Source organism: Zingiber officinale, chromosome 5B (assembly GCF_018446385.1).
Source record: "Zingiber officinale cultivar Zhangliang chromosome 5B, Zo_v1.1, whole genome shotgun sequence".
Classification (NCBI taxonomy): Eukaryota; Viridiplantae; Streptophyta; class Magnoliopsida; order Zingiberales; family Zingiberaceae; genus Zingiber; species Zingiber officinale.
Window position 1 is genome coordinate 118524779 of NC_055995.1, and position 69511 is coordinate 118594289.

At 42.2% G+C, this 69511-nt stretch overlaps 7 protein-coding genes and 1 pseudogene across 10 annotated transcripts; 6 read left to right on the forward strand and 2 right to left on the reverse strand.

Moving 5' to 3' along the window:
• The first annotated feature begins 3850 nt into the window (after positions 1 to 3850).
• Positions 3851 to 5491, forward strand: LOC121985562 (transcription factor bHLH35-like). Its single transcript, XM_042539095.1, has 5 exons — positions 3851 to 3985; positions 4048 to 4210; positions 4289 to 4492; positions 4629 to 4799; positions 5020 to 5491. The coding sequence occupies exons 1-5, from the start codon at positions 3912 to 3914 to the stop codon at positions 5098 to 5100; spliced, it is 693 nt and encodes a 230-aa protein (XP_042395029.1). The 5' UTR covers positions 3851 to 3911; the 3' UTR covers positions 5101 to 5491.
• A 67-nt stretch (positions 5492 to 5558) lies between these two features.
• LOC121985563 lies at positions 5559 to 9551 on the forward strand. Its single transcript, XM_042539097.1, has 3 exons — positions 5559 to 6035; positions 9045 to 9144; positions 9373 to 9551. The coding sequence occupies exons 1-2, from the start codon at positions 5648 to 5650 to the stop codon at positions 9110 to 9112; spliced, it is 456 nt and encodes a 151-aa protein (XP_042395031.1). The 5' UTR covers positions 5559 to 5647; the 3' UTR covers positions 9113 to 9144; positions 9373 to 9551.
• A 2398-nt stretch (positions 9552 to 11949) lies between these two features.
• Positions 11950 to 16420, forward strand: LOC121985564 (nitrate regulatory gene2 protein-like). 3 transcript variants are annotated; one of them, XM_042539098.1, is made up of 6 exons: positions 11950 to 12103; positions 12707 to 12886; positions 12989 to 14165; positions 14262 to 14470; positions 14557 to 14780; positions 15702 to 16420. In XM_042539098.1, the coding sequence occupies exons 3-6, from the start codon at positions 13013 to 13015 to the stop codon at positions 16315 to 16317; spliced, it is 2202 nt and encodes a 733-aa protein (XP_042395032.1). In that variant the 5' UTR covers positions 11950 to 12103; positions 12707 to 12886; positions 12989 to 13012; the 3' UTR covers positions 16318 to 16420. The 3 variants fall into 3 exon arrangements, with proteins under 3 accessions (XP_042395032.1, XP_042395034.1, XP_042395033.1); XM_042539100.1 differs by having other exon boundaries at positions 12789 to 12886; XM_042539099.1 differs by lacking the exon at positions 11950 to 12103 and adding an exon at positions 12284 to 12473.
• A 281-nt stretch (positions 16421 to 16701) lies between these two features.
• Positions 16702 to 17669, reverse strand: LOC121985565. Its single transcript, XM_042539101.1, has 2 exons — positions 17408 to 17669; positions 16702 to 17330 (listed from the first exon to the last, which is right to left on the reverse strand). Exons 1-2 carry the CDS (start codon positions 17573 to 17575, stop codon positions 16809 to 16811), a joined length of 690 nt encoding a protein of 229 aa, XP_042395035.1. The 5' UTR covers positions 17576 to 17669; the 3' UTR covers positions 16702 to 16808.
• A 24124-nt stretch (positions 17670 to 41793) lies between these two features.
• Positions 41794 to 42505, forward strand: LOC121985569 (60S ribosomal protein L12-1). The gene has a single exon (XM_042539105.1). The coding sequence runs from the start codon at positions 41854 to 41856 to the stop codon at positions 42352 to 42354; it is 501 nt and encodes a 166-aa protein (XP_042395039.1). The 5' UTR covers positions 41794 to 41853; the 3' UTR covers positions 42355 to 42505.
• Positions 42506 to 42577: 72 nt separating this feature from the next.
• Positions 42578 to 43703, reverse strand: LOC121985567. 2 transcript variants are annotated; one of them, XM_042539104.1, is made up of 4 exons: positions 43361 to 43703; positions 43139 to 43274; positions 43012 to 43056; positions 42578 to 42934 (listed from the first exon to the last, which is right to left on the reverse strand). In XM_042539104.1, exons 1-4 carry the CDS (start codon positions 43593 to 43595, stop codon positions 42877 to 42879), a joined length of 474 nt encoding a protein of 157 aa, XP_042395038.1. In that variant the 5' UTR covers positions 43596 to 43703; the 3' UTR covers positions 42578 to 42876. The 2 variants fall into 2 exon arrangements, with proteins under 2 accessions (XP_042395038.1, XP_042395037.1); XM_042539103.1 differs by having other exon boundaries at positions 43012 to 43274.
• Positions 43704 to 43923: 220 nt separating this feature from the next.
• On the forward strand, positions 43924 to 47350 carry LOC121985566 (pentatricopeptide repeat-containing protein At3g14730-like). Its single transcript, XM_042539102.1, has 2 exons — positions 43924 to 45987; positions 46574 to 47350. The coding sequence occupies exon 1, from the start codon at positions 44007 to 44009 to the stop codon at positions 45888 to 45890; it is 1884 nt and encodes a 627-aa protein (XP_042395036.1). The 5' UTR covers positions 43924 to 44006; the 3' UTR covers positions 45891 to 45987; positions 46574 to 47350.
• Positions 47351 to 57174: 9824 nt separating this feature from the next.
• LOC121987780 lies at positions 57175 to 58532 on the forward strand (annotated as a pseudogene).
• The last annotated feature ends 10979 nt before the right edge of the window (positions 58533 to 69511 follow it).

A 69511-nucleotide genomic window follows, 5' to 3' on the forward strand; every position in this document is an offset into this window, starting at 1 on the left:
CAAGGCAACGGCATCAGTATTCCTTGCCCAAAATATAAAATTTGCTCTTTATAGAAGCACCTGAAAAACTGAGAAGTCGATTTAAAATCTAGGACATGGCAATCAAGTGAAGTAGGCAACTATAGAATTCTATCATCCACGCCTCAGAGCATTTAAGAGATTGATTTTATTGAATAAAACCGATTCTTAGTCAACTGATTGGCATCTGTATAAACTAGGAAATTAATGATGGTAAAGAAGACGGCAAGGAAAGATTAACAAGTGCCTCATCGGTATCAAAATTCCCGAACCTCATTGAATAAATAATATTAAACAACACAGAGACACATAACCGAACAAGATTGTGGAAGGTTAAACGAAGATCGCTAGAACAAACGTTTAGCTAGAAAGGCTTGTTAATAATATTTATATTTGCTAAAATAGCAGTTTATAACCAAAGAAAACAGAAATAAATGGAATCATTCAAGCGAAAAAACTAGTAATGGGATAAAGCAATCAAATGTGACTTCTAAGCTTCGATCAACCTACTGACGAGACTTTCGAGTTGACATCACGTCCCGAAGCCGCATCTCCTGCCCTTTGCGGCAATTTCTATCCACCATCTCGTATAGGATATCAAAATAAGCTACCGTCCGAGCGGAATCGAATGGAGCGCACAACGGATCTCTTCACCCTCAGGACGCCGTCGCCGGATGAAAACTCGGGACGCAGGAGGAGAATCAGCTCGGATCGGAGAAGAAGGACCGACGCCATGGACGGCGGCGCAACCTCTCCGTCGAGGTCGCGAACCGACCGAGGGGGTATCTAGGGACCCACATAGGATCAGACGGCTACTGTTCCCCCAGGAAAGTGGGACCCTGCATGGGTCCATACGAGGTAATTAGTTGGGTCCATAGTCGGCCCTTCTTAAATGGGCCTAAGCAGTTTGGACCATTTGAGGGAGCGGTAAATATATTAACTAGAAAAATATAGTTATAAAAAAAATTTAAAATGTTTTATATGAAAGAAATATATTAAAAAGTTTTTATTAATAGTCAATTAAGTCAAGTTCAAATAAGAGTTTTATATTTATATATTACTTTATGTTTTATTTATTACTTTAAGAAAATTATGTATTTGTTAGATAAAAATCTAAAAAGTGGCGATTGAGATATTGTTTACGCTTTAAATAAAAGATGTGGTTTATATTATTATATATATATATAAAGTTCTTTTTAAGCCAAAAGAAATTAAACAAGTCAAAGTCAAATAATGGATATGAGCATCTTACAGAAAAAAGAATCATTATATCTTTTAATTATTATAAGAAAAACTTTTTATAAGTCAAAAGAAGTCAATGTATTATATATTATGTTTATAACTAATGTCTCGATGCCACTAAAAGAGAAGAGGAAGATAAATATTTAAAAAAAAGTCTAAAATTGTGATGCCTTTGGTAAGGAGTTCTTACGATAATAAAAATTTATCATTTTAATTACTGTAAACAAAGTCTTTACAAATCAAAGTCAAATTATTCGCCAACATATGCCAGTAATAAATAAATGACGAAGCAAAAGGATGAGGGGAAAAAAAGAGAAAAATCTAAACTCCCTATAAAAAGTTGGTGTCAAGTGGAAGGGGTGGACAACAGTCAACATATGCAATAACTGCTTTTTTTAGGTGCCGACTTACATATTTGATGGTTTGATCGCCATTAAATACTAATGTATGATAATATTGGATCATTATAGTTTAATACTATTGGCTGCCTCCAATCCAATCCTAAAAAATATTATATAGATATTTTATAACTTGTTCTTTCTTTCTTTTTCTTCTTATTTGATCCCGTTCAGAATATGAATCGGATGGAGACCAGGCGAGCGATTAGTGATGTTGACGAGGGGTGGTTGAGCTCTCCGAAAGTACTATTGAGGATGGCTGACGAGAGGTGATGATGAAGAGGGTGGTACAGGGATCATGCGCACACTCAGACAAGCACCCTGCACATTAGGGACCAAGCACCAGGGAAAAAGCCCCCAGAATAGGTCCTCCGACGTTCAAGTCAGGTACTTTTTTCCCAGAAGCACAGTAAAACGCAAAAGGAACAAAGTAGAAGACAAATACGAAAAAATTAGTGAGTGTATCTCTGTAAGGGAGAGGACCCTCTTTTTATATGACAGTACGTACCTCTGGCCTCTGACAAGTGTCGGGGAATGTCGGATGTCAGACCTTGTCTGGCGGTGAGTGACATGTGGCATCCCCTTACAGGTCAGAGGAAGACTCTGTTAGCAGCGAGTCACAAACCGTTAGAATATACCCTGACACACAGCAGTTATTCTCTGACAGGTGATTACGATTCTGTGACTCAGTTGTCGTTTTTACTGATCGGAATGTACAAAAGAACTCTTGACAACCAGCAATCGCCGAGCTTGACCTGGACATATCTGAGTAGTCCGTCATATCCTGATCGGGTGTATCAAGTTCTTATATGTAGGTCTGCTTGAGAAAACCCGACCGGTAGAGATAGTTCTCACTCTTCCTTCATTGTTCCTTATGCTACTAGTCTGAATTCCCGATCTGGACATCACGACAGAGCAATCAGTCTAAATTCCCGATTTCGACATCCCGACCGAGCATTAACTGGTTACCTTCTTCTAACAGTTATATCCCTTCTGTTGAGTGATATGCCCCCTCGACTCTTGACAACCAGCAGTTGTCGAGCCTTACTTGGATATATCTGAGTAGTCCGTCATATCCTGGCCGGGTGTATTAAGTTCTTATATGTAGGTCCGCTTGAGAAAACCCGACCGGTAGAGATAGTTCCCACTCTTCCTTCACTACTCCTTATGTTACTAGTCTGAATTTCCAATCTGTACATCCCGATTGAGCAATCGGTGTAAATTCTCGATCTGGACATCCCGACCGAGCATTAGCTGGTTAGTGGCTTCTAACAGTTATAGCCCTTCTGTTGCGTGATACGCCTCCTCGACCTTTGACTGTCACGCCCCCATGACTTCTGACTACCACGTCCCCTTGACTTATAACTGTCATGTACCCTTGACTTCTGACATCCACGCCCCTTCGATCTGACCCTACTATTATGCACCGTATCATTATTCTTTTTTTTTTCTTTTTGGATTTCTAAAGCTCCACGTCTAATTCTTAAATCTATCCCTACGCCTGGAGTTGAATGATCAAGTTGGCTGATATGATACTCTCATCAATTGATCTTCACCATCTTGCTCTACCCTCCACTTGTTTTCTCCGACATCCTTCATGGTTTTATCCGACTACCCTTGCTCATGTCGATGCCACTCTCGTCTTCCTCTTGCTCGGCTTGATTGCACCCATTGAAGGAACTGAGAAGAGGTTCTTGGAAATTCATTTTAGTTTTTCTTCGGTATCCTAAAGATGACATTTTATGGCGATGGCAGGCGGGAGCTAGATTTTAAATGATAATAGCTCTCAAGTTTACATCACCAACAATGTTGAATGATAGAGAGTCATCTTGAAAGCCACCAACACTCAGCTGAACTTCAGGAACCTGCAACCTTTCCCAACACCAACAAATTCAGAAATTTGTCTAAAAAAGAATCATAGTGAATTCAATTTGCAGCGTAATTATGTTGTTAATTTGTCAATTTTCCAACCAATTGTTAGCTACACTTGTATTTATTAGACTTTAGTACTGCTTTTAATTGGTCAATGATTTGTTCAAAAATGTCTATAAAGTAATTAGTCGGACATCATCATTAAAAAAATAACACTGTAGATGTATCTTCTTTTTTTGGCATACGAGTTTTTTCTCTTTTTTGGGTCTCCGCGGATTTATGGTCTCCCTTCCCGCTTCCCTTCCCTTGCCTTCCTCTACAAATAACAGGGCGTCGCCTCTCCTTCTCTCCAATTTTCACTAGGCCAAACTCGCAGTCGCCATGGACGACATGGACGGGGACTACAGCCTCTACTGGGAAACCAAGCGCTTCATCGACTCAGAGGAACTCGAGAGGTTGTTGATCAATTCTCTGTATTCTTACTAGCTTCTTATCTTGTCTCTGTTTTCCGGTGCAGCTGGGGCTTCGAAGAGGCCGTCGCCGGGGACCACTACGACTCCAGCTCCCCGGAAGGCGGCCCCACCGCCGCGGCGAAGAACGTTTCCATGGAGAGGAACCGCCGGCGGAAGGTCAACGAGAAGCTGTACGCGCTCCGAAGCGTCGTTCCCAACATCACCAAGGTGATTACTTACTCGCGGCGAGATTATCTTTTTTCGAGCGAATTCTAAAGCTTTATACGTGTGAATTGACGAGGCCAGATGGACAAGGCGTCGATCGTCAAGGACGCCATCGATTACATTCTGCAGCTTCAAGATCAAGAGCGCCGTATGCAAGCTGAGATTCTTGCGCTCGAGAATCTGAAACAGGGCAGGGCTGACCATGACCTCGAGTTCTGCGATGACATGCACTTGGTCCAGAGGAAGAAGAAGAGAACGGCTTCAGAGCCGATGCAAGCAATCGAAGTAATTCTCTCTCATTCTCTCTCCAAATTCTCAATCAATCACTGCAAAAAGAAGAAGAAGAAGATGAAGAAGAAAAAAACAGCCTTTTTTCCCCTGTTCCAACACTGATCTGCTGTTTGATGGCCATGGCACGCAGCTCACAGTGAGTGCAGTGGGGGACAAAACGATGGTGGTAAGCATCACCTGCAAAAAGAAGCATGACGCCATGATCAGGCTCTGCGAGCTCTTTGTGTCCCTCCCACTCAAGATCATCACGGCCAACATCACCTGCGTCTCCGGCAGCCTCTTGCATACTCTGTTCGTTGAGGTACTTAATGATTCCGACCTTTTTGCCCTTTTTTTATTCATATTACAGTATGACGTTACTACTGCATGATTTGCATGATTTCAGAAACTAGTAAACTTTCTTGCATCAACAGCTTCACCTTTCCTCTTTTGCCCAAGCACACGTTTATTAAAACGCTGAATGTTTTGGAACATTAAAATCTTTGTCCAAAGTCTAATCGAGGTAATATAATTATCCGCAGAGTGATGAAATGAGGACCGAACAGTTGAAGGAAGAGATTGAAGCAGCCATCATACGACTTGGGAGCCCAAGGAGGCCGTAAAAAAAAAAGAGACGTTTTTACTTAATAATTACTTAATAATTAAGTTCACGCCTTGCGGCCTTGACAGTCCATCCCTACACTATGTAAAGGGAGGTAAATGATGTATATGAAGGATGAAATGTTATGGTCTTCATAAAATATATTTTATACGGTAAAAGACGATTTATTTATAAACCACGGGCTATTAATGTAGGTTGTCAAGACATGAGTAAAATATTAAAAAAACAAAATTAATTTAAGTAAGGGCTAAAGGGACTTACCTAGTGGTCGGATCTGGTTGGATTGAATCTGAGCCGTCATGGTGTTCGCCCACTGGTTTTTTTTAATCGGTGGCCGGGACCGTAGTTTCTAAAGGGATTTGGTCTGGTATTAATTTGAGTACGAATGGAGCCCACTTATAACGGCTGCGTGGCGAGGGAACGCGCGTAAGAATTCCGCGTAGGATTAGGTGGTGGATGTAGAGTTATATTCTTCCAGCGGTTCCGTTCTAATCCGCCTCTCTCTCCGCCGGTTCCCCCATTTCCTTTCCTCCTTCCCGTTCGAATCGATGGCTCGCGTCTTCTCCCACCTTCGAATTCGCGATGCCTTCCCTTTCAACCGCCTCATCGCCGTCCGAGAACGCTCTCACGCGCGGATCATTGAGATCGACCTCGCCGCCGAGGCTGACGCCGGTGAGGGCGAAGGCGAGGGCGAGGTTGATGTCGACGTCCTCAGCCTCCGACGCCTTGAGGATGCTGTTCGCGCGATCTCTGTACGAAGGGCGGCTCCGGATTGGCTCCCTTTCGTTCCGGGATCCTCCTATTGGTTTCCCCCGCCCAGACGGGCCGGCGGAGTGGTGGATGTGGTGAAAAAGCTAGCGAATCCTCTGACGGAGGAGGAGAGCATGTCCCTGACAACTGTCCGCGGGTGGCCTTCTTCGGCTTACTTCGTTGACGGTGATGGATCAGTTTTGGCCTTTGTCTACTAGATTAAATGATATACCTTTATTTCGTTTCTTCATCGCTTTAGTAAAGTTAGTCTTTTGAGGCTTCTTAGTCGTTAGATCTGTTTGTTCTTTTAATAAAGGTTTGCTTCAGGTAAGCTTTTAGAAATTTTCATATTTATCTCAAGTAAATATTTATCCCATAGATGTAGAAATTCTAGGAACTCTGCAGAATTAGGGTTGCTGGCATTTGAGTATAGAGAGTTTGATTTCAGGTTTCCTTGTAGAATAGGGATAGAAAATATGGCAGAAAACCTTGCATAGATACTCCAATGGCTCGCCCAAGTGTAACTTTAAGTTTTAAAAATGGTATGCAAACGACATTGGCCCAGTTGCTGCATAGTCCACGTGCAACTAGTGGTTGTGGAAAAAATACCAAATTTTTTATGTGAAACATGGTAATCTTCTTTAGGCAACACAATTTTATCGAATGTTTCATAATTATTTCAGTCCTCTCATCATCTGAACAAACGTGTAAGTTATTCCTCTTCACCAACTTATCATTCATTAGTTTATATTTCTAGTGAAAGTATTCTTGATTTTAGTAGTTTGTTAGAAATTTGTTTGCGAAAAGAAAATCTCACATCAAGCTCAACTCAAGTAAAATTTTTTTGGACTATCTAAAAATAACTCCTTTACACTTACTACATCCTTTTTCATTTCTAAATCTTGTCCTTTTTCATTGTTTAACAATTCAATTGAAGTAAGCTTAAACTAAATAATTATATTTGTTCTTTCCATTTTTTGATATACATAATATAATAGTTGAACTGAACAACTAGGTTGAGTTGAATTTTTCCAATTGAAAATTCACACAATTCCAACAGCCTATGCATGTGCTTCCATAAAGACCATGATTCTAAAAGCATTGGTATGAGATATCATAACTTCTAATTGTTATACCAAGCAAACGCTTTTAGCAATTCAGTAAGAAGTATTTCTGACTTTGCAGCAAGATTGGTTATTCTATTCCCCCTACAATAACTGTAATTTTTCTTTTCAGTGAGAATTTTCTTGCTTCATTAATAATCTAAAGACCTTTTTTGGTTCCCAGTTGCAACTATTAGTTTAGCAAGTTTTATGAAAATTTTAGGTGTTAGGTGACCAATTATGGTGTTTTACCCTAGCTTCTAAGAGATTTTGAGAGGGATAGAAAGTAAGAGGAAAATGAATGTGCGTCCATTTTTACCCTTGGTTTAAACCTATTAGGAATGATGATGAAAAAGTAAACTCTTTGGCTTGGTATATTTCTTCTTTTGCAAATCATATGTGAAACTTGTTATTCCAATTCTCATCACATTATCCCTGTTATTCAATTTTATCTGTGTTGACTAATTTTCTAAATGTGTATTTTATATTTATTATAATCACAATCACATTTGTTAATAATGCTTAGAGGGTGAGGCACTATTCTAATAACTATACAAATCCACTTATAGAAAATTAACCAAATCATTCAGACATTGTAAAACATACAAACATAAGTGTCCTTGAAAGTAGACAAAGGGAAAATAAAATTTATCAAATATACCTATCCACATTATGGTTGTAAATTAAGTGCAATATTATCACATGGATTATTCTTTTTTCATTTGCTAAAATGACTTACAAATCTTGGACCAGTGAGTCTGTTTGTTGTATTCTTTAAAATCATCATGTAAAACTATCTTTTTGTAGAATCATATTTTGCATGTCTATAATATCTTTGACTAATGACAATGAGAAGATTATTAACGAAAACAACAGCATGCATGACTCACCATAGTTTGAGATAAGCTTAGTAGATGAAAATAAATAATACATGTTCTAATAATTATAATGTACTTTGTTTCAATGTGCATGGAAGTTAATGTAAACAGTTGAATTTGATAAGTTATACTTCTCTTTTCCTACTTTCAGCAAAACTTGTATTTGTATCTTCTACAATTTATAAATAATTTGGCTAATTTTCTCTAAGTGAATTTGTATAGTCATTAAAATCTTATTATTAACATGTTTGATTCTAGTTATAATAAATATAAAATATACATTTATGAAGTTGGTTGAAATAGTTATGAAAAATGAACTTGAATTGCCACAATAATTTAATAAAAATTCTCACAATACTATTTTATATTTTAAGTTTTAACATATCCATTTTTTACTCTTTTTTTTTTAAAAAAATATTTTCTATAAACTGAGAATAGAAAGATAAAATACTCCACAAATTTTCAGATACCGGATGCAGCATAAGTTTTTTTTCTCCAATAAATTAGATGAACTCCTTATGTTTTAAGAACTAAGTAAACTTCGAGGCTCTCTAAAGTTCTTGAATGCAGATGAGACCATTGAACATGCCTAAATAGGAATTTATAGTGAAACTCTTTGCTTAGTCGTCTTAATTTTATTTAAAACAGTCTGGGCTCTGGTTCACATGATGTAAACTCAATTACAGCTCCTGTGATATGTGAATCTTGTGGCGTTTATCCAACAATACTTTGGCAATGCTATGGCAGTCGAAACAAAAAGATGTAAACGAACTTGTACTTACTGAGCAATAAATAAATAACATAAATATATTTGAAGCTGGTCAGGAGATGGCACATTATTTTACATGTAGATTTCATTTAGGTGTGCTATGTATAATTTGGCTTCTTTTTCATTGTTTAAAAAATAGCATAGTTCACTTGAACACGCAACTTAAAATTTCTTAAACTGTATCAGAAATGCCCTTTTTTTTTTCTTTCAAGCTTTGATGTTGTGTTTATGGACAAACGGTAGGATCACATGGTAGTGATTTGAGGTCATTAAAAGTGATTTAATAAATTTGAATATTATTAGTGACATATAGTATCAGTGGTGGACGATATCCATAAAGCTAAACTCCATTTAGCCAGGATTTACTCTGCTGCTGCTTCTTTTTGATTTGGTTACTTTGCTTGATGAGTTTTGCTGTCATAACATAGCAAAATCAACCATACAGGTGTCTCTCCGCGTTTTGTAAAGAAGAATATGAAGAAGGCATCAGCACAGTCAGATGATGAAGATTGATTTGTCTCTTCTGATGGACGGAGCTGGGCTTGGTGAGAAATTTTGTTTCACATACATTTGTTGATATTTTTTTTCTAGAATATATGCTTCTGCATTACACTCAAATGGTTGCATCACAATAATTTAACTAATAAAAATCTGGAACACTGATCTAAGGTCATATCCATCTACTATTGCATAACCACTGTATTCTTATTGGTAGTTTTCAGACTTAATTTTAGCATATTTTGCTGATTATTTTATATGATTCTTCAATGCAGATTCACGCCTTGTAAATAATTTAGCTGTTGTGCCCTGCAATCCAAGGGATGTAAATAGGCGAAGCATACATCACCTGTGCAATTTGTTTTCGTTTTCCCTTTAATCTTGTTGCAACTTATCGATGTATGTGCTACTGGTTCTACTATGAGTGCTATTTTAGAAAGCCAGTAACCTTTAGCTTCTCTCACAAAAAACTCTTCTCGTTAAACTTAACATCGAACAATTCACTCAGAGCATAGTAATGTGTGGCTTTCTTTGCTAAAGCTATCTTCTGATGCTACTTCAACTTCTCAATTTTTTTTTAATTTTCTGGTGTTCAGTAACTATTTATTAAACAAAACGATATGTTTTACAAAAATTCTAGAGAACTGTTGTTCTTGTCAGTTAACTGGCGTATTCTGTTATATAATCATAATCTTTTAATAGATTATTTTTGTATCACATTGTGTTGTTTTAACATTCAAATATAGGAAGTGCCAGTGCATGCTGAATTACTATTTTTTAAAAAATAAAAATAAAAACTGCACATATTTTTCATAATATGTGGCACACAGTAGTATTTACTCTGTAGAAATAAATTAAAAGTTTTTTTTTGGTTTTTCATTATTATTATTATTATTATTATTATTATTATTATTATTTTCCCTCAATGGCTAAAGAGGAGACATCTTTCCTGGGACACAAATCTTGATTCCTGATATGTTTTCATGTACCATCACAAATCAAATCTCAGGCCTATGACTCCTCTCCTCTGTCCTAAGAATATCAATTTTCTTCTTTTTTTTAAATTTTAAAAAAAGGTAAAGACAAAAATTCTTTGCTGGCAAGAAACTGAGAGAGCAGACAACTCCAACTGATAAGAGTGGTTACAAGATTCTCAGGAAAAGAGTGATTCATTTTATTATTATTTCATTAAATATTAATTATAAAATAATGTAATTTTAAAAAGAAAGTATAAATTATATATGAAAAATGAATCATTCTATTCCATTCTATTCTATTTAGCCGTCTATTATGCATTGTTTCTTATATCTTCAGATCATTATTGCCAGTGGTTTCTCATCTTTAACCAAAGCTGTTGTTCTTCCTACCATGACGCTGCTTTTCCAGAGATCGAGGAGGACTCTGTCGACTGCTGCTTTATTATGTTTTAATGCTCTGGAACTCTGGTAAATTTGTTGGGATGATCAAAACCCAAAACCAAAGATCCTTTTTACGTACACAGTTGTCCCCGGAGTTATGATACCACGGTAGGATATTTAAGTTGTCTCTCAAATATTCGCGGTTCGAATCCTAGATACGACGTATTTGTAGAAATTTTTCCTTCAAATGGGGAGCGGTAATCAAAGGATGCTGGGCTTCTAGGTCGGCCACCGCGTGCGCTTTCCGATTTATCCTGATGACCGATGAAAAACTTTTGTGGGACCGAATCGATCATCCTAAAAATAATCGATGAAATTAACTAGGATTATCATTATTTTTATTTTTTTCACGTACACAGTTTGAGCATGATACGACGCATGATCAAAGAGCAGCGAACACATTCCCAAACAAAAAATGAATGAATCCAAAAGTTATGTGATATATGCATCAAAATTGTCTGTTCGCCTGTCTGCGGAAGAAGAACCTTTAAGATTCCCGTTGTTCCCTGAGACCTTGGGCACGACGGTGCAGCGCCAGTACAGTGAGCCACGGCCTTGTGGCCTTCCGCGGAGGAACAGAGCTTTCATTCTTCGTGCAGAGATGGAAGAGGAAGATTAAGGCTGCAAAGCTTGAGGGCTTCCGAGTTTGATGAGTAGAAGAAGACGATCCATTAGAGATTGTAGCAACGAGGGAACATCATTTTTTTTTTCTGTTCTAATAAATCAGTGTTCGGATATTGAATATCGACATATTTATCCGCATAGGAATTTATATAGGAGATAAATGAGGTGCTTTTGCATGGGCCCCACCCGATTCCCTTTCTATCTTTTTTTGCTTTATCCAGCCGGTTCAAATATTACTTTTTTTTTAAAAAAAAAATTTGTCTTAAATTCTAGCCCTTTAATTTAATTCCCTAATTGTGTCATTAGTATTAATTGGCTTCCCAAATCCCGCAAAAATACATCCGAGAATTCTGCTACTGCATCCACCATCTCCTGCCTAGTGCCAAATTACTCGTTTGCCCCCCGCACGTACTAAATTATATATTATTCATTAATGGTTTTTAAAAATTTATTAAGATTTTAAATGAATAAATTTGTACTGATCGAATTGTTTTGCTAAAAAAATAATTGCCGTTTAATGAGCAGAGAGGGCTCCAGATTCAAGAAGATATTAGCCGATCTAAGCATTTGCTTAAAAAAAAGCTAAATTTAGTTTCTAATTGCTGTGATGATTAACTTCATCTTCATGTGCATTAATGAAAATTGGGACAAAATATGTGCGGGCGAATAAATTAATTAAAACAATACCAAATGTTACATGTTGACTTTGTAATAGTGTTGTTCTTGTAATTACGGAGAACGAGAAGGGTAAAGTTCGTGCTTAAGTAGTACTCTCCTTTATATGCGCTGCGCTGGTGCTGTGCTCCTCCATTCCTCATTTGACCGTTGCCTCTCTCTTTTTCTCTAACATCTCGCTCTCATTGATGGAGTTTCTCAGATGAGGAAAGCTTAATTGATTCCAGTTCCTTGTGCAGCGGAATTGGATTCCTCTCATGTCTTGCGAAGGTGAAGGTTTCGCTCCAAGGTATGATTTTTCCCCTTTTTTTTTTTTTTATTATTATCTGTTTGTCTTTCTACCTTCTTTAGATGAACGATTTGCGGAGTTGAATGTACCACTATTCGTGGAAGGGAGATTTCCTATTGATCTTTTATGAGTTTTTGTCATTTTTCTCCTTGTTTTTACGCCTTAACTGCGCATTTCAGAGTTTTAATGCGACGCTTTTACTGCTTTGTCCTTTTTTCTTCATGTGGTGGTGGTGGAATACGGAATACCTTCTTCCAAACCAGGTTTATCGGTTTGTGTAGACGGCTGGATCAAGACTTCAGACTTTGTTTTGCAAGATTTTCTTTCTTAGATTTGTTCATTTATGTTATTCCAGTCAAGAGATCCACATGTATGTTTTCTTTTTTAGCCTGTTGAACTAAGAGTACTCGTTTTTTCTTCTGTTTTTTTAGGGATTGTCTTCTCCGGTAACTAATTAATTTTCGTCAGATCCTCCGATCATGGTTTTTCTTCTGTCCTTTAGGGCATGGAAGTTCAAACCATCAGATCATCTTCTTCTTCATCATGTTTTTCTTCATTTTTTATCTCAACCCCTTGATTCTGTCTTTTTGTTAATCATTTCAGTATTACGTGAAGAAATAAGAGTCACAATGGTAAAACTTTGAAGCTAAGAATCTAACCGAGTTAACTTAATCTCAATATTCAGTCTGGTGAAGGGTTTCTGCTTACTGCATTTTCTTTGCTCGGTCCCATCTTGTGAAGGAAAAGGGTTTCAGAAAATTACTCTAGTTACCTCCACTGTTCGTAAGTTCCTTCAATACTTGTGCATATCAATTTTAGTTCATAATTGTTGAAGGATCTAGTTCCAAAAATAAGTTGAACGTCAGTTTATACTTCATACCTCAGGAAATCTTCACCATCCTTCAAGAGATGGGATGTTCGGCTTCGAGGTTGGAAGATGAGGAGGCTGTCCAGCTCTGCAAAGACAGAAGAAACTTCATAAAACAGGCTGTTGAGCAAAGGAACCGCTTTGCTTCAGGGCACATTGCTTATATTCAGTCTCTAAAACGAGTCTCTCACGCTCTTTGCAATTTTGTTGATGCCGATGAGCAACATGACACCTTCTCAGAAGCATTCACTATGTCTCCATTCATGCCTGTGAAGAAATCAAGCCCGGAAATGATAGGCATTCCATTCAAATCCACTGTACCAGCACTTGACCAATATGAGAAAAGGATGGGGGTTCCACTCAACTCTGCATCACACACAAATCAGTCCCAGGGAAGTAATTTTCATGTTTCGAGATATTTGAGATCGGGAGGGAGTCCTTCGGTTTCTGTTGAAGAGCATCCTCAACCATCAGAGACAGTGAGAATCAACTCTTATTACCCTATGGAGCATGATGGAAGTGATACATATTTCACTGCGCAGGCTTCCCCATGGCATTCGACATTCTTTTCATCAACTTATGAGAGACCGAACTTCCCTCCACCGTCACCACAAAATCCACAGTGGGACTCCTTTTGGAATCCTTTCTCTTCACTAGACACTTATGGATACACATACCAGAGTAATTCAGTTCACATGATGAACGACGATGATGTAGCAGGACTAAGGCAAGTAAGAGAAGAAGAAGGAATTCCGGAATTGGAAGAAGAAGGAGCAACCGGGGAAGACAAGCCTGCGCAGATAGAAACTCAGAATGAAGCATGCGAAGTTGATTCAAATGATACTAGAATGAGCGGGGCAAGTGTAGATTCTTCAGCAGCCATATGTAAAGAGCCTAATGTGCAAGGAATTAAGAAGTTTCACACTAAGAGTATCAACGATATTCGAATATCAGAAACAAAAGATGCCATAGAACTTAAAATAACCAGAGAGAAGGGAATGGCAGGGAAGATAAAGCCTGCAGAAGAAACCCCAGGTTTTACTGTGTACTTAAACCGAAGGCCAAAAAGCATGCCAGAAATCATGAAAGATATCGAAAGTCAATTTTTGCGGATTTGTGACTGTGCTCATGAGGTTTCAGTATTGTTGAATGCGAGCAGAGCTCACTATGCTTCAAGTTCAACTGAAATTGCTGGTATTTGATTCAAGTTCTCCAATAAAGTTATATAGTACGAAATGATTCTGAATTTAGTATTATGGTTTTAATATATCACCTGCATTTCTGCTACAGCTAAAATGATGAATCCAGTTGCCCTCTTCCGGTCTGCATCTTCGCGTTCATCCTCTTCTAGGTTCTTTAATGCCTTTTCCAGTTCAGGATGTGATGATTATGAAAGCAGCAGTGATTACTCGGAGGAGTCATGGACGACATCAGGAAACCACCAGTCAACATTGGATAGATTATATGAATGGGAGAAGAAGTTGTATGAGGAGGTTAAGGTAGTTCTTGTGATTTGCAAGGTCTACTTTGGATCCATCCAATTGAGGAGGTTGATATTATCTAAGATCATGTTTTTACGTCGCAGGCTGGAGAACGCTTAAGAATAGCATTTGAAAGGAAACACATGCAAATGAGAAACCAAGATGTCTATGGTAAAGAGACTTCATCTGTTGACAAAACAAGATCAACAGTAAGAGATCTACATACTCAGTTAAAAATTTCTATACATTCAGTTGAGTCAGTTTCAAGAAGAATTGAAACTCTGCGGGATGAAGAATTGCATCCACAGCTGATCGAGTTATTGCAAGGGTATGCTTCAAACTTCTGCTTATTTTTCATGTTCAATTAATGCCACTAGACTAACCAAGTATGACAAAGAAGTCGTTCTATAGATGAATAATGTATGTTCTAAAGCTATACTATAAAGTAGTATAACAAATAAACTACTAAATTTCTAAAGTTGAATTCTCAAACACTAAGCTACTGCAAAGAGACTTATGTGTATGTCCTAGTAAAAGCAGGACAATGTTTGCATTTTCTATTATTCTCACTTAGGTAAGAGTTGTATCAAGGAGGAACCAATTGTTATACGACATCTTGTTCATTCTTGTCACTTGCATCTACCATTTTTTAGATCATGTAAAATTGCATCAGGGATGAAATTGAGTCTCCATTATTGCACCATTGAATAGGAAAAAGAAAAAATGGGACCACTGATCAGAATATAGTTGGTTCTGGAAGGGTTAAATGTTTTGAAAACCGGACCGGGCCACTGAACCGGTGCGATAATCGGGTCGAGGTTTTTAAGGTTTGACCAGTCAAACTGGTGGTTCAACCGTTATATATATATATATAAATCATGCTTCAATCCTGATTAAACCTATGATTTTAACTGATTTCGAGCGATTTTGACCGGTTTTAACTGATTTTAAGCGGGTTTGACCGGTTTTCAACGGTTTTGACCGGTTTTTTTTTTTTTTTTTTTTTTGTATTTTTCGGTTTTAATGATGGACCGGACCGGAATAAGGGCCGGTTCGCGGTTCAACCGGTCGGACCGGCCGGTCCGGTCCGGTTTTCAAAACACTGGGTTAAACAAGCTACAGATGAGACAGAGTTGTGCTCTTTATTTTGTTTGGTTTGCTTGTTACCACGGATGGTGGGGATACACCGAGTTTGGAGCAACGTCAAATCACGTCCGTCTAATTTGTACATTTGGCGATTGCGGCGCAGGTTAGCGAAGATGTGGAGGACCACAGCCGACTGCCACCGGATCCAGAAGCGCACAATAGACGAGGCCAAGCTCCTGATCCTCTCCGCCGGGAAGGTATTGGACGAGGCGGTTATCCCGCCGCCGCCTAGGCAAGCCCGATCTGCCGCCGCCTTGGAGGCGGAGCTCCGGAACTGGCGCGCGTGCCTCGAGATCTGGGCGGAGGCGCAGCGGGCCTACGCCCGCGCTCTGGCCAGGTGGGCCCTCCGCTGCGGCGACCAGGTTGACGGCGGCGGCGCGCGGTCCCCGCTCTCCCCTCCTCGTCCCTCCGCAGGCGGCGCGCCTCCGGCTCTCGCGGTGTGCGCGCGGTGGTCTCGGCTGCTGGAGTCGTTGGGGGTGGCGCAGGTGGTGGACGGCCTGGACTTCTTCGCGGCGGGGATCGCGTCGGTGAGCGGGATGGAGGCGGCGGACGCGGAGGGGGACGACCAGGGAGGAACGCCGGCGACGGCAGAGATGGCTAGGAGAGTACTATGCGCGGGGATGTCGGTGGCCGTCAGCTCGCTGTCGGAGTTCGCGGCGAGGTCGGCGAACGGGTACGAATGCTTGGTGCGTGACGGAGACGGGAGTGCAGAACCGTAATTCCAACGTAGTGGTCTTCTTGTTATTAACTTGTAAAAGTAGTGGCAGCTTTGACGATAGATTTATTTTAGAAGTTTAACCTATTTATTATATTTCTGGTAAATTGGCAAATTTGTGCCTAATATCGTTTTGCAAACCCTTGAATCGACGGCCCAAGTTTTTTTTAGTGATTTACAAGATTTTTTTTTTAAAAAAAACTCGTGGTATATATATTTACAAGGATTACTATCCTTAAGTCTTTAGAATGGAATATTCCTTATTGTATTTCCGAACATGCGAAACGATATGACAATAACTGGACAACACAAAGCTTTATATAATAATAATAATAATAATAATAAGGGATAATACGGCCTAATTAAGCATTATTTGTGGTTTGGAGCACTGAAGAAAAGTATGATCAACCGCAACAGCGTAAAGGCAGGAACCATTTTAAATCTATGGTATTATTAATTTGCCGGCCACCTTTGTGTTGGGTGCTGGCTAATGGTTTACACGCAGCCCTTCTCGTCGTCTTTACTTTTGCCTCGTTCCTCATACACCACATCGAGGTTGTACAAAATGAGCACCATGGTTAGGGAGGAGAAGACGACGGGCAGAGGGCCGAAGATCCAGAGGAGCAGCGGCAGGGCAGCGTAGAAGAGGCGGTTGCCGACGGTGTTGAGGGCGAAGCCCTTCTCGAGGAGGTCGGCGACGTAGGCGACGGTGACGAGGGAGTCAGAGAGAGGGACGTTGATGAGGAAGTTGGCCTGGTTGACGAACCGGATGGAGAGGGAGTGGCAGAGGAAGGCGAAGACGAAGACGACGAGGAGGGACACGTACTTGAGTGCCACCATGAACTCGCCGTGCGCGCCGAAGACGGAGTCGTACAGCGGCCGCTTGACGGAGTAGGTGCTGCTGAGGACGGCCGCGAGGCCGGAGCTGAGGAGGATGGAGGTGGTGGCCATCAGCGTCGACCCCATGATCGTGTTCCGGATCGTTTGCACCGCCAATATGTTCTTCTTGTCATTGTCCTAATTTAAACACAAAAATGCGAAAGAGAAAAATTTACATATATATAAAGATTTGAGCTTTCAATGGACATATATACCTTCATCATGGCTTCGACCCAAAGACGACGGCCAACAGAGTTGATGCCGATGATGGTGTGCAGCGGCTTGGACCGGACTCTGTACCAGAGCCAGAGGTGGTAGACGAGTGGGAGGAGGAGGCCTAAAGGCACCAGCACAAGATCCAAATAGCCCTTCCTCCACTCCATCAATCACTACGTACACTAGCTAGCTAGCTAACTGAATGCCCTAATTCTTCTCGGTTGAAGGAGCTCTGACGATGAATGCAACGGTCGTAGCTATGTTGTTGGAAAGGAGAGTGTGACTATGTGGTTATTTATAGAGGATCATTGGGACGTGAAGTTAATGCAAATGGACGTGGTGCCACTAACTCCACAGCACCAAGACGACAGCGCAAGCTGACAACAAGCACACATGTTTTGTCCAATCGCCTTCTTCGCAACAGAAAAACACACATTCAATTGCGTTACATTGCATTGCAGTTTGCATTGCATAAATCAGCTTGCTTGACGTTTAATTCGATCCCCTGCTTCTTCTTGTTTCGTTCTTTTACCTGAGTCCAAATTTCATAGTACTGTCACATGCATCTCATGGTCCTCTTAAGAAATAAAAACGTTAAAGTGCCGTTGATCTTTCAAGATTTATACAGTGTAAAAACTGATAATTCTAAACAATTAATTAATGAATGAATCAGTGTGTGTGCTGTAGATACAGATCAATGGAGAAGTGCGAAAGAGAAGTTAATTTGAGTGCTAGTGGTGTTGTGTGGTTCTCCAATGGAGAAGCCAATTGGGTAGGGACAAACAAGGGATTCTCCTAATTGGTCGAGCTGTGTCAATCAGAACTATGAGCATGATAAGCAAACGGGTGACTAAGCATAATGCTATGGATAATCTTTGCATGCAGATCGCCATTGAATTATGTGAATCTAGCAATTGGTTCAAAGTTGCATGCAGCATCGTGCGAGGGAATTTATAAATTCCTAAAGGGATGGAGATGATAAGGTTCCATGAACCTGGACGGTATTGTTCGGCTACTTTGGGCAGGAGAACAAGAGTGAAAATGGACGTAAAGTGAGATGATGAATAAAATAATCCAACGTGTTTAGTCTGTTTAGGTAATTAACTTGGACGTTGTATAATTAATTGCAATAAAAGAAGGGAAATGGTTTCCATGTAACATTGCACTTCATTTGGTCCAGAGGTTGGGAAAGTAATTAAATAAAATACAATTTTATACCGAACAGGTAGGTAATTTTTCAAATTACTTAGATTAGTTTTAAAATTACTAAATTATATATCTATTTTCTATTTTACCTCTAATTAATTGACTGATAAAAAAAATCAGTTGAATCGATTTATGTTTAAAAATTAATCTGTTGATTTTTAATATCAGTCGAATCAATTTCTCTAGCCGAAGTTTCGAGCAAATCAGTCGACTAATCAATTTGCTTTTGTATCAAAATCGATTTTGGACAAAATTAGTTGATGGACCAAACGATTTCAAATTGACATGAAACTAATTCTTATATATTCGATTAGTTCTAATTATATTTATGCCCTTCAATATCAATTCGACTCAATATATTGATCAGTGATTTTTGAATACGAATGTATTTGAAAAATTCAATTCATGGTCCATAAGTCGGTTTTGAGCAAAATCAGCTGGTGGACCAAACCTCATCAAATTAACATGAAATTAATTTTTATGTGTTCGTCTAGTTTTTCAGATTATATTTATATCCTCAAATATAAATTTGACTCAATATATTAAGAGCAGTGATTTTTTTAACACAAATATATTTAAAAATTTTAATTCATGTTTAAAAGAAATCACTACTCTCAATATATTGTGTTAAATTAAAGTTTGAGGACATAAATATAATCAGGAAAACTAATCGAACACATAGGAACTGATATCGTGTCAATTTGAGGTCATTGGTCCATCATATAGTTTTGGGCTCCTGATTATATTCATGTCTTCAAACATCAATTTGACATAATATATTTAGAGCAATAATTTTTTAAATATGAATGTGTTCGAAAATTTTAATTTGTATTAAAAAAATCAATACTCTTAATATATTGGGTCAAATTGATATTTGAGAGTATGAATATAATTAGAAAACTAGCTAAATACATAGGAGTTAGCTTCATGTCAATTCAAGATAGTTTGGTCATGTTGAACTATGTTAGGCCGGCAAGATGAGGGAATTACCTGAAAAAGAAAGATAAACTCTTTCTCGATCTTTTGACTTGACTAGTTATGCATAGTTAATTAAACAAAATAAAAATGCAAGAAATTAACAACTTTAAAGAGAATAATAAGAAGGTTAAATTTACTTGGTTACAACCTAAGTAGTTGTTAATCTAAGATGTTGAAAAAACTATTGGTGCAATTGACCTCTATGGTTTCGATGTTTGACAATGCACGCAAGTCTGGTCAGTTTGACTAAGAGTTAATCCAAACATGACTTGATGTTTGGAAGAGAGTAGTCTATTCAAGACTAGATGACTAGAAAGGGTAAATCCTAACCGAAGGATCAACAATTGAGAAGTCCTAACTAGAGATTAGGTAAGTGGAAGTTCTAGTGAGTGAAATCGGGCCCTAGTGAGTGAAGCTAGGTGGTGGAAGTTCTAGTGAGTGAAGCTGGGCCCTAGTGAGTGAAGTTAGATGGTGGAAGTCCTGGTGAGTGAAGCGGACCTTAGCGAGTGAAGCTAGGTGGTGGAAGTCCTGGTGAGTGAAGTCGGACCTTAGTGAGTGAAGCTAGGTGGTGGAAGTCCTGGTGAGTGAAGTCGGGCCATAGTGAGTGAAGCTAGGCGGAGGAAGTCCTGGTGAGTGAAGACAGACAATGGAAGTCCTAATGAGTGAAGTTAGGCAACCCTAGGGAGGTGACCCTAGGTAATGTGTGACCGACGCATGGTCGACGGGACCAGTGAATCTTGAAATATGTTGACACTGTTTTACTTTACTATTTTATTTATTGTACTAACGCAGTGTGCAGGAGTTGACAGGTCTGAGGAAGTCTAGATAGATCAATGGACCGACCAGATATCTGGCGAGAAGTCTAGATAGGTCAACGAGCCGACCGGATATCTGGCAGAAAGTCTAGTTGGGTTTGCAGATAGGACAACTGGCAAGTTTATAAGTTAAGGTAAGTCACTGGAGGAGAGTGACCTTGTGAGGACGCACCCCGGTTGAGAGGACAGTAGATGTCGGTCCAGTTTAGGTTCATTTTGGATCTCTAAACTGAGACCTTGACTAGTTTCTAGTCTTAGGAGAACAAGAATTAATTACTCCTTATTATTATTATTCTAATAATTGTTTTACAGGTTATAACCTTCACTACTTGAAGGTGCCTTCGTACTGTTCATAGAAGGCGCCTTCCACAAGATAAATTTTAGACGCAGTCTCGGATAAGTGCCAGGATGCTCGGGATCAAATTACCAGGTTAAAGGCACCTTCAACGCCTATAGAAGGCGCCTTCCATGCCTTATATAAGGTAGTCTTGAGAAGGCTTTGATAAGACACCCATATACGAGCTACTGCGCATCCGCTTAAGCTTCCGACTGCTTCAGGGTTCTACTACGACTCTGCTACAAAGCTACAATGCTCGATGATTATTCCGAGGACTTTTGATCGTGGCCGGTAGACCAATAACGACATACGAGCGCTCCCATTTCGATACTTCAATGACAGTAACAAATTTTGTTTGTGTATTTAAATTCTGCAAAAGGATGAGTGCAGTATGTTGCACTTATTCTAATCCTTTTTGTACTCGATTCTCTCTTTCGGAGTTACCGGAAGATGTTTTTAGTGGATTACTCATCGGTATGTCCGCGGGACCTAGGTCTTGGAGTAGGAATTGTCGAAGGTCCGAACCAAGTAAACTGACTGTGTTTTCTTGTGGTTTTTGTTTTAGATTTCTTATTTACTTTCTGTTGCGTTCACACTCATGATTTTAAAAACGAGAAACCTAGTTTTTGAAAACCACGTGATTCACCCCCCCTCTCACGTGCGTATCGATCCAACAAAAACTCTACTAAAAATTTCCTTTGTTGAAGGCAGATTAGCCTCTTACAGCCGTTGATAACTTAGAAAAAAGATTAGGAAGTGATTACAGAAGTCCTAATTTAATTGTTATTTAATTCCTAGCTCCAGGAGGCTGTGTACAACCTCTGGAAAAATGTTATTGTTGGTTGGAGGCACCTCTAAAGAGATCCAGGGCACCTCTAAGATGATAGAGTTTTATGCTCTTCGCAAGATAGCCTAACAACTATTAAAGGCGCCTCAATGGCTTAAGGGTGCCTCCCAAGAAGGCGCGAGAGCACTCTTCAAAGACTTAAGGGAGTCTTTGTCGCCCAAACTGGGCAAGGTGCCTAAACCTAGTCCAAATGCTTGAAGTCCGAGCACTTGGACCCATTCTAGGCGCCTAGATAGGTAACAACTCGGCTGCTCTTTTCTATTCACTTGGGTGATTTTCGTTATCTAGAATTGGGTTCACCCAAATCCATCTTCTAGCCTTCTTCTCGAGCAGTCTTCCTCTCTTGCTTCTCGTCCCTTGGAAACCCCACGTGCTTCATTCTCTTCCGTCAGCATACTCTTTCACAACATCTCATCCCTTAGATGCACCAAGTCCATCGACTCCCTTCCTATGCCATTCTTCTCGCTCGCTACGTCTTCGGCTCGACTTTTTGTGTTCCTAAGTTTCGTCACACTTAGACACAAGGATTAAACCTAACATAACCTAACTTAATCCGCTTGACCAGATCAAAACTAGCCCAAGGTACATACAATCTCCCCCTTTGTGCTACACATCAACCCAAGTTAAATTAGGATTAAACCAACATTAAATCATTTGACTAATTAAATGAAAATTATAATTATAATAGAAAATTTGCAAGTAAGCACAAGTATAAATATGTAATTTTTATACGTCCCCTTAACCTAATCCTATCTCTCCCTTTTTTATCACATAAAAAAAATTAAGAAAAATACAAAAAAAAAAAAAGTTAGAAAAAATGTGAAAAGTTTGCTAGGGGTTAATGAACAGAATTAATAATAGTCTAAGATTTTTTAAACATAATTTTTAAAAATATTCTAATTGTACTAAGTAATTCTCTTTTGACAAAAATAATTTGACAATTATTTTCCTATTTCAAAAAAATCCTGAATTTTTGTCAAAAACAAAAGTAGTTAGACAAATAACAAAAATTCATGAAAAAATATTTTTTATTTTAACAGAAATAAATAGTTCCATTGAATAACCCTATTTTTAGAAAAATAAATAATAAAAATAGATTTTGATCTAGAAAAACCTAATAAACATTTGAAAAAAATTAAAATATTCAAAATAACATTTTTAATATTAAAAATTAATTTTTCAGTAAATAATTCATGAAAATTTATTATAATTTTTTAAAAAAAAATTCAATCTAAAGATAATTTGCTATTCTATCATTATAAAAATTTTAAATATAAAATTCTAAAGAAAAGTTTGTATGATGATATTTTTTTCTAAGTAAAGTAATTTCTACCCTAGTAAACCAATTAAATGGAGGATTTAATTTGGATATGATTTTAGAATCCAATATGAGTTTTTATCTACTAGATTTATCGGGAACTATAGTGGAATATAATTTATAGGGAATTTTCTAATTTGTCATCTATAGTTCTTGATGTACCAACTAAGTATGTTATAATTACTAAAATTTGACTTTCGTAGAACATTTGATTTTAAGTATGCATAGTCATTTTTCAAAGATTCTATTTGTTCTTTCAGTTTTTCGTTTTCAAATTTCAACTTATCAAAATCTTTTAGTCGACATGCACTTGCTAAGGTCAATTTTAACTATATATTTTCTTTTTTTAATTTGCATATATTTCTAGAAAGTATTTTAATAAATTTATATGATTATTCAGGAGATAAGAAATGTACCTCACTTACCTCGTGATCCAACATTCCTTCATCGCTGCTTCTGTTTATTGACGCTCCCCTTTCGTCGATTTTCATTTCTGAGGTACTTTCTTCATCCCTCTGATGGTTCTCCATTAGTGTCAGTCCGTCATATGCCTCAATCTCAAATTCAGAAGACGATGATTCATCCCACGTAGCTTTTTAAGTTTCTCTGTTTCATTCGTCTTGACCCTTTTTCTTTTTCTTCTTCTTTAGTTTAGAGCAGTTATCCTTAATATGTCCTTCTTCCTGACAATTGTAGCATCGAATATTCCTTTTGCTTCGAAGGTGTTTCTTTGCCTGCGACTTGTGAAATTTGTTATATTTAAAAAATTTACTAAAGTTTCTTACCATGAGGGTTGCTTCGTCTTCGTCGATAGAAGCTTTGGAGTCAGGTTCATCCACTTTTGCCTTTAGGGTAATGCTGTGATTCGGCTCCTTCCTTTGTTTTGTACATTTAGATTCATGAAGTTCTAAAGTATAAAATAAACTTTCTAATAAACTTATCTCTAGATCCTTAGAGATATAATAGGAGTCGATTATGGACGCCCACTTGGTTGATCTTGGGAAAGCGTTTAGTTCACACCTCAGTGAATCTTAGTTTGTTACATTTTCTCCGAGATTTGTGAGTCTGGTAATCAACTCCTTTAGTTTGGCGTGTAGTTAAGCAACTGACTCTCCTTCTTTCAACCGAAGGTTCATCAGTTGATTGCGGAGATGTGCCATTTCGCGAGCTTAGCTTCGGAAGTCCCTTCGTACAACTCAAGGAATTTCTCCTAGAGTTCTTTTACTGATATGTAGGCGCCAATTCTGTTAACTTCCTGCGGCGGTAGTACACTTAGGAGGTGGTATTTCACTCGTTCGTTTGCAACGAAGTCAATTTGTTCTTTCTTGGTCTACTGATATTCTTCTTTTTCTTCTCCTTGCTAATCTTTGGGAGCTACAAAACCATCTTTGATCATTAATAAAATTTTGAAATCGGTTTTGAAAAATACCTCTATTCACTTTTTCCACATCGCAAACTCCCCCTTGAACTTTGGAGGATAGATGCTGTTGGGACCTTAACGTCCGCTAGTGAAGGAGGAGGAGGGGGGGGGGGGGCCTGAATAGCGTCTCACCCAAATCATCACTTCCATAACATAAGACATTTACGTGGTTCGGAGATTAGGGCTCCTACTCCACGTCTGTCTGTAAGGTGAGCAATCCAAATCCGTCGGTGGATGACTCCCCGGAAACCTTTGGCTAGCTCAGACCTCCTTCTCGGTCCCCACAACCTTGATCTAAACACTTTTAGATCACAAGAAGAGCTTGGAGGCTTTGAAAGACTATTAATAGGGGTTAACCACCTTATTTCGTCAACCTTAACCAAACTTCCAATGTTTGGTTATATAGGCCACGAGTTGAAAAACCCCGTCTACCAGTCGACTGCAAAAATCATCAATCGACTACCCTCTGTGGAGATTCGACCGTTACAACCCAATGACTCGATACCAGTCAACTAATACTTTCATCAGTCGACTGCTCTACACTAACCGAAAGAACAGAAGCATTCTATTCGCTCCCAGTCGACTGTCTGATCGACCGCACTAGTCAACTGATGAAAAGACCAGTCAACTGCTACAGTAACACTATAGTATTACTACAATAATGCTATAGTAAAACCCTAATCCCAGGATTTAACCCCCGAGTACATTCACTCAGCATACGTTCTCGCATGACCAACCTAGACCTAGCCTTCTAGCCTCCTCCATCAGCCTTGCATCCATCGGATGCCTCCCTATCTTTCACGTCTTGCCTTCTGGAGCTTCCATCGACCTTGTCATTGTTGTTGGTGTTAGGACCAAAAGTAGCTAGAGGGGGGGGGGTGAATAGCTCGTCGCGTGCTCGTCGCTTGGCGTTGCTTGTTTCTTCAAGGATATGCAGCGGAAAATAACAGAAACAATCACACAACGCTAACAAGGTTGGTTTACTTGGTATCCACCTCACAAGAGGTGACTAATCCAAGGATCCACACCACGCACGCACCCTCCACTAAGAAAACACTCCTTTTCGGTAACTACCGAGGGCGGAGAAGCCCTACAAGACTCTTAGTACAAGAAGAAAGGAAAGGGAAACGAAATACAAGCGCAAAGCTTACAATGAGTACAGAAAACCCTAACCCTAGCTTCTCTTCTTGCCTTTGATCCGCCTCTTGACTTGGAAAGATTCCAAGATCCTTCAAGAACTGGCGATCTGATTTGTGAGAGCTGTGGAGGAGTTGGCGAGAGATCCGGAGTGAATCGGAGAAGAGATGCAGAAGAATCGCCTGCGGCTATAAACCCGACGCACGGCCGGATCCCGATCGATTCGAATGTTCCCAATCGATCGGGAGGCTTTGATCGATCCATGGATCGATCCAGCGCCTGTCGTGCGAAACAGCATCGATCCTTGCACGAGAACTCCAGGCCCCAATCGATCCACCGATCGATTGGGACATCCGGATCGATCCACCGATCGATCCGAGGCTCTGCTTAGAAGGCTTGGATCGATCCATCGATCGATCCAAGATTGGTTTTTGCCCAAACCAAGTCCCAAGCCTACCAAACCAACACCCGGTCAACCTTGACCTGTTGGTGCACCATGCCTAGCATCTGGTCACTCCTTTGACCTGCTAGGACTTCCCACCAAGTGTCTGGTCAATCCCTTTGACTCACTTGGACTTTTCTCGTCGTGCCAAGTATCCGGTCACTCCCTTGACCTACTTGGACTTCCACCAGATGTTTGGTCAACCTTGACCCATCTGGATTTCCTCATGCCAAGTATCCAGTCAATCCTTTGACCTACTTGGACTTCCACCAGATGTCTGGTCAACCTTGACCCATCTGGATTTCCTCATGCCAAGTATCCAGTCAATCCTTTGACCTACTTGGACTTCCCAACACCAGATGTCCGATCATCCTTGATCCATCTGAATTTTCCCTTGCCTGGCTTCACTCACCAGGACTTTCACCTAGTTTCACTCACTAGGGTTTTCCATCTGCCTAGCTTCACTCACTAGGACTTTCCATCTGCCTAGCTTCACTCACTAGGACTTTCACCTGGCTTCACTCACCAGGATTTCCTTCTGCCTAGCTTCACTCACTAGGACTTCCCAGTCAAGTATCCGGTCACTCCCTTGACCTACTTGACTCTTCTTCAATCAATATCTTATTGTCAAACATCTAAACCCAAACCAAGACTCAGCTTGGTTAACCAGGTCAACCTTGACCTGAGGGACATTGCACCAACAATCTCCCCCTTTTTGATGTTTGACAATACCACACTAACACTTACAATACCACATGTAAGTTAGGCTAATCCCATAGCCTCATTCTTCATGCCACTAGGTAATGAACACATAAGTTAGACTCTTCATTCTCCCCCTAAGAGGGCAAACTCCCTCTAGGTAATGAAAGCCTAACTTACTCCCATTCACAAGTCCTTTCATTCTCCCCCTATTGGCACACATCAACCCCCTACTAATAAAACACATCAACCCATGTTTGGGCACACATCAACCCATGCCCCAATTTTGGGTACACATCAACAAATTCATTTGTTGACGACTCTCCCCCTGAAGAGTTTCTCATCGTTGTCCACAACATCACTTGTTGTGACCAACACAATAATGAAGGTCCCATACCCTTCATTTATCCTTAATTTCTCCCTCAATGTAGACAAATACCCAACCTTGAGCATTTTCTAACCACGTGAGTTCCCACTTGATATGATGAGGATATCCACTCCCCATTTCAAGTTCAAAAGCTCATACATGAGCATTTTCTTTACAGAAGGTTAACCACCTTCCAAGGTTCATGAAAAATAATTTTTCATGTCTTTAAAGAGTCCCTCCCCCTAAAGACATGGTGGTAACTTCTGTCATTGCACCAACAATGACTTGGAATCCCTAAACCTTTAGGAAACCCAAATTTAGAAGTTTTGAGGTTCAAATACTCAAAATTTGAAACAAACCTCAACCTAAACTTCAATGAAGCCTTCCTTAACCAATCCATCCTTGTTTTCACATGAAAACACCCTTTGTATGCATACAAATGTATTTTATGGGTTTGGAATGGTTACCTAGACTCAAAGGGGTTCAAAGATGCTGAAATCAGGCCTTCCCAGCAAAAATCAGCAACTTGGATCGATTGGAGTTGGGATCCAATCGATTGAACCTTTCTGAATCGATCCACTGATCGATTCAGACTCCCTGGATCGATCGGCTGATCGATCCAGCGAGCTTCTGCTCGCGGGAGACTTGCCTTCCGAATCGATCCACGGATCGATTCAGGCACTCCAATCGATCCACGGATCGATCGGAGCTCTGATAGTTGCTGAAATTCCATTTCAGTCAACTTCAGAAACCCCTAGAAAATTCTACAAAAATCCAAAAATCATGAACTTTCGTGTAGACATTATTTAGGGCATATACTATCAAAGAAAAATAGTTTTCTATGAAAATAGTTCATATTTTCAAAGATTGACACAAACTTGAAATCTTGCAAAAACTTTAGTGTTTTCTTCAAGTTTGTGTCTAACTATTCAATGGTGATTACTATCAAAAGATAGCCTTCACCAAGGTTTTCCAAAATCATTTTAAAAGCCTTTTAAAAACCAATATCCCATCATGTTCCTTGGGCTTAATGCACATGACTTGTACATTAGCTTTCCCAATGATGGGAAAACACATAACTATGTGTTTTGATGAACTTAACACTCAAGAAAATGCACTAAATCAACATGTTGAGTTTTGTTCATCATCCTTACATCTCACTTGTATCTATTGTGCACAAAACACATACAAGTCATCTTATAGGTCTTTGTGAGATGTAAATTTTTGGTTTTGCCCTAATCTAGGGATCATGCATATCTATCTAGGCATTTTAGAGATATTAGACATCCACCTAGGATGTCACTTGTTAATAAGTGTTGTTAAATGCCATTTGTCCTTAATTACAAGGAATTAAACTTAATGCATGATTATGTTATGGCATACATCAAAATGAAATAATTTTCAAAAGAAAATATCCTATAACTACATGATGTATGTATGTCATGACATGGTATTTTTGGATTTTTCATAATAGCACATGAATGCAAAAATAAACATGATGTCATGGCATATGATGGGCAAACAATCATGGCAAGATTTAACATAAATAAAATATACCTAGATCAACTATCTAAGTATCCTTAAAAACTTAGCTAAACTTACAACTTAAACCTAGATTGCCCTAAAGTGCTTCATGAAAATGCCAAAGCCTAAATTGGCATTTCTAATTCCCTTGATTAATTTATGCCAGTTGAAATTAAGCACATCCTCAAATGTTGGCATATTTCATTTTTCACAAGAGTAGCACTTTTAAATTAAGGCCCGGATTGCCTTAAATTTCCTAAGAACATACCAAAATCCCAACTTGGTAGTTCTTATGAATTTCCCAATATGTGCCATTTAAGATTAAAATCAATTCTTCCACCATTAGGCACATTTTACTCTTTCAAGGAGTAAATAATAATTCCATTTCATTTTCAAAGGTTAACAAAAACCTTGAAAATGCTCCTTGAGTGTCAATTTCCTTAAAGTTGGGTTAACTACCCTTCTAATCGGAGTTGACACTCTCCAACCCATCTATGGGATAGAGAAGATGCTCCTAGGAACCCAACACCTATTGGTGCTCCTTGGATGCTCTAGGTACTCACTAGGGATAACTTCCCTAGATAACTTCCTAGTGACCTTGTTGGGCTTCTTAGAAGCCTTGGTCACATTTTCTAGGTCAACTCTAGGGATAGCCTCCCTTGTGACCTTGTTAGTGACTTTCTTAGACTTCTTAGAAGTCTTAGTCACTTTGGTTGCAAAAATACTTCTAGGGATATCTTCCCTTGTATCTTTGACTTGACCTCTAGACTTAGGGTTTGTTCCATAGCTATACAGAACCCTATGATAACTTGGCACATCCTTTTTCGTTTTGGGTTTATATCCCAAACCTCTATGGCCATTGAATGACTTTTGCACCCCTAAACCTAGGCTATGCTCATTTTGCCCTAATAGGATATTTTCCATCCTTTTTAGGGTCTTTTCCATTTTATCAAGTCTTGATCTCAAGACTTGATTTTCTCTCACTAAGTCCTTAGTATTTGATTTTTCATTTGATCCATGAGCATTTTTGTTCTTGGGCATGTATCTATTATCCTTAGTGTTCTTGCCCAAGTGTCCATCTACCTTCCTAACCTTAGGTTGGGTAGTTTTAGCATGTAGGGCCACATGCTTTTCCTTAAAGCCCTCATGCTTTCTATTCTTATGGTAAATTGCATTAAAATGATAAAATTTTGAACTATCATGCTTTTTACCATAATTTAAAGGGGTAGGCTCAATAAATGTTACCTTCTTCTTTACCTTGGAGGCTCCCCCTTGACTTGAGCTTCCTCCATGAGCCTTGACCACCTTCTTCCCCTTAGGGCATTGACTTCGGTAATGCCCTTTTTGTTGACACAAGAAGCACACAATGTGCTCCTTGCTCTTCTTTGTCCCGGGGGTGGTCTCCTTGGGCTTCACCTTGCCCTTAGGTGCCACTTTGCCCTTCTTCTTGGCCAATTTAGGGCACTTGCTTTTGTAGTGCCCATGTTCCCTACACTCAAAACATATAATATGATTTTTATTATTAATTAAAATATTTATACCTTCTTGTGTAGGGGTGGCATCTTTTCCTTTGGATCCGGAGGTAGAAGCTTCCTCTTGATCCGATCTTGTTTCTCCTCCATTTGATTTTTCTTGACTTGTGGAGGTAGAATCTTCTTCCTCCTCTTTGTCTCTTGACCCGGATGTAGAAGCTTCTCCTTCTTCTTGATCCGGCGTCACCAAGGATTGCTCCCCCTCAATCCTAGAGGTGGAGGCTTCATCATCTTGAATATGAAACAAGGAGTATGCTTCCTCCTTGTTCCCTTCGTTGCATTCCCTTGAGGATGAAACTTCTTGGATTTCCTCTTCTTCGGAGGTTGAGCATCTCTCAACCTCGGAGTCCTCCTCTTGGTCTTGCTCCAAAGAGTCACCCTCTCTGGATACTTCTTGCTCTTGTACAGTGGAGGGGATCTCTTCATGAAGCTTGGCCAATTTGCTCCATAATTCCTTTGCATCTTCAAATTCTCCAATTTTGCAAAGGATGGTGCTTGGCAATAAATTGACCAAAAGCTTTGTCACTTTGTCATTTGCATCGCACCTTTGGACTTGCTCCGAGCTCCATTTGCTTTTCTTGAGAAGCTTGCCCTTGGAGTTTGTTGGAGCTTCAAATCCTTCCATTAGAGCAAACCATTGCTCAATCTCCATCATAAGAAAGTTTTCGATTCTTGATTTCCAAGAATCGAAGCTCGTGGAAGTGTATGGTGGAGCCACCCTTGTGTCAAATCCAAGTCCATCTTGGAATTGCATCTTGAAGTTGAGCCTTTGAAATCTTTGACTTTTGATGAATTTGCTTCAACTTCTTCACCCTCTAGCTTTTCTTGTTATGCTTGACCCTTCCGGCGATGATTCCGGTGAAGAGCGGCCTCGCTCTGATACCACTTGTTAGGACCAAAAGTAGCTAGTGGGGGGGGGGTGAATAGCTCGTCGCTTGGCGTTGCTTGTTTCTTCAAGGATATGCAGCGGAAAATAACAGAAACAATCACACAACGCTAACAAGGTTGGTTTACTTGGTATCCACCTCACAAGAGGTGACTAATCCAAGGATCCACACCACGCACGCACCCTCCACTAAGAAAACACTCCTTTTCGGTAACTACCGAGGGCGGAGAAGCCCTACAAGACTCTCAGTACAAGAAGAAAGGAAAGGGAAACGAAATACAAGCGCAAAGCTTACAATGAGTACAGAAAACCCTAACCCTAGCTTCTCTTCTTGCCTTTGATCCGCCTCTTGACTTGGAAAGCTTCCAAGATCCTTCAAGAACTGGCGATCTGATCTTTGAGAGCGCTGTGGAGGAGTTGGCGAGAGATCTGGAGTGAATCGGAGAAGAGATGCCGAAGACAACGTTCGCCTGGACGCCAACGGTCGGATCCCGATCGATTCAATGTTCCCAATCGATCGGGAGGCTTGATCGATCCATGGATCGATCCGCGCTCTCGATTGGAAACTCCGGATCGATCCACGGATCGATCCGGCGCTTATCGCGCGAACTCGCCCCAATCGATCCACCGATCGATTGGGACATCTGATCGATCCACCGATCGATCCGCAGGTTTGAACGGCTTGATCGATCCACCGATCGATCCAGCCCCGGATCGATCCATCGATCGATCCAAGATTTGGTTTTTGCCCAAAACCAAGTCCCAAGCCTACCAAACCAACACCGGTCAACCTTGACCTGTTGGTGCACCATGCCAGCATCCGGTCACTCCTTTGACTGCTAGGACTTCCCACCAAGTGTCCGGTCAACCTTTGACCCACTTGGACTTTTCTCGTCGTGCCAAGTATCCGGTCACCCCTTGACCTACTTGGACTTCCACCGGATGTCCGGTCAACCTTGACCCATCTGGATTTCCTCATGCCAAGTATCCATCAATCCTTTGACCTACTTGGACTTCCACCGGATGTCCGGTCAACCTTGACCCATCTGGATTTCCTCATGCCAAGTATCCAGTCAATCCTTTGACCTACTTGGACTTCCCAACACCAGATGTCCGATCATCCTTGATCCATCTGAATTTTCCCTTGCCTGGCTTCACTCACCAGGACTTTCACCTAGTTTCACTCACTAGGGTTTTCCATCTGCCTAGCTTCACTCACTAGGACTTTCCATCTGCCTAGCTTCACTCACTAGGACTTTCACCTGGCTTCACTCACCAGGATTTCCTTCTGCCTAGCTTCACTCACTAGGACTTCCCAGTCAAGTATCCGGTCACTCCCTTGACCTACTTGACTCTTCTTCAATCAATATCTTATTGTCAAACATCTAAACCCAAACCAAGACTCAGCTTGGTTAACCAGGTCAACCTTGACCTGAGGGACATTGCACCAACAGTTGGGTCTTCCTTTGTCAAGAGGTCGCGCTTCCGGGACTTCATCCATTGCCAAGTCACACTTAGACTTACGTTGCTAAGACTACATGCTTGAACTTACACCGCCAAGACTCATCCTTAGACTTTCTTCCTTTGCCAAGATCACCTTGGACTTTCCTTGTTGTACCTGTATCCTGCACACTCACAATGCATATCAAATACAACAATAAATCTAACTTAAATCTTTGCCCAAACATCAAAACTTAGGGTACCCAGATTGCTCCAACAGATGCTTGGTTTGACCATAGTTTTTGTGCTTCAGTTGGCGATTAGTTCTTCTGAGTGATTGAGCTCTGATACTAATTGTTGGACCGTGTTAGGCCGGCAAGAGGAGGATGAATTGCCTAAAAAAGAAAGATAAATTTCTCGATCTTTAGACTTGATTAGTTATGCACAATTAATTAAACAAAGTAAAAATGCATGAAATTAACAACTTTAAAGAGAATAGTAAGAATGCTAGATTTACTTGGTTACAACATGGGCGGTTGTTAATTCAAGACATTGAAAAAGCTCCACTAGAAATTGCCTTTGCTGAAGGCGGAGTAGTCTCTTACAGGTGTTGACAGCTTAGGAATAGTCTACGAAGTGATTACTTCAGTTGTTGTTTAATTCCTAACTCCAGGGGACTTTTTATAGCCTCTAAAAAAATGTTGTCGTTGGTTGAAGGTGCCTTCAAAGAGATCCAAGGTATCTTCAAGAGGATAGAGTTTTATCCTCTTCGCAATTGTAGCCTAATGGCTACTGAAGGCGCCTCAATGCTTGAGGGCGCCTCCCAAGAAGGCGCAAGGGCACATTCAAAGGCTTGAGGGTACCTTTGCTGCCTAAACTGGGTGGGGCACCTAGACGAGTCTAAGCACCTGGACGACAGCAGCTCCGCTGCTCCTTTCGTTTAGGTGATTTCTGTCATCCAGAATCAGGCTCACCCAAACTCATCTTCTAGCCTTCTTCTCGAGCAGTCTTCTGCTCTAGCTTCTCATCCCTCAAAAATACAATGTGCTTCCTTCTCGTATGTTAGTGCACTCTTTCACGGCAGCTCGTCTCTCGAAGGTACCGAGCCCATCGACTCCCTTCTCGTGTCATCCTTCTCGCTAGCTGCGTCTTCTACTCGGCTTCTTGTGTTTCTAAGCTCTTGCACACTTAGACACAAGGATTACCCAACACGACCTAACTTAACCCGGTTGACCACATTAAAATTAAACCAGGGTACTTACAAGTTCATCAGTCGATTTTCTCCAAAATCAGCTGATATACCAAACTACCTCGGATTGACATGAAATTATATCCTATGTGTTTGGCTAGTTCTTCTAATTATATACATGCCTTCAAACATCAATTTGACATAATATATTGAAAGCAGTGATTTTTTTTAATACAAATTAGATATTTTATGTTTAAAAAAATCACCGCTTTCAATATATTAAGTCAAATTGATGTTTGAGGGACATGAATATATTCAGAAGAACTAGCCGAATATATATGAACTAGTTTCATATCAATCCAAGGACGTTTGATCTATCAACCAAGTTTACTTAAAATCGGTTGATGGAGCATGAATTAAATTTTCTGAACACATTCATATTAAAAAAATCACCACTCATAATTTATTGGGTCATATTGATGTTTGAGAATATGAATATAATCAGGAGAACTAATCGAACATATAATAAAAATTTCATATTAATCTGAAGTCATTTGATCCATCAATTAAATTTGTCCAAAATCGACCGATCATGTTGGGAATTTGAGAAGACAAAACTGCCGGAATGACGTGGTTGAAATGTTGACCGCATCTCCATGACCCAGATGGTGAGCTGTCTTCTGTGTTGACCAAGTCATCATAGGGCCTCTGTCAATAGTACCTGTAGCCAGCGACTGGGTTGCCCTGGTTCCTGGTACATCGATGCTTGAGGTGGATCCCACGAATATATAAGCAGTCGAATAATAATAGAACAATGAAATAAATACAAGATGAGTACAATGACATACCTTGGCCCCGGGGGCGCCCTCGAAAGGATCGGTGAGCTGGTCGCTCTGCTGATCAACCCTGAAGGGTAAATGAGTGTGAGTCAGCTGAGCAACCGAATTTGAGGGAAAAGACATGGAGTCCGGTGCAACATGGATCCAAAAGGAAACTGTTGAAACCCCAAGGTTGTTTTGGTGTGATCAACAAGTTAAGTTAGGTCCTGTATGTATTTAACCTTGTGTCTAAGTGTGCAGGAGCTTAGGAACACAGGTAGTCGAGCGAAAGACGCAGCTAGCGAGAAGGACGGCAGTCCGAGGGACGAGGTGCTGCGGAAGAGTACACCGGCGGACGAGAAGGAAGCGTGCGGTGATTCCGAGGGACGAAAGCCGGAGCGGAAGATTGCTCGGGGAGCAAGAGACGCAGCTAGCGAGAAGGACGGCACACGGTGCGTCCGAGGGACGAAGACTGCGGATGAGTACGCCGGCGGATGAGAAGGAAACACGTAGCGATTCCGAGGGACGGGAAGCCGGAGGGAAGCCCGCTCGAGAAGATCATAACTTGGGTTCGGGTGAGCCCTTTTCCGGATGGCAGAGATCACCCAAGCAAGCGGATCCGGAGTAGAAGACCCGGACCCAGCCGAACCAAACCGGAGCAGTGGTCCCCGGATGAAAAAGTTAACGTTAGTTGACTTTGGGCTTCGGGGCGCCCGAAACAGTCCGGGACGCCCGAAACAGTCCGGGGCGCCCGGAGCAGCCCGGGACGCCCGGAACCCTTCCGGGCGCCCGGACCCAGTATTTTGACCAGATCGAGTCAAAACTCGATCTGAACGTTGGGGGATAAAGTTTATCCCCCCAGGGCACCCGAAACCCTTCCAGACGCCCCGACCAAGGCTATAAATATAGCCTTAGTCTAGAAGCTTTGAATCAACTCAGAAATTTACATTCCAAACACTTGTGCGCTTCTGTTCTAGTTTAGCTTCTATCTTTTGTGCTTTTACTGCTGTAAGAGGCTTCTCTGCCTGAAGGAGATATTTTAGTGCACGTTCATTCCTTGGATTAACAACCTCCTTGGTTGTAACCAAGTCAAGTTGTGAGTCTCTTCTTTCTGCTTTTTATTTACTGCTAATTTACTTTATGCAAGTGTTCTGTTGAAAGTTCGAGAAGGGTCTTTTATGTTTATTTTTTTTTAGGCTATTCAACCCCCCTTCTAGCCGGCCCAACGGTCCTACAAGTGGTATCAGAGCCGAGACGCTTCAGGAGGACTAACCGCCGAACGAAGCAACGAGATGGCCGGATCTAACATCCACCCACCAAAATTCGAGGGGGACTTTGCAAGCTGGAAGAAGCACATGGAGGTATTTTTCGGTACCGATTTTGATTTATTACTAACAATGGAACTCGGTTTTGAAGCTCCCGAGGGCAAAGCGAAAAATCAATGGACAAAGAAAGAGCAGGCCGAGTACGTGGCAAACAAGAAAGCAGAATTCCATCTGCTAACCGTACTTCCGCCACAAGAAGTCAACCGTGTCGGCACCTACAACTCGGCAAAGGAGCTTTGGGAGAAGTTCCTTGAATTACACGAAGGAACATCTGAAGCCAAGCTTGCGAGACGGGACTTACTTCGCAACCAGCTCACCAACCTCCGTCTTGAAGAAGGTGAAACAATTGTACATCTACACTCGAGGATACAGGAGCTCATCACCGGACTTTTGAATCTCAGAGAAGAGGTAAGTAACCGAGATTCGCTCAGGTACGTTTTAAATTCCTTCCCTAGAAATTCAAAATGGGCATCACTAGTAGATGCTTTTTACATTTCAAAGGACTTAGAAAAAATTTCATTAGAAGAATTTTTTTCAACATTTGAAGTGTATGAGTCAAGATGTGCAGGAATGAGGGAGCCAAAGAACAGCGTCGCCCTCAAAGCTTCGAGAGACGAACCTGAATCAGAATCTTCTCTCGACGACGAGGAAATTGTAATGATGGTAAGACGATTTAAGAAGTTATACAATTCTAGAAAAACTAACCATCCACAGGGTAGAAAGAAAAGAATGATCCGCAGCTACCATTGTGACGAAGAAGGGCATGCCAAGGACAACTGCCCCAAGCTGAAGAACAAAGACAAGGAAAAGGGTAAGAAGCCTATCCAAAAACGAAAGGCCCTAAAGGCGACGTGGGACGATACCTCGTCCGAATCGAAAGTCGAAGCATTTTCCGGACTCGCACTGATGGCGAGTCATCAAGACGACGACTGTGATTCAAGTTCTTCCGAAATGAGCATCGAGAGCATCGATGAAGGGGGAGACACGTCGGAAGAAAGCAGCAGCTCAGGGGGAGAAACGGATAACGAGATCGACAAGGTAAGTCAGGTACGATATCTTCCTCCTGATAAAATGTTTAAGGTCGTTAAACTTTTAACAAAAGATTGCTGTAAATTAGAAAGTGAAAATAAAAATTTAAAAGTAATTCTAGCTAAGTCTAATCCCTTAGAAGAATTAGATAAATTAAAAATAGCAAATGAAAAATTGAAATTTGAAAATGATGATTTGAAAATTCAAGTAGATAACTTGAAAAACTATGCATGTTCATCTAAAATCAATTTTAGAAGATTTAATAATTTAAATTGGTACTTTAAATATCACCAGGGATAAATTAGGAACGTTTCAAGAAAATATGTCCCTAAAAGCTTTTTAATTAATCCAGTAGGGTGGAACCTATATTGGGTTCCTAAATCATGCCTAAACTAAATTGTAAAATTAGCGCTTTAAGTGAGAAAATTAAACAAAAAATTTCCTTATGAGGCTTTGTCAAGGAAGTGATTGTTGCTCCAATAACCAAGAAGTCCTAGTGCCTCGCCACGACCTGGAAGCCAAAATATTGAAATAAATATTTAATTAACTTACTAATAAAGCATTAATACAATAATTAATTAGTGCTTTAAAAAGGTTATTCAAAACATTTTATTTCATAAATTTACTTACTTAGAATTTTTTTTTTCCTAAGTTTTTTTGTGCTTAAAAATTCTCAAAAATTTAAGTTAGGATTTTTTTTTTGATTTTTCTTACTTAGAAAAATTCTCAAAAATAATTTTTTTTCCTAAGTTAAAAACTTTTTCCTGGAACTAGAAATCTCAGCTTAAATAACTTAGAAAATTTTTCTAAATTTCTTAAAAACCTAGAAATTTTTTTTAAAATATTTTTTTCTATGTTTTTAAACCCTTAGATTGTTTTTTTTTCTTAGAACCCCATTTTTTTTGTGATCAAAGAGGGAGAAGGGAAAGTATAAGTCTAGGGGGAGGTAGATAGATTTAATTTTTTTTTATCTTTTCTATCTTTTTTCACTTAAATTGCAAATTAAGTTAATTTACTTAACTTTATTTTATATCTATTTTAACCCTAGCTCTTGTGTTGATCACACTAAAAAGGGGAAGATTGTTGGAACCCCAAGATTGTTTTGGTGTGATCAACAAGTTAAGTTAGGTCCTGTGTGTATTTAACCTTGTGTCTAAGTGTGCAGGAGCTTAGGAACACAGGTAGTCGAGCGGAAGACGCAACTAGCGAGAAGGACGGCAGTCCGAGGGACGAGGTGCTGCGGAAGAGTACACCGGCGGACGAGAATGAAGCGTGCGGTGATTCCGAGGGACGAAAGCTGGAGCGGAAGATTGCTCGGGGAGCAAGAGACGCAGCTAGCGAGAAGGACGGCACGCGGTGCGTCCGAGGGACGAAGACTGCGGATGAGTACGCCGGCGGACGAGAAGGAAACACGCAGCGATTCCGAGGGACGAGAAGCCGGAGGGAAGTCCGCTCGAGAAGATCGGAACTTGGGTTCGGGTGAGCCCTTTTCCCGATGACAGAGAACACCCAAGCAAGCGGATCCGGAGTAGAAGACCCGAACCGAGCCGAACCAAACCGGAGCAGTGGTCCCCGGATGAAAAAGTCAACGTTGGTTGACTTTGGGCTCCGAGGCGCCCGGAACAATCCGGGGCGCCCGAAGCAGCCCGGGGCGCCCGGAACCCTTCCGGGCGCCCGAAGCAGCCCGGGGCGCCCGGAACCCTTCCGGGCGCCCGGACCCAGTATTTTGACCAGATCGAGTCAAAACTCGATCTGAACGTTGGGGGATAAAGTTTATCCCCCCCAGGGCGCCCGGAACCCTTCTAGGCGCCCTGACCAAGGCTATAAATATAACCTTGGTCCAGAAGTTTTGAATCAACTCAGAAATTTACATTCCAAACACTTGTGCGCTTCTGTTCTAGTTTAGCTTCTGTCTTTTGTGCTTTCACTGCTGTAAGAGGCTTCTCCGCCTGAAGGAGATATTTTAGTGCACGTTCATTCCTTGGATTAACAACCTCCTTAGTTGTAACCAAGTCAAGTTGTGAGCCTCTTCTTTCTGCTTTTTATTTACTGCTAATTTACTTTATGCAAGTGTTCTGTTGAAAGTTCGAGAAGGGTCTTTTCTGTTTATTTTTTTTCAGGCTATTCAACCCCCCTTTAGCCGGCCCAACGGTCCTACAGAAACATGTAGGCCGAAATATGACAACGACGCCTAGGCCGGCATACCCCAGCGACTCACAGACCGGAACACTGCACGTAGGCCTGGTAATACCCGTAACTCACAACCCGAAACACAACGGCTCGATGGCCGGATCACAACAGATGGATCAGATGTCAGATCAACGTCGAAAGCATGCTATAGTGCAGATGACTCAGAGGACGGCGTTGGCCAACCGGAATGGCCATGAGGAAGAGAGGGAGATCGGAAATCTGCCCGGTGTCGTCAGTCGGAGAGGGGGTACAGTGTCCGAGGCCGAAAGGAGGCAGTTTAGTCGTCTAAGGGAGGCTGGTGGTCGGACATGCGGATACATCGTCGGTCGGTTGTAGAAGACGAAGAAAAAGGGACGACCATCGCTGGTAGCAATGCGAAGGCATGGCTAGCGGAAGAGATGTGGTGCTCACATGCGGCGGCGGCGCGCGTGAACGAAGGGTAGGGAAGGGTAGTGTCGACCGCTACAGGCTCGACGCTGGCTGCGCCCTGGATCGAAGAGGAGAAAGGGGAGCAGGGGCGCTTGGCCTCTGGGTACGACGGCGTCTGGCTCAGGGCGAAGGTGGCAAGAGGGGCTGCCGACCTCGTAGTGAGAAAGAGAATAGAGGAGAAAGGGAGCCGTGTCTGGTCGGCGTGAGTGAGGAAAGGGAGAGCCCCCCGATAGCCATGGTCGCGGCAGAAGGAAATCAACCCTTCCACCTGGCGGCTCCCGGAGGCCGCGATCCGGTGAGCAATGGAGGTGCCATTCTTGCGCATCCCTACGGCAACAGCCTAAGCACGCAGACAAAAAACCCTCCTCTGAAATTTGTGAATAGTGCTCCCTATAAACTCAACCCTAATAATGAAAAGACCACACTTTCCTCCCTTCCACTTATCCTTATCTCATCACCGCACTTCGAGCCTCTAGCGGTCGACACTGCCCTTCTTTGCCCTTCGTTCATGCCACTGACGATGCACGCGAGCACCACATCTCTTCCGCTAGCCATGCCTTCGCACTGCTACCAACGATGACCGCCCCTGTTGGTCGCCCCTTTTTCTTCGTCTTCTACAACCGGTCGACGGTGTACCCGCGCGTCCGGCCACTAGCCTCCCTCAGACGGCTAGACTGCTTCCTTTTGGCCTCAGACACTGTACCCCCTCTCCGACTGACAGCACCGGGCAAATTTCCGATCTCCCCCTCTTCCTCATGGCCATCGCGGTTGGCCGACGTCGTCCTTCGAGTCGTTTGCACTGTAGCATGCTTTCGACGTCGATCTGACATCTGGTCCATCTGTTGTGTTCCGACCATCGAGCCGCTGTGTTTCGGGTTGTGAGTTATGGGTATTACCTAACCTGTGTGCCGTGTTCCGGTCTGTGAGCTGCTGGGGTATGCCGGCATAGGCGCCGTTGTCATATTTCGGCCTACATTTCACCTTTTGGATCCATGCTGCACCGGACTCCATGTCGTTTCCCCAGATCCGGCTCCTCAGCTGACTCACACTCATCTACCCTTCAGGGTCGATCAGCAGCACGACCAGCTCACCGATCCATCCTAGGGTGCCCTCCGGGGCCAGGGTATGTCACTGTACTCATCATGTATTTATTTCATTGTTCTACTATTATTCGACTGCTTATATATTTGTGGGACTCGCCTCAAGCATCGGGGTACTAGGGACCGGGGCAACCCAATCGCTGGCTACATGTATTGTTGACCAGAGGCCCTATGATGACTTGGTCAACACAGAAGACAACTCACCATCCAGGTCATGGGGATGCGGTCAACATTCCAGCCACATCATTCCGACAGTTCCGTCTTCTCATATTCCCGACAGGATCATATTGGCGTCGTCTGTCGGAAAGGGGGTACAGTGCCCGAGGCTGAAAGGAGGCAGTCTAGCCGTCTGAGGGAGGCTGGTGGCCTGACACGCGGATACGCCGTCGGCCGGTTGTAGAAGACGGAGTAAAAGGGATGGCCAGTGGGGGCGGCCATCGCTGGTAGCAGTGCGAAGGCATGGCTAGTGGAAGAGATGTGGTGCTCACGTGCATCTTCGGCAGCGTGAACGAAGGGCAGGGAAGGGCAGTGTCGACAGCTAGAGGCTCGAGGCTGGCTGCGTCCGAGATCGAAGAGGAGAAAGGGGAGCAGGGGCGCTTGGCCTCTGGGTACGATGACGTCTGGCTCAGGGCGAAGGCAGCGAGAGGGGTTGTCGACCTCGTCGTGAGAAAGAGAACATAGTAGAAAGGGAGTCGCGTCTGGTCGGCGTGCGTGAGGAAAGGGAGAGCCCCTCGATAGCCATGGTCGCGACGGAAGGAAATCAGCCCTTCCTCTTGGCGGCTCCCGGAGACAGCGATCCGGTGAGCAATGGAGGTGGCGTTCCTGCACGTCCCTGCGACAGCAACCCAAGCACGCAGACGAAAAAGCCTCCTTTGGAATCTGTGAACAGTGCTCCCTATAAACTCAACCTTAATAATGAAAAGACCACACTGCCCTCCCTTCCACTTATCCTTATCTCATCACCGCATCATCAACTTTGATATATAAACAAATTGATCTAACTTATTTTCATTATCATTCAACTTATTTGTTTGAAACTTAAGTTTATAGAGAAATCAATTCGAGTAGCGTTAAAAATCAGTCAATTGATTTTCAAATATAAATCGATTCGACTGATTAAGGGTAAAATGAAAAATGAATATGTGCTAACCTATGCGATTTAATAATTTTTAGAAATTTATTTACGTGGTTCCATAAAAAGTTGAAAAAAATGGAAAAGAAAATTAATTAAGGAATTAGTAGGATAATTGAGATTTAATTTAAGAGTTTTAGGGTTTGGGGCCTGTTTATTTCAGCCTTTGCCCCCAAACCGTTCCTATTCACATAAAGCGGCCCAATATATACAATATATAGTCCTTTTTGGCTGCGTCCAAACCCTAACCTCTGAGCTCGTCTCTCTGCGGACGCCGACGGCGCGATGCCGCCCAAGTTAGATCCGTCGCAGGTAGTGGACGTCTTCGTCCGTGTCACTGGCGGCGAAGTGGGTGCCGCCAGCTCCCTGGCGCCGAAGATAGGCCCGTTGGGTCTCTCCCCGAAGAAGATCGGAGAGGACATCGCCAAGGAGACCGCCAAGGACTGGAAGGGCCTCCGCGTCACGGTCAAGCTCACCGTGCAGAACCGTCAGGCCAAGGTTACCGTGGTCCCCTCCGCTGCCGCCCTCGTCATCAAGGCCCTGAAGGAGCCCGAGCGCGACCGCAAGAAGACCAAGAACATCAAACACAACGGCAACATCTCCCTCGACGACGTCACCGAGATTGCAAGGGTCATGCGGCCCAGGTCCATGGCCAAGGACCTCTCCGGCACCGTCAAGGAGATCCTAGGAACCTGCGTCTCCGTCGGATGCACTGTCGACGGGAAGGACCCCAAGGACCTTCAGCAGGAGATCAGCGATGGGGAGGCCGAGGTGCCGCTCGAGTGAGCAAGGCCATCACTGCCGTTAATTACACTAGTCCAGGTTTTCTATGTGTCAAAACTCTTCCCTCTGTTGATCTTTTTAGCATTTCTCGTTCTGAAGATTGTGTTTGAATTCGATACAACGGCGTTATGAATCATTTATCTGCTTGTTCCTATACAATGGCGTTATTTTCCAATCTGTTCAATTTGGCAAAAAAGAATGAGATGATTGCTGAAAACACTAGAAATCAAATTAAAACAGTGAATATTTCCAAGATTTATATTTGCTATCACTGGATACATTCTCATCGGCAGCGACTGGGCGCTGCAAAGGCCGAGTTTTGGCGAGCAACAGCGGCGATAGTGCTCGTTAATTCTCGTGTGATTAATGAGATAAACATCGAAAATACAACAATTTACAACTGGCTGTATTCTTGCTTTCATCATCTTCGAAATCCTTATGGCGCTTGAACAAGAGTTAAGGATTGATGATCAGGGAAACAAAAAACTCTTCCTCTTCTCCTAATATGTTTCTGGCCGGAAAGCATCAGGGGCCATCTTCTCCGTCCTTGATCAAGTTACAGATATCGGAGCACTCCAGTAAACTGGTTGAAGAAGGATTCCGAGTTTAGCGGCCCTTCCGAGCATCGCAAAGATAGATCAAACAGAAAAACTCGCTTACCAGTACTGACGACTGCGAAATCCGTTCTTGAAGACAACAAGAGGCCTGCGTGCGGAGGATAATGGCATGAATTTGATTCTTGACGATTTGATTCGACAAGGACGTGAAAAGAAGCTTAAGATTGTACCTTCTCACATTGAGCGGTCCTTCGGCGCCAGGCGAACCGGCGCCGCCGAGAATGCAGGTGGTGACGCACTTGCCCACGCATCTTTCCGCTAGCCTCGACTTCGGCCGCTGTATCCTCGCCCCCTTCTTGTCCTCCCCTGCCCAGTTACTCCATTTGGTGATTCGCTCCAAATCAAGGAAAACCCTAATCCACCGAGACGCAGGGAGGCCAGCTCAGACTCACCGGAAAGCGTCTGCGGCACGTCGTACCGCGGGTCGAGCGCCGGAGATGGCGCGGCGAGGGAGGCGAAGAGGACGGCAGCGGCCAGCCACGCAGGCGCCGTGCTCGTAATCGTCCTTGCCGTTGCTATTGTGCTTGCTCTGCTTCCGCCTCCGCTGCTGCTTCTGATTCTGCTTCTGCCGATCCGTGGCAGAAGGTGAAGAGGAGGGCGAGTCCTCGGGATCAGTAAGCTCTCCATCTGAATCTCGATCTATTTCTTCTACCTTTCCTGGATAGCCTTCATCCCTTTTGGCCAAGGATCAATCAGTGGGAAGGTTTTCTGCTGTCTCGAATTTGTTCCTGTTAAAAATTCGATCTTGCATTCGGAGCGGCTTCTGTTGCCTGCAGCTGCGGCCTGCGGGGAGACGACGAGACATTGCGATGCGGTGCTTGCGGATGAGGAGGTTCCACCTACGTTCGTGGCTGCTGACCATTGGGCAATCTGATCCAAAAAATCCTTCCTTTCTTGGTCAACAATTTCCTTATTTTTTATGACGAAATAAAACAGATGGGGAAAAAATATAAAGGATTTTAATATTATTTAATTCAAATTTTTAGTAATGCGAAAGCTCGATCACGGTGCAGGAGCCCGACCCAAACCCCATCGAGCATGCTTGCTAAGCCCTTCGTCGCGCTCCTCGGCCGCCGCCTCCTCCCGTCCCTTCCTCTTCTCCGGGCCTTTCACTCTAATCTCCACGCGTGCGTTTCCCTGCTTCAGCTCTGTGCCGCCCGCCGCGACCTCACCAGGTCCAGAGAGCTCCATGCCCACCTCCTCACCACCGGCCTCCACTCCTCCCGGTTCGCCATCTCCGCTCTCATCTCCCTCTACTCCAAGTGCGCCCGACCTGTCGAGGCTCTCTCTGTCTTCCTCTCCGATCGAACCCCAACCCCCGACCTCTTCGTCTGGAATGCCGCCCTCTCTGCCCTCGCCTCCAACGGCCTCCCTGCTGACGCCCTCCGCCTCTTCCGCCGCCTCTTCTCGGAAGTCGGCCTTTCCCCGGATGAGTTCACCTTCCCTTGCGCCATCAAAGCCTGCTCCGATCTCGGTGATTCCGACGTGCTCCAGGAAATTCACGCCGCGCTGTTCAAGGTCGGGTTTTCAGATGAGATGTTCGCTGCTAGCGCTTTGGTCCATGCTTACTTGAAAATGGGGCTTTGGGACGAGGCGGAACAGGTGTTCGATGTATTGCCGCAGAGGGATGTCGTCCTCTGGAATTCCATGGTGAACGGCTTTGCGCATTTGGGCCAGTTTGCTCGCTCTTTGGATTACTTCCGCCGGATGATAAACGAAGGTGTCATCCCGAGCAAGTACACTGTTACCGGCATTCTCTCTGTGTTCACCGCGGGGGCTGATCTCAGAAATGGCAAAAAGATTCATGCTTTCGTGTTAAAGACGAGATATGATAATGAGATTTCTGTCTCAAACTCCCTCATAAACCTCTACGGTAAGTGCCACTTGCTGGAGGATGCAGAGCGGATCTTCGAGTCAATGCAGGAGAAGGATGTGGTCTCATGGAACTCAATGATTTCTGCCTACCAGTACTCCGCCCACCACTCAAAGACTCTCCAGCTTTTTTGTCAGATGAGACGCAATGGGATAATGCTGGATGCTATCACAGTTGCTGCCGTCCTTCCAGCTTGCTCTCACTTGGCAGCTCTAAGGCTTGGGAGAGAGATACATGGACTTGCCATTACAAGCAGCATGAGTGCTAAAGATGTATTTGTGGTGAATGCCTTGATGGATATGTACGCAAAATGTGGTAGTTTGGAGGAAGCAAGACTCGTGTTTGATAGAATGCTAGAACCCAATGTGACCTCATGGAATATTATGATTGACGCATATGGTATTCATGGTCTGGGTGCAGAGGCTGTTGATTTATTTGAGCAGATGGTGGGAGTAGGCCTGACCCCTGATGAGATAACATTTGTTGGTGTGTTATCAGCATGCAGCCATGCTGGGTTAGTGGAAACAGGAAAAGAATTGCTTCATCGAATGGAGTCAGAATTTGGATTAACACCTGCAATGGAACACTATTCGTCTGTAGCAGACATGTTGGGTCGAGCTGGCTTTCTCGAGGAGGCAAAGGGGGTTGCAGAGAAGGCAGGAGTGAGAGGTGCTGGTGTTTGGAGGGCATATTTAGCTGCATGTCGAATGCATGGGGAAGCAGGACAAGCAGTAGAGGCAGCAGAGAGAGTAGTGGAAATGGAACCTCAAGGAAGTGGGAGTTATGTGCTTATGGCAAGTGCTTATGGTGGCGCTGGAAAATTCAATGAGTTAGCAGAAGTAAGGAGCCAAATGAGTCAAAAAGGGGTAAGGAAAGCCCCTGGGTGCAGCTGGGTGGAGGTGGCAGGAGCAAGATTGCATGCATTCGTTGCAGGTGACCAGAATCACCCAGAGGCAGAGGAGATCTACACAGCACTGCATGGTCTGTTTGGTTGGATGAGGGAGGAGTTGGGGCATTCTACAGAGGTGATTGCATTTCATGGCGAGTGATTTTTACTATTTAGCTTTTTTTCTTGAATCTGTTGGTAGTTCCCGAAGAGGCAGTCAACCTGAGAAACTGAATACCTGATACCTAGTCCTCACAGAGGTCAGTTCAAGTTTTATGCAGCATTCTAAAGATTGTTGCTTTTTCTCGGTGATTATTCTGGCACTAAGTATCTTAATATCATTGTATAGCTTTGAACTACTTAGATTTGCCTGTTGTTTTAGGTGGCACCACTTAAACTAAGTGTTTGGTTGCTGTCTGCTATTCTTCTCATGGGAGATTTATGATATGCACAGATTATACTGTTGGATCTTCCTCTAGCAATTCATTCATTGTGACAAATTGGTCCTCTTATATAGACAACAGACTTAAGATACTTCCCACTATTTTTTTTCAGATTAAATCAATCAACTTGTTGCCATCGTATATAAGCTTTCATTTGAAACATAAACTCTTAAAGAAGCTTGCTCAATAGTGCAAGCTTACAAGAGGACGGTACCCTTGATGTATCTTTGATTACAATTTATCAATGGTTGTGGTATGGAATCTAATTCATAGCACCTTGAATGTCTCTATGCGTGATATGCTTCAATCATGAATGAGCATTTGGTCAGTGGTAGTCAACATTCTAAATGTTTATGATGGCTACGAAAACTTACTGAAGTTTATGGTGTTCACTATGATGCAGCTCAATGAGGTTCTGATGTTTCCAACGAGGGTTGTTGACCGCTGTGGTTGTCTAAATCAGGATCAAGATCACCATCAAATGGCTTCTCATTTCCAAGTGAATTTTCTCATCAATCTCACTCCAAATGTGCTAGCTGACATGGTTTGCTGATCGAGTGTGAGATGTGGATCAAAGTCCCACCATTTCATGAACATGCACAAGAAAGGTACCAGCCATCAACTAGGATGTAGAAGGAAAGCAAATGTCAGAATTGCATTTGGTGGACCTTGGCCATAATTTCATTTGCTTCTATGATCTAGTAGAGGAACATCTCCAGTTTTACCGAGAATAAACAGTCCTGTGGAGTATCAAAGTAAATCAAAACAAACAAAGTATGAATTCATGCGGCAGTCATTTTTTCTATTAAATGGTTGAGCAAATGAATCTACACTACCAATAATGTTCAATCTGATAAGAAACGCAGCACTGGCTGCTGTCTCTGGTGGCCATACCACATCTTAAGCTATTAGCACCTCCACTGGCAAATATTCCTCCAGTTGCAAGGGATCAGTCTTCCACCATTTCTCTTTTTTCATCGACAGCCATTACTGCAACTACATTTTACTACTGCATTTGTTGATGTTTTGTTCAGTTTTAATTATTCTTTTGCCTATGTTATACTCAGCAAGCTCAACAACAAGATCATGTCGCTGGATATGCCATGGACAAAAATAAGGAATTATTTTGTTTACTGACATCGATTTATGTTGATCTTCAAAAGTTTCTGATTAATGGATGTTTGCTGCATTTATGTTCTTGTTCTCTTTCTCCATCTGCGCTGACGAGTAAGAATCCTGCACAAAGTTTGAACTTGGGGAAATGACTCGTTAAAGAAATAACAGCTCATATTTTGCTATTATAACATTCAAGATAAATCATCACCCATTCAAATTTGAGAGTAAATGGCTGAAACATTCAGATTGCGTTGGAAAGGAAAAGATAATATTAGTTTTCAATTCTCTGAAACTAATTATTTGCTGTATCTAACACTTCAATTCCTGAAAGATCTAATTATTTGGTGATAGTTGGAATAATACTCTTCTCCTTTTCTCTTTATTATCTGGTCCATCAACTCCTTGAATTACAGGCAAAAGAGTGTGCAAATTATAATCGGAACCGAGTTTGGTAAGCCGGTTGGATCTTGACTCTGAAAGCTGATGCAAAGGCAGTGACAAAGTGCTAAAATGGTCGAGCTGTACTAAAGTATAAAAAAATATCTGATAATCAATTATCACAGTATATTCGTATTAAGTTGTATCATTTTCATGCCATTGTTTATGCATTTGATATTGAATCTGGTCAGTTCTTGAAGATGACATAAATAAATTTATTTGGCCAGAATCTCTGTCAGCTAGAAAATTAATTAAATATTATTAATAATATTTATATATAATAAATTATTAATTAGTCCTTAATTAAAGTATTAATTATTCTTATCTGGTAAAACTTAAAATTAGCTGTAAAATTTATTAGGAATTTGAAATTAGTTAGAGAATTTATTGGAAACTGTTAATGACATTTTCTATAAAAAATTAGAGAATTTATTAGAAATTGTTAATGACATTTTCTATAAAAAAAATTAATAATTAGTTCTTAATTATACTATTTTTTTTCAATGATGACTTTAATTATTTTACAGTTAAAATTGATATTAAAATTGAAAATCATAATATCAATTCTATTCTTCTTTTCTATCAAAAAAAAAAAAAACTATTCTCTTCTTCTCTATAAAAAATTATGAAGATCGAAAATTTCAAAAATAGAGATTCTTCGATGGTAGAAATTTTTAGTTCTGATGTTGAAAATTTATTCGAGAAAAATTCAAAGTAATTGAGACTCTTCATCTTCAGTTCATTAAGAATAGAGCATGTGCAATAAAAAAGAACATTTCATATTCTTGAAAATTTGTAAGATTCTTGAGAATTTTTAATGAAAATATATATTCATACAGGATTCCTTTAATCAATGCATGTCTTTTAGAAATGCAGGTTGATACTGATATGTCTTGATGGCAAAATAGTAATTAGGAGAGGGAGGAGGGGCAATTTTGTCATTCCACTATGTAGGACATTAAGGAGAAGGAAAAGAGGGAGGGGGGGGGGCCGCCACCTCTGTTGGGGCAATTTCCCTAGGTCAAGGTTGACTAGTTTGACTAAGCTTGAGTTGAGTCAAGCTTGAGTCAGGATTTGAGTTTTGATGTTTGGCAATATAAGGAGATTGCTGGAGCAATCGTCCGGTTATGGAGATGGTCAAACGGTTGACCAGGTTGATGAGAATACAAGTCAAGTAGGTCAAGGTTGACAGGAGATTTGACTGAGAAAATCCTAACTGGATGTTAGACATTTGGAAAGTCCTAGTGAGGAGCAAGGCAGGAGAAAGTCCTGGTGAGGAGCCAGGCAACGGGAAAGTCCTAGCGAAGAGCTAGGCAGGAGAAAGTCCTGGTGAGGAGCCAGACAATGGGAAAATCCTAGCGAAGAGCTAGGCAGGAGAAAGTCCTGGTGAGGAGCCAGGCAACGGGAAAGTCCTAGTGAGGAGCTAGGCAGGAGAAAGTCCTGGTGAGGAGCCAGACAATTGGAAAGTCCTGGTGAGGAGCCAGGCAAGTGGAATGTCCTGGTGAGGAGCCAGGCAATTGGAAAGTCCAAGTGTGATCTTGACAAAGGGTGTAAGTCCAAGTATGTGGTCTTGGCAAGATAAGTCTTAGTGTAACTTGGCAAGGAAGACCCGACAACTAAGATGAGGCCGAAGGAAGCTCCTGAAGGCAAGGCGTGAAGGATGGGGAGATATCCGAGGGATGCAAGGCTGATGGAGGAGGCTAGAAGGCTAGTTCGAGGTTGGTCGGGTGTGGTCAAATGCTAGGCATGGAGACCCAACATGTCACGGTTGATTGGGCGTTGGGTTGGAGACTTTGGACTTGAGATTGAGTCAAGTCCAGACTGGTCAATCAATCGGGCGATCGATTGAACAGAGTCCAAATCGATCGGTCGATCGATTTGGACTGTGCTGCGATTGTGGGAAGGCCCAATCGATGGGCCGATCGATTGGGATATGAAATCGCGAGCACAAAGGCTTTCCCAATCGATCGGGCGATCGATTGGGAGCTGCCAATCGATCGATCGATCGATTAGGCAGCAGAAGCTCTCACGCGGACGTGAGGGCATGGAAAGGCGTTGAATCGATCGAGCGATCGATTCAGGCAGTCCCAATCGATCTACCATTGGGCAGCAGAAGCTCTCACGCGGGCGCGAGAGCATAGAAAGGCACTGAATCGATCGAGCGATCGATTCAGGCAGTCCCAATCGATCGGTCGATCGATTGGGAAGTGACCGTTGCGTAGGTGCAGATGATGGACGGCTGCGATGGAGCGGTGCTGACGTGGCAATCGATTGGGGTTGATTTCAATCGATTGGAGGCACTGTATATAGCCTGGGCAGAGCGTTTTCTTCGCTAGAACTTTGCGTTCTTCTCCTGTGATCTTCAGCGATTTTCATGCGAGCTTCTTCCGATCTTCACCGTCAATTCTTGAAGGCGCTTGGGTGCATTCCCAAGGTTCAAGAGGCTACAACAAGCAACAAGTAAGCATGAAGAAGGGTGTATTTCATTTATATCTTGTATTGTCTTCTTGTGTGAGTTATGTTGTTGTGTGTGAGTTTGTACGAGGCTTTTCCGCCTCCGGCTACGACCGAGGAGTTATTCTTAGTGGAGATAGCGTGTCGTGTGTGGATCCTTGGATTAGTCACATCTTTTTGAGATAGATACCAAATAAATCCTAAGTGTTAGCATTGTGAGTGCTTGTCTTCGAGTATTCCGCTGCACAACAACAAGACGAAGCAAACCGACGCAAGCGCGACGAAACGCTATTCACCCCCCCTCTAGCGGGCACATCGGTCCCAACAACCTCTTTTTTTCTCCCTCTCCTCCTCACGACGCCATCACTGGACCGACTCCATTTCTCTCTCGCTTCTCCGCTTTGGCCCACCGCCGCTGCTCTGCTCTCCCACTCCTCCAGCCAGCAGATGTCGCCAGCTGCCTTCTCCTTTCTTCTCCGCTACGATGATGAACCGAGGGGTACTTTGCTGCTGCGTGGGATTCTCCGTCGCTGGCGTTGTAGCTCGCTACCACACCCATTTCTCCCTCATAGCCCACCCACTGGATCAGTTGCCGGCATCCATAGCCGTTTCCAGCGGTTGTCGGTGTCCACAACCCCTTCCGGTAGCCGAGGGCAGCCTCGCTTCGCCTCCCTCTCCCTCCTTACCGGCACCTTTCTCTCCGTCGACCATGATAGCACAGAATCTGTCCCGAGCCGCAGCTGGGTCCCATCGTTGCAGACGGCCTTTGAGTCGCAATCGTCCCCCCATCATCGCGCCTTCACTCCGCGCAGTCATACATCGCCTACGTCGATTCGGTATTCGATCCATGTTGACGTATGTTTTCAGCACTGAGTAGACCCTCGGGCCCCCGTTGTTCTGGCTCTATGTCATGATTGTGTTTCTCCCCTTGAGTCGTGGCTATATTCCGGTCTTTGCACCATCCGACCTGTGTTAGATCTTGGGTTGTGTGCCATATCTCGGCCTACGTGCCGATATCATGTTCCGGCCTTCGTGCCACCATTGCATCCCGGCCTGCATGCCGATGTCTTATCTCGGCCTGTGTGCTGATGTCATAGCTCGACTTGTGTGCCGAGGTCACATCCGGTTTCGTGCCATCGCGTCCGACTTCGCATCGTCGAATCCAGTTCTTCATCCAGCTTGGAGTCATTTTCTTTTCCGGGTCACGACAACTCGACCAGCGTCCCATCCGAGAGTACCCCCTGGGCCAGGGTACGTTCTCCGTACTCAACCCTCGTTTATTTCATTATTATATTATTAGCTTGTTACTCATATATTTGTTGGATCTGCCTCGAGTCTTGATTCCAGGGACCAGGGGCAACCCGGTCGCTGACTGCAGGTAGCGTTGACTAGAGGACTTTTGACGACTTGGTCAATACAGAAGCCATCTCAGCACACCCCCTCCGGGACATCGCGACTCGGTCAACATTCCATCCACCTCACCCGGCGGTCCATCTGACTCAGATTTCGGACGGGATCAATTTGGCGCCGTCTGTGGGAATCTTCTCCACCTGTTCTGGAACGTGAAGATAGACGACGTCGGGAGGTTCTCTGCTATTCTTACAGTCCTAGAGGATCTCGACGAACATATTATCTTCTACTCTCACTCCATGGGTATTCAGGAGTCGAGGGATTGAGTTGGAGCTTCGGCTGACCGACAGGTTAGTTTTTTCATTATGTTTTTTCCCTGACTCCACGGGTATTCGGGAGTCAAGGGACCGAGACAAACCTTTAGCCGGTTGCCACGGCTCCTCGATCAGGTACGTTACATGCTTTGATTCCTTTTACGATTATAAGAGCTGCTATAGCTCCCTGATAAGAAAGTAAGATCCTAGTTCCTTGATCAAAGACTAGAGCCTTCGATTTTGAACGGACACTAAGGGCCCAGCTTCCCGGTTAGACATTAGGGACATTGTTCCCCGCTCATGCACTAGGGTCACAACTCCTCGATCATTGACTCGCATTACAACTTCCCGACCAGGATCTAGGGGCCTTGCTCTTTGAATACAGGCTATGGGCTTTACTCTCCAATCAGGGACCAAGGGCCCAGTTCCCCAATCAGGTGTGTTATAGACTCTGCACCCTTCACCATGAGGCTCTGCATCCTCTTACTGCTACAAGCTCTGCACCCTTCACCATGAGGCTCTGCATCCTCTTACTGATACAAGCCCTGCGCCCTTCACCATGGGGTTCTTCATCCTTTTACTGTTATAGGCGCTTCACTCTATTATTACTATATGCTCTGTATTCTCCACCTGTTTTGCGTCCTTTTACGTCTACAGGCTCGGCTCCCTTCACCCGCGGTACTCTACTTCCTTTTATTACTATGGACTCTGCTCCCTTATATGGCTATGGGCTTCACTCCCTTTGACGGTCAAGGCTTAGATTATTTTTCTCCCTGACTCCGCGGACATTTGGGGGTTAAGGGATTGACACTATTTCACTCACCGACTTCACGTGCATTTGGGAGTCAAGGGATCAAGTTAGATCCTTAGCCGGTTGACACCACTTCGTGATTAGGTATAATAAAGGCTCTGCCCCCTTATATTGCTACGAGCTCCGCTTCTATAGACATCAGGGCTTATCTTCCCCCTTTTTCGGGGTCGAGCTATCACCACCAGTCTCGGACCGGACTATAGCCACTGGTCTCGGACCAAAGTATTGCCATCAATCTCATATGGGAGTATCATCAGCGACCTTCCGGTTGGGTGTCCAGAACAATTATTGGTCAAGCTTCCAGATCAATTCCCGGTCAGATCTCCGGATTAAGTCCTGGTCAGATCTCCAGAGCATTTCCTGGTCAGGCCTCCAGAGCATTTCTTGGTCAGGCCTCCAAAGCATTTCTTGGTCAAACCTCCAGAGCATTCCCTGATCAGGCTTCCAGATCATTTCCTGGTCAGGCCTCTAGAACACCTCCCGATCAGGATTCCAAACTCTCGCCCCAGTGTGAGTTATAAGTGAGCATGCTCTCACGCCTCCAGACTCTCACCCCAGTACAAGTTATAAGTGAGTCTGCTCTCACTCCCAACGACCTCTTGGTCAAGATTCCAGACTCTCTCCCCAGTGCGAGTTATAAGTGAGTCTGCTCTCACGCCTCCAGACTCTCACCCCAGTGCAGTTATAAGTGAGTCTGCTCTCGCGTCCAACGATCTCTCGGTCGGGATTCCAGACTCTCGCCCCAGTGCGAGTTATAAGTGAGCATGCTCTCACGCCTCTAGACTCTCGCACTAGTACAAGTTGTAAGTGAGTATGCTCTCACGCCTCCAAACTCTCGTCCCAGTGCGAGTTATAAGTGAGCTTCCTCTCACGTCCAATGATCTCTCGGTCGAGATTCCAGACTCTCGCCCCAGTGCGAGTTATAAGTGACCTTGCTCTCACGCCCAACGACCTCTCAGTCGGGATTCCAGACTCTCGCCCCAGTGCGAGTTATAAGTGAGCCTGCTCTCACGACTAACGACCTCCCAGTCAGTGTTTCAAACTCTCGCCCCATTAAAGGTTATAAGTGAGAAGGGCTCTCGTGCACAACTAGTCGGTCAGGTTTCCCTCCTAGTTGGTGTCAAGCACTCACCGCTTTGCTCGGCACTCATCACACTCGCTTCACTTGTCGCTCTGCCCGACACTCATCATTCGCGTTTTGCTCACCGCTGTTGCTCGGTCGGCGCTCACTGCTCATCGCTCACTCGCTACTCTGCCTGGCACCCACCATTCGTGTCTCAATCACCGCTATGCCCGACACTCACCGCTCCTGCCTCACTTGCCGCTTTGCCCAGAACTCGTTCCACGCATCTCACTCATCGCTTTGCCCCGCATCTGGCGCTCGATCGATATTTTCTCGGTTGCGCGTTTGATACCGCTCGCCCATCGTCTTTCAACCCGCTCAGCATTTTTCGATTGCCAGGCCGACATTATTCGATTGCCCAATCGTGATTTATTGACGCTCAGTTAGTATTTTTCTCGGTTGCGCTCACAGCTCTGCTCGTCCATCATTCTCTCTATTGCCCGGTTGCGATTTATTGACGCTCGATAAGTATTTTTCTCGGTCGCGCTCATGGCTCTGCTCTCCATCATTCTCTCTATTGCCCGGTCGTGATTTATTGACAGTCGGTCAGTATTTTCCTCGGTCACGCTCACGACTTTGCTCGTCCATCATTCTCTCTATTGTCCGGTCGCGATTTATTGACGCTCGATCAGTATTTTTCTCGATCGCGCTCACGGCTCTGCTCGTCCATCATTCTCTCTATTGTCCGGTCGTAATTTATTGACAGTCGGCCAGTATTTTTCTCGATCGCGCTCACAGCTATGCTCGTCCATCATTCTCTCAATTGTCCGGTCGTGATTTATTGATGCTCGGTCAGTATTTTTCTCGGTCGCGCTCACGACTATGCTCGCCCATCATTCTCTCTATTGTCAGGTCACGATTTATTGATGCTCGATTAATATTTTTCTCAGCCGCGCTCACGGCTCTACTCGTCCATCATTCTCTCTATTGCCTGGTCGCGATTTACTATCGCTCGGTCAACATTTTTTTTGTCACCAGGTCGTGATTTATTGTCGCTCGATCGCACGCTCGACACTGTTCGTCCATCGTCTTTCGACTCGCTCGGCATTCTCGATCACTCGGTTGACACTTTTCGATCACTTGGAATTGATTTATTGTCGCTTGATCATTTTACTCAACATCTCTCGATCGTCTGTTCGATATCGCTCGACATTCATCAGATCGCTCTTTCGACACTCGCTCGATATTGCTTTTGTCGCTCGATCGGTACTTATTCTTTTTGTCGCTCTGTCGGGCGCTCGCCGTTTGTAGCTACTCGTTCGACGTTATAAAACAAGCCCAGTGATATGAGTTTGCGTTCAATAGCAATTCTATTTTACGTTGGGCTTAGTCCAGTCAGTCGGACTTGCGCCTCTTTCGACTAGACTTGAGGGAGAAACTTGTGATACGGATATGCCTTGATGGCAAAGTAGTAATTAGGGGGGTAGGAGGGGCAATTTTGTCATTCCACTGTGTAGGATATTAAGGAGAAGGAAGTGGGACTATTGGGGGGGGGGGGGTTCGTATTTTTGCTTTGCCGCCGCCAACAAGAACCAAGTGGAAGCCTTCTTCTTCCCTCCCATGCTCCTCGCTAGCGCCGACACCGGCAGCCGACCGCCACCTCTTTTCCTCTCCCTCTCCTCCTCGCGACGCCATCACTGGATCGACTCGCAGCCACTCCCTCCCTCTCTCTCTCTCTCTCTCTCTCTCTCTCTCTCTCGCTTCTTCGCTTTGGCCCACCGCCGCGGCTCTACTCTCCCACTCCTCCCCCCGGCAGATGCCGCTAGCTGCCTTCTCCTTTCTTCTCCGCTACAGCGACAAACTGAGGGGTGCTCTGCTGCTGCGTGGAATTCTCCGTCACTGGCGTTGTAGCTCGCTACCACACCCATTTCTCCCTCATAGGCCGCCCACTGGATCAGTTGTCGGCGTCCATGGCCGTTTCTATCGTCTGCCGGTGTCCACAGCCCCTTCCGGTAGCCGAGGGCAGCCCCGCTTCGCTCCTCTCCCTCCTTACCGGCGCCTTTCTCTCCGTCGACCATGACAGCATAGAATCTGTCTCGAGTAGCAGCCGGGTCCCATCGTCGCAGACGGCCTCTAAGTCGCAGTCGTCCCCCCACCGTCGCACCTTCGATCTGCGCAGTCATACATCACCTACGTCGATTCGGTATTCGATCCATGTTAACGTATGTTTTTAGTGCTGATCAGACCCTCAGGCCACCGTTGTTCTGGCTCTATGTCATGGTTGTGTTTCGCCCCTTGAGCCGTGACTATATTCCGGTTTTTGCACCATCTGACCTGTGTGTAAGATCCTGGGTTGTGTGTCATATCTCGGCCTGCATGCTGATATCATGCATGTTCCGGCCTTCGTGCCACCATTGTATCCTGGCCTTCGTGCCACCATTGTATCCCGGCCTACGTGACGATGTCTTATCTCGGGCTGCATGTCGATGTCATAGCCCGGCTTGCATGCCGAGGTCACATCCGGTTTCGTGCCATTGCGTCCGTCTTCGCATTGTCGAATCCAGTTCTTCATCCGGCTTGGAGTCATTTGCTCTTTCGGGTCACGACAACTCGATCAGCATCCCATCCGAGGACACCCCCCCTGGGTCAGGGTACGTTCTCCATACTCAGCTCTCATTTATTTCATTATTATATTATTAGTTTGTTACTCATATATTCGTTGGATCTGTCTCGAGTCTCGGGGTTCCAGGGACCGGGGGCAACCCGGTCGCTGGCTACAGGTAGTGTTGACCAGAGGACTTTTGACGACTTGGTCAATAAAGAAGTTATCTCAGCACACCCTCTCTCCGGGACATCGTGACTCGGTCAACATTCTATCCACTTCACTCGATGTACGGTTTATCTGACTCAGATTCCGGACGGGATCACATGTCATATTGGAAATGTAATTAGTTATTAATATATAGATAATTTGCATGCCGCCTCTTAGAAATACATGTCATTTGTAAATGCAATTAATCATTAATATAGAGTGATAATTTTTAAAAATAAATGAAAAAGATATAATTGAGTTATAAAATATGATATTACTTGTATACCCTAAGACTGTGTTTGATAGGGGTGATAGGATTATGATTATGTTTTCAAAAAGTAATTAATATGTCGTTTGGTATGATTGATTAGGGATAGGATTAGGGTTGATTAAGAGTGAGATTCACAATCCCTAAGCATGAGGAGAGATTAATAATCCTACCGCCAATCCCATCCTAATAATCCAATTCTAATTCTATCATCTCTGTAGACAGAGCCTTAATAACAATCCTAAAAATTACTAAACATTACAACTGATGAGATTCATCATTTAGCACGGTCCAAATCATAATTAATATGCCCTATGTATTGATTGCGGCCAGTACAGTGAATTTGTAACTTTCGCTGGAACGGCTTCAAGGTTTTAAATGCATTCAGTGAAGTGAAGGCCAACCTTCAAAAATTAAGTCTCAGTTCTTTTCTCCATTTCCTTATCAATATGCCTAAACTATTTCTTAAGCTCCCAGATTGCTAAGATTTTAAACGCGCAACTGCACTGCGCTGCCCAGCACGTGGAGACGACGGTCGAATGCATGCATGGATTTGCATGGTGTATGGGAGTTGGCTTCTCCAATTAAACGAGCTCCTCCGCCCGCAACCTCTGGTATTCAATGCCATTTACTCACCTCAACTGCCTGTACCACTTGCTGTGCTACTACAAATCAAACACCCACTTCACGCCCCCAAACCCCCATCCGATCCATCTCCTGTTCTCCTTCAGCTGAGCAGAGCACGATCATGAAGTCGACCGACGAGGAGGGTCAGCAGCAGCGGACGCAACAGGGCGGCGACGTGGCTAAGGCTGAGGATGCCGGCAGCGGCCGGGTGGCGGAGACGCTGCTGCGGGTGGCGCCCATTGGGCTCTGCCTGGCGGCGATGGCCGTCATGCTCAAGAACTCGCAGGACGGCGACTTTGGATCCATCTCCTACTCCGATCTCGCCGCCTTCAAGTTTGTAAATTTGGATTTTAGTCTTTAATTGGTTTCGCACGCAGTGTGTTTGAGTAAATGCCGGAGTGACCGTTTTGAGGTGGAAGAGCAGGTATTTGGTGTACGCGAACGGGGCTTGCGCGGCGTACTCGCTTCTGTCGGTGTTCTACGTTGCCATCCCTCGCCCATCGAGTCTGTCCCGGTCATGGTCTGTCTTCCTTTTGGACCAGGCAAGTTTGAACTAAAACTCTCATTTAACATTAAGCATCTTCTCATATATCGAATGGAAACTGGACAAGATCTTAATGGGGAACAACTTGACTTGAGACAGTCTTATGTGAATCAGAGTTCCTGAACTAATAATATTCGTTGTGTTTTCGCAGTTCCTGACATACATAATCCTGGCTGCCGGAACAGTGTCGACGGAGATATTGTATTTGGCATACAAAGGCAGCGAGAATGTTACATGGAGCAAATCGTGTGGTATCTTTGACACCTTCTGCCGGCAAGCAACCACCTCGGTCGTCATCACCTTCGGCTCGGTGGTTTGCTATGTGCTGCTCTCCCTTATCTCGTCCTACCGCCTTCTCAGCGGCTATGAGGCCCCATCCCATTCCTAAGCAGCAAGAGCCAGGAGATAGCAGCCTTCCCTAGCTGAGGCAGCAAAGCCATGGCTAGATATAATATTGCTCAAACTTTACCCTGCTTATTTATAACTTGTGATACAGATTCTACTATGTTCTCACTGATGCAGTATTGTAATAATTCATCTCTCAAGTTTAATCAAAATGTGTGATACAAGGATGGTTTCATCTTGATTCTTTAGATAAGCTCCTGTCTGTTTCAACTTTGTGTGTGTATGATGTCTTAAATTGAACTTGAATTTCTTTAGAATCGTACCAAGGCTCGGTGTTAATATGTTTTCGAAACTTGTAAAAGTGTTTGGCAGAGTTGTTTTGTCATTGACTGTGAGACTAACTCACAAACTATAGTGTGGTTATTAGTAAATTCCAACTTTAGTAAATTGCTAAACAAACTATAAGATCATCTTCAATACAAAGTTTGTAATAGTTTTGTAGAATAAAAAATTGAATAAAAAAGTTTAAATCAATATAGAAATAAAGTTGAGATTTATAGTTTTATAGCAGTAGTAAAATTTAAAGTTTTTTTTTTAAAAAAATTGATGTAATATATATGAATCATGTATTGTTATAAATTGGATAAAAAAATTTATTTAGGATTTTAATTATATATGTTTTAATAAAATTTTATAATATTGATGTGATATACGGGAAGTATAGAAAATTTAATTTAGAACTCTGGTGATACCTTACGTATGAATTAAGTAGAAAGATTTGAGTTGAAGCAAAAGTCAGATCATAAGGTGTCATGCATTTAATGCTATAGATATCTGGTGCCACTTTGTGAGTACTCAGACCATCTCCAATCCATATCATTAAATTTGGTGCAATTTTCACATCAAAATAGTACTATTTCAACACCAAACACTATTTCAACTCCAACCCATCATCACCATATCACACCAAAAAGGAATATTCTTTAGAATATTCTATAATTCTTATTAATTTTTTTATATGATAATTATTATATTTAAAATTAATACTTCTTAATATTTAATATTTATGCATATAAAAAATTTTAATATTTTATGTATTATGTTTATGAAATTAATGATAATTTATAAATGTAATTATAATTAAAATATATTAAATAAAATTAAAATAATAATTTTAATAAATTAAATATTTACAAATATACATAATAAAATTTATATATTCTATTAAATACACTTAATTTAAATTTATAATAAATAATAATTACATTTAATTATACTATAAATAAAAATAAAGAAAATAATAATTATTAATTAATTACATTTGATTTTATAATAATATAATAAAAATAAAAATAAAAAATCTCTCCATCACCAAATATGGTGATGTGAATAGTGCAACACCAAATATGATGTTGCACTATTCACATCACCATATTTGGGATGAGTTTTGGTGTATGGGTTGGAGTAATTTGGTGTCACACCAAATTTGGTGTTTTGGTGATGGATTGGAGATGCCCTCAGTGCTTGACTTGTTTGCAGCGATCTCCCACGTTAAATTCTAAGATTCTCTCTGGTATCTTTCATAATCTCAATCTCGTGAAGTTGGAGATATTATAATTTAATAAACCAAGTGACCATAAGTCATCTAATGCTGAATATAACGGGAGATAATTTTATTATAATCGGATACAAGTCAATTCTTAATCGATCTCCATATGGTGATTTAATAATTAATTATAGATTGATTATATAATTGACCTTCTGTTTGAGATAAATATAATCATTTGAATATAGATTAATCTGTCCTGGACATATGATATTTTTATGTAATAATTAATAATCAATAGGGGTAGATCTAGGCGAGGGTTGAAATGCGTTAAAGTCCTCGTCAAGATTTACCTAAGAAGGAGGAGCCATGAAGGTTGCAGTGGGATTGGTTGCTCTCAACTCTCATCAAGCGACGAAGTCCCAACCATGAGCCATGAGCTGTAACCCATATATAAGGAATTGAACTTTTTATTATTAAATATATTTATTATATTGTAAAAAAAAATCTCTTAGCTCTCGTTAGAAATTATCTCTAGATCTGTTCCTGATGATTGAATCTCACATGAACTCACGAATTGAAATTCACCCTACCATACGTCTTCCACCTGTGTTTCTGAATTTACCTTCCTCCATACTCGTGAAGCTGACTCTAGTGGGGATGTTGAGGCGGCGGATCCACCCCTGAATATAGATTGATCTGTTAGAGGATAGCAGATTTACTACAATGAGACAGGGATCAAATTCTAACGGATACATGCCCTTGGGAAAAAAACTTCTCTCAACCCTTAGTCACTTAGTGATTGGCTATAAGCTGACCTCGTAATTTATCTCCCTTCACATAACTTGAGGATGGACTGTAAGTATAGTTTGTAGAATGGCGATCCTACGCAGAATCAATTTAGGATCAGGATCGGATTGTAGAATCATACGATCCTACCAAAAACCCTTAATATCTTATCATACATGATTAATAATTAGAAAAAATATATAAAAAAACTCATTTACATATAAATAGATAACTAACTTTGTGTGTGTATATATATATATATGCAATCATTTATACTCAGCACCTCATATTACATTACTACATGTACAAATTTAAATTAATTTGAAATTTAATTATCATTCTCGCATAATAATAATATTTATATTTTTATATCATAAAATAAAAGAATATAAAATTTCTATTAACACAATAATAATAATACATTTAATATCAAAAATATTTCCTTGGTTTATAAGATTATTCAATTTAAAGGCCAACAAAGTACCCAACGTATATAACAGAAATTATTGAATATTTTGATTCAAATATAAACGTCGAAAATAATTTTAAGACTGGTTGATGTTACACAATACTAGACAATAGACATAAAAAAATTCATCATTTTGGGGAAAAGAAATGACAAAATATTATTGATAAAAAACTAACTCAAAAATAATTGAACATATGTTTAAATAATTTAAAATTTTAATAAGATGAAAAAAAGATAAAAATTTTTGGACATCTGAAAAAGATTTAAATGATATTTTTGGGGTTTGAAATAGGGTGCTTAAGGATAAACTTTGAAATTTATTAAAGATCTCTAAACGAGCTTTGATTTGATATATTATAGGCCCCGTGATTCAATTCGAGTCAAAAGTTATGATCTCTCAAAGCTTCCACCAATCCTGCTCCGATTATGCTCCGATCATGTTCCGATCCTGCTGCAATCCTACTGCAAAAATCGATTCTGCATGATCCTGGATCGATTTTGGATTTTCAGATTGTAGGATAGTACGATCCATATTGGGATTTTGTAAACTATGGCTGTAAGGGCTGCCTGGGGTGAGTGTAATCACCCCTGAATATAGATTGATCCTGTCAACAAACACCAATGAATGAGCCATCGGTGAATAGGCATTGAGCTTGACTTGGTCATCGCTCGCCTAGCAACAATGAGGACTAGTGGAGAAACTTGCTGAGCCTGAACAGGAAGAGTTAGAATGAGAGGGTTAGAATGGCGAGTGGAAGGTTCCCTAGCGCAACCATTCCGACTCTCAAGTAAGTCTTCAGTTAGGGAAGAAGAGAGAACAGTAGTCTAGGGTTTTGGATGCGTGTGTAAGTGTAACTGCACCTGTCGAAGTGGGCTACCTTTTATAGGGTTGCAGCTATGCTCCTGATGTCCCGAAATCAACGCCAACGTTATCCACATTCCTTGAAATAAATGGTCATGTTGACAACCTTCAGTGAATTAAAAGGTTGACATTTTCCACGTTCTTCAGAAAGCAACAGTTATCTTATCCGTATCTTCAGCGAGCAACAACTTATTACCTTAATTATCAGTAGTTGGGTGTCTTCTCTAGTTAATTGAGGTGATTCAGAATCGAGATCATTGTGGAGTCAGGTTGCTTGAATATGAGGATGATGTTGATCCTAGAGAGATGCAGAGTCGAGTCAATATGAAGTCGTCAGAGTATGCAAAGTCAGGGAGCGACTCTCTTTTGACTTTTACAACCACCTCAGTAGGACTATTAATTCCTTAACCACGTGGCACTAGGAGTGCAAACGAATCGAATCGAGTCGAATAGTATAAAAATATTGATATTTGAGTTCGATCTTGAAAAATATATATGATATTTGAAATTCGATTCGAAGCTCGAAAATATAAATAATTTTGGCTCGAGCTCGATTTGAAATAAAATTTGAGCTCGAGTTCGATTGAAATTGTTCAATCTTGATTTGAGCATATTTAAAATATGATTAAAAATGACTTAAATTTAAATTCGGTTCAAATTATTTGAACCTTAATTTAAATATATTCAAGTTAAAATTGTGTAAAATAATTAAAATATATTCAAGTTTGACTTGCGAGCGGCTCGTAAACATTCGAACAAAATATTATGGGTTCGAATTTGACTCAAAAACAGTATCGAACATGCTTGAGTTCGGATCGAATTCGATAATTTCAAATACAAATCAAATATTTTTAAACTAGCTCAAAAAACTCACGAATCAGTTCGATTCATTTGCACCCCTATGTGGCACCCTTTGATTACCTCCGCATTACCAGTCTCCCCTTTAAATCTAGTCAAAGGAAGTGGAAGTCCGACTGACTAGACAATTATGTTACCGAGTATATCATCTATCTCTTACCGGACTGTAACAACCATGTGACAAATCTCAGACGTGTTCCAAACAACATTTTACATTAAATGTTGTCACGCTTAATAAGTGCACGCCATGCATAATCTACCTTGATCATTAGGCCTAGAATGTGTCTGCATGTCTTTGAGATTACGTCTAATTAAGGTGATGTGCCAATCTACAAAGAAAGCGAGGTGTCATCCGAATTGTAATAATTACCCAGATTTGACTCGATCCATATGCTTAATCAAACAGTTGAAGGCCATCTCACTTTTGTGATTGCAGAGATCCATCGGTCAGAGTTGAACGAATGAGTGTATATTAGGTTAAAGAAGGATGTCCTTGCCTTTATCGTCTTATCGTGTAACCTTTGCTTTTGTGTCCACCGCTTGCATTGTCTTATTCTTCGAGTGCTTTGATTCCCAACTTGACATAAGGTGCCCTGCTCTTCATTCTCATCTTCTATTCCAGTCAGCTAGTGATAATCAGTCATTCAATTTATATTTATTGTAGTCATGTAGTGTTCAATTCAATGGTTGGGGATTCTTCTTATACTCCCTGATATAGGTCTATTGAATCAAGTTTCACCAACAGGGCCTTGGATTGAATAAGGACAACCTACAAGATCTCAATCGATCATTGGATAATGCTTCCAAATGGTAATGTCCACCCGAATCATCCCCTGGTTTCGTGACATTTTTCAAAAGTCATCTGTTTAGTGGGTTGCACTTCCCTATTCCAACCTTCTTTGTCGAAGTGTCTGTAGGTGCAGCGGAGGCCGGCAAGAGGGGGGTGAATTACTGTAAACAAAAATAAAACTACCCTCCTCGTTCTTTCAACTCAATTAATGCAATAGTAAATAAAATAAAGGCAGAAATAAAAGCAGAAATCGAATTTAACCTGGTTACAACCAAGAGGGTTGTTAATCCAGGGCAGTAAGAAAGTACACTAAGAAAATTCTCCTTTACTGAAGGCGGAGAAGCCTTTTACACTCTAATGGCTCAGAACTATTGCTAGCAAATGCTTACAGAGTTGAATGTAGAAGTTGTTGTTAATTCCTAGCTTCAGGGGCCTTTAAATAGCCTCTGGAAATCTGATCTCAAAGGTCCAAGGTGCCTCCAATAGGGGTCCAAGGCGCCTCCAAGGGTTCAGTGGATAAAACTTTATCCACTGCGTAAACGGTCTGTTTGACCAGGCTTAAGGCGCCTTCATCAGCCTTGAAGGCGCCTTCAAGCTAAAGGCGCCTTCAAGGCAGCTGAAGGCTCCTTGAGTTGTTTTATCCAACTCAGCTTCTTTTGCGTTGGCTTTCTTCAGCTTCCGACGCTCTGTTCTTTTGGGTGATTTCGGCCAACCGAAATAGGGCTCAACCGAACCCAATTTTCGACCTTCTCCTCGAGCAGCCTTCCGTCACAGCTTAACGTCCCTCGAACGCCGTGCACACTCTTCACGCCCACCGGAGTACTCTTCCGCAGCTCTCTCTTCCTTCGGACGCACCGAGCCCGTCGGCTCCCTTCCCGTGCCGTCCTTCTCGCTAGCTGCGTCTTCCGCTTGACTTTCTGCGCTCCTAAGCTCCTGCACACTCAGACACAGGGATCAAACACAAAGCAGGACCTAACCAACTTGGTTGATCACATCAAAACTACCACGGGGTCTAACAATCTCTCCTTTTTTGATGTGCATCAACCTAAGTTCAAGTTAGGGTTAAAATAGACATAAATAGTAATTTTAAAGAGAATTACTAAACTAACATATTTAAGCATAAATTTGCAATAAATAAAATTGCAACGCACTTTAGTAAAAAATGTATTTTTTTTAAAATTTTTAATTTTCGTTTTAATTTTCCTAACTCCCTTTTAATTTTCCTAACTCCCCCTAAACTTGTACATTTCTCTCTCCCTTTGATCACAACAAAAATGGGGTACCAATAAGAGAATATTAAGCAAATTATTAAGGTAGCAAAAATGAATTTTTAGAAAAAAAATTTCTAAGTTAAATTGAATTAAAAACAATTTCTAAGCAAAAAAAAATAATTTTTTTTTAGAATTTAAAAAAAAATCTAAGTTAAACTGAACTTTTCCAAAAAAATTTCTAAGTTAATTAAAAAAAAAATCCTAAGTAAACTTTTTGAATGTGTCCAAAAAAAATTTCTAAGCCAAATGAAGTTATTTAGAATTTCTCCAGGAAAAAATTTCTAACTAAAATAAAAGATTTCTAAGTTAGAATTTTTAAAAAAAAATTTCTAAGTAAAAAAAATATTTGATAAACTTTCAACGCATTATTTAATTCTTGTTTTTAATGTTTTTTCAGAAAGTTAATTAAACATTTTCTTTCAATATTTTAGCTTCCAGGTCGTGGCGAGGCACTAGGAGCAACAACCACTTCTTTAGACAAAGCTTCCATAAAGAATTTCAATGTTTAATTTTCTCACTGTAAGCTTTTAACTAAAAGAAAATTTTAAACTAACAAATATTTTGGAACCCAATAAAGGTTTCTTCCTACATGGTTGGTTAAAAACTTAGGGGGCACATGATTTTTGGGCACATTTCTAAGTTGACCCTGATGTTTTCTAATGTACCGATTTAATTTTCCATAAGTTCTTAAGTTTGATTTAGGAAATTTATTTAAGCATGCATCAGATTTCAATTTTTCAATTTCTAATTTTAATTTATCATTTTCTGATTTTATACTATCGTACATCTCATGTGGACATGCTTTTACTAATTTCATTGTCAATTCTTTATTTTCTTTTTTAATTCGAATAAGTCTTTAGAAAGCAATTTAATAAATCGAAAAGACTGAGACAGGGTTAGATTGCGTACCTTACTTACCTGATCTGGTGACGCTCCCCCTTCGCTGCTGCTTTTTTCTTTTGATGTTCCTCCCCCTTCATCGATGCTCATCTCTGAGCTAGACGTTTCTTCTAGCTGATGATTAGCTAGTAGAGCTAATCCTGAGAATTCTTCGACTTCTGACTCGAAGGATGAAGAGATGTCCCATGTCACCTTCAGGTTTTTGTGCTTGGGTCGAGCTAGCTTCTTGCTTCTTTCCTTATCTTTCTATTTGCTCTTCAATTTTGGGCAATCATCCTTGATGTGCCCTTCTTCGTTGCAATTGTAGCACCGGACTGTCCTTCCTTTTTGATGATGTTTACTTGACTGCGATCTAAACTTGTTAGATTTAAAAAACTTATTAAAACGTCTTACCATTAACGCAGCTTCGTTTTCGTCGATTGATGCTTCGGAGTAGGGATCGTCCTTTTCAGCTCGTAGGGCAACGTTGAGGTTCGACTTCTCTACTGGTTTTTCTGCAAGTCGAGACTCGTGAAGTTCGAAAGTTGAAAACAAGTTTTCTAAACTACTTACCTCAAAGTCCTTAGAGATATAGTAAGCATCTACTAAGGACGCCCATTCTGAAGTCCTCGGGAAGGCATTGAGCGCGTATCGGATGGAATCCCGGTTGGTTACTTCTTCTCCAAGGTTCGTTAGTTGCGTTATCAGCTCCTTGATTCTCGCTTGGAGTTGCGCTACCTTCTCGCCGTTGTTCATCCGGAGGTTTGTTAGTTGTGTCCGGAGGATGTCGCGTCGCGCCGACTTTGCTTCAAAGGTACCTTCGTGAAGCTCCAGGAATTTCTCCCAGAGATATTTCGCTGAGTCGTAGCTTCCGATCCGACTTACCTCCTGAGGTGGCAGAACGCTGAGGAGGTGGAATTCAGCTTTTCCGTTGGCGACGAAATCGGCTTGCTCCTTCTTGCTCCACATGTTTTCTTCTTTGTCTTTAGGAGCTGCAAAACCATATTTCATAGTAATTAAAATATCAAAGTCTGTTTTAAAGAATACCTCCATTTTGCGGTTCCATGTGGTGAAGTCTCCGTTGAACTTCGGGGGATGGATGTTCGCTCCGGCCATCGTCTTGATCGTAGTGCTTCAGTTGGCAGTTAGTCCTTCTGAGGCAATCAGGCTCTGATACCAATTGTAGGTGCAGCGAAGGCCGACAAGAGGGGGGTGAATTGCTGTAAACAAAAATAAAACTACCCTCCTCATTCTTTCAACTCAATTAATGCAATAGTAAATAAAATAAAGGCAGAAATAAAAGCAGAAACCAAATTTAACCTGGTTACAATCAAGAGGGTTGTTAATCCAAGTCAGTAAGAAATCACACTAAGAAAATTCTCCTTTGCTGAAGGCGGAGAACCCTTTTACACTCTAATGACTCAGAACTACTGCTAGGAAATGCTTACAGAGTTGAATGTAGAAGTTGTTGTTAATTCCTAGCTCCAGGGGCCTTTAAATAGCCTCTGGAAATCTGATCTCGAAGGTCCAAGGCGCCTCCAAGGGTTCAGCGGATAAAACTTTATCCGTTGCGCAAACGGTCAGTTTGACCAGGCTTAATGCGCCTTCATCAACCTTGAAGGTGCCTTCAAGCTGAAGGCGCCTTCAAGGCAGCTGAAGGCGCCTTCAAGGCAGCTGAAGGCGCCTTGAGCTGTTTTATCCAGCTCAGCTTCTTTTGCGTTGGCTTTCTTCAGCTTCCGACGCTCCGTTCTTTTGGGTAATTTTGGCCAACCGAAATAGGGCTCACCCGAACCCAATTTCCGGTCTTCTCCTCGAGCAGCCTTCCATCCCGGCTTAACGTCCCTCGAACGCCGCGCACGCTCTTCACGCCCACCGAAGTACTCTTCCGCAGCTCTCTCGTCCTTCGGACGCACCGAGCCCGTCGGCTCCCTTCCCGTGCCATCCTTCTCGCTAGCTACGTCTTCCGCTCGACTTCCTGCGCTCCTAAGCTCCTGCACACTCAGACACAGGGATCAAACACAAAGCAGGACCTAACCAACTTGGTTGATCACATCAAAACTACCACGGGGTCTAACAGTGTCATGATATTTCATATTCGTTTGTCTCAACTTGGTCCAAATTCTTTCCAAATTCTAATAAGTGTAGTCATCCTTTTTCGACTGTATCAGATTGCCTTATCTTCCTAAATCTTTCATTTTTTTCTTATATCCGAAGAAAATGGAAGACGAGATATTCTTATTTTCATCTAGAGTTAGGCTTAATCTCCTAAAAAACTTTCTGTCTTCGAACAAGGGGTGGAAACCTCAATTCCCTTCTTTGTGAAACCCCCAAACCCTGTGTCTTAGCTGACTCGATGGCAACTTGAGTTATCCACGACTTCCACCTTTAAAAATTATCATTTATAGTGGGACTACTTTAATTTAGTGCACTTGAGAGATTGCAAGATTTGAAGTTCGATAAGAAATTTTTACTCGAGGAGGGGTTCACAAATTCGAGATGAGCCTCGTGCCGACCCCTCTAACAGATTTATTAGGTAAGCCTGTTTCTTTGCACTAGTTTTGATAATTGAATCCCTTGTTGATTTATGCAGTCGACACATGCTGAAGGTCTCAATGAACAAAATGATGAAGATGATCGAGGCTGCATTGGAGGCGCATGGTGCAACGATCGTCAACTTAACTTTGAATAAGGTAGTGTTCGAGGGGGGCACCATCTGCTCCACCCGTGGCTCCGACAAAAGTTGCCCCCAACTAGAAGCTAAAGAATCGACTCTGCCTACGTAGTTGAGAACGCCCCCCAGCTCACCAATTGGAGGCTACAGAAGTGTCTCCATTCGAGGAATCGGGAACACCCCCAAGGCTAACAAGAAAGAGGCAACGCTCGCCAAGGACTTCTACTGGCCCCTCAAGTCTGTCGTCACCAACACCAATTCAGATTCCAACTTCACCGATTGAGTTAGGCAACCATCAAGCGGTGGCGAGTTCCTCATGGCCACGAGGCCTAACCACAGCCCTGGGGTCGGGGCTCCCACATCCCCTGCTCATTCAGGGGGCTCCCGCATTGGGGCTAGCCCGACACATCATTATTTGGCCCTTGGTTTCACGGGTCGGTAAGATGACTTCCTAGAAGAGCCCTTGCTCCTTGAAGTGGGCAAAGACGTTGTCTCGGCCGCCATAGAAGCACTCACTACAAGAAAAACGTCATTCAACAACACTCAAACGACAACGGTTTTATACCAAACTGTTGTCTTTTTACCTTTTAACAACGGTTTTAACAAAAACTGTTGTCTTTTAGTAATTTTTTTGGCCTATGACAACGGTTTTTAAAAATCGTTGTCTATTTATGTTTTTTTTGGGATACGACAACGGTTTTTAAAGGGTACGACAATAATTTTTTAAAACTGTTGTCTATGTGCGCTTTTTTGGGATTACGACAACGGTTTTTAAAAACCGTTGTCTATTAAGTGTTGTTGAATGCGATTGTTTTTTCTTTCGCCACTTTTTCTCCTTCGTCATTTTTCTGTAAGTGTTGTTTACGCCTTGTTTTTTTCTGTCTCTTTCCCAAAACCCTACTCTTCACCGCCTCCTCCTCACCGCCCTCTTCGTCGCCTCCCTCCTCACCACCCTCTTCACCGCCTTCTTCGCCGCCTCCCTCCTCACCTCCCTCTTCGCCGCCTCCCTCTTCACCGCCTCCCTCCTCACCACCCTCTTCGCTGCCTCCTTCCTCGCCGCCCTC

What these genes read in the sequence shown, in the direction of transcription:
- LOC121985562 (XM_042539095.1), top strand. Translation starts at nt 3,912, where the DNA reads ATGGACGACATGGACGGGGACTACAGCCTCTACTGGGAAACCAAGCGC. An exon ending in GACTCAGAGGAACTCGAGAG is followed by an intron (nt 3,986 to 4,047) that starts GTTGTTGATCAA and finishes TTTCCGGTGCAG; the next exon opens with CTGGGGCTTCGAAGAGGCCG. An exon ending in AGCCGATGCAAGCAATCGAA is followed by an intron (nt 4,493 to 4,628) that starts GTAATTCTCTCT and finishes CATGGCACGCAG; the next exon opens with CTCACAGTGAGTGCAGTGGG.
- LOC121985563 (XM_042539097.1), top strand. Translation starts at nt 5,648, where the DNA reads ATGGCTCGCGTCTTCTCCCACCTTCGAATTCGCGATGCCTTCCCTTTC. An exon ending in TTCGGCTTACTTCGTTGACG is followed by an intron (nt 6,036 to 9,044) that starts GTGATGGATCAG and finishes TCAACCATACAG; the next exon opens with GTGTCTCTCCGCGTTTTGTA.
- LOC121985564 (XM_042539098.1), top strand. Translation starts at nt 13,013, where the DNA reads ATGGGATGTTCGGCTTCGAGGTTGGAAGATGAGGAGGCTGTCCAGCTC. An exon ending in AAGTTCAACTGAAATTGCTG is followed by an intron (nt 14,166 to 14,261) that starts GTATTTGATTCA and finishes TTTCTGCTACAG; the next exon opens with CTAAAATGATGAATCCAGTT. An exon ending in AGTTGTATGAGGAGGTTAAG is followed by an intron (nt 14,471 to 14,556) that starts GTAGTTCTTGTG and finishes TTTACGTCGCAG; the next exon opens with GCTGGAGAACGCTTAAGAAT.
- LOC121985565 (XM_042539101.1), bottom strand. Translation starts at nt 17,575, where the DNA reads ATGGAGTGGAGGAAGGGCTATTTGGATCTTGTGCTGGTGCCTTTAGGC. An exon ending in GGGTCGAAGCCATGATGAAG is followed by an intron (nt 17,331 to 17,407) that starts GTATATATGTCC and finishes TGTTTAAATTAG; the next exon opens with GACAATGACAAGAAGAACAT.
- LOC121985569 (XM_042539105.1), top strand. Translation starts at nt 41,854, where the DNA reads ATGCCGCCCAAGTTAGATCCGTCGCAGGTAGTGGACGTCTTCGTCCGT.
- LOC121985567 (XM_042539103.1), bottom strand. Translation starts at nt 43,595, where the DNA reads ATGGAGAGCTTACTGATCCCGAGGACTCGCCCTCCTCTTCACCTTCTG. An exon ending in CGTGCCGCAGACGCTTTCCG is followed by an intron (nt 43,275 to 43,360) that starts GTGAGTCTGAGC and finishes GTAACTGGGCAG; the next exon opens with GGGAGGACAAGAAGGGGGCG. An exon ending in TTTCGCAGTCGTCAGTACTG is followed by an intron (nt 42,935 to 43,011) that starts GTAAGCGAGTTT and finishes TTCTTCAACCAG; the next exon opens with TTTACTGGAGTGCTCCGATA.
- LOC121985566 (XM_042539102.1), top strand. Translation starts at nt 44,007, where the DNA reads ATGCTTGCTAAGCCCTTCGTCGCGCTCCTCGGCCGCCGCCTCCTCCCG.